Source organism: Pteronotus mesoamericanus, unplaced genomic scaffold (assembly GCF_021234165.1).
Source record: "Pteronotus mesoamericanus isolate MK-2021 breed Mesoamerican mustached bat unplaced genomic scaffold, CSHL_Meso_final contig_90, whole genome shotgun sequence".
In the NCBI taxonomy this organism is placed as follows: domain Eukaryota; kingdom Metazoa; phylum Chordata; class Mammalia; order Chiroptera; family Mormoopidae; genus Pteronotus; species Pteronotus mesoamericanus.
This window is the reverse complement of record NW_026555277.1, coordinates 36,543,330-36,615,418: the sequence shown is the minus strand read 5'-3', so window position 1 is coordinate 36,615,418 and position 72,089 is coordinate 36,543,330.

The window sequence follows — 72,089 nt, the reverse complement described above, 5'->3', positions numbered from 1 at the left end:
TTACTTGCTTTGTTAAATTAAATGTTAGTTGAAGTTAAATTAATATTATAAAACTTCATTTAACATCTATAGAACTTTAACTTCTGTGACACTTCGTTCTCCTGGTTTTACCCTGGCTCTTTAACTATACTAACTTACCTTCTTTAGCAGGCATCTCTCTCTCTCTGCCCTTCTCTTAAAGCACAGGTTCTTTGTCATTCTGTCCTTGCCTTCTAATTTTATCATTACAAGTTTACCAAAGGTTATTCCATCCATTCAATGGCTTAATTATCATCTGTGCTTCTGGCTCTCACGTCTATTCTTGAGACTTGATGTCCATCATGTCTTACAGTAAATATCCTCCTTTTATTTTCAGCCCCACATCTCATTCCTGACATCCATGGGTAAACCTGTCTTGTCTGGATCCCCTGACTCTCTGGTCTCTGTGGCAAATCTACTCCTTTATTCTCTGTATTCTTGTAGGCTATCACTAACCTTTGCCTTGCTCCAACTGTATGACTTATTTTGGCAAACAGAGTTTTATTGAATTGCTCATCCAACTGATGATGTTTCCTGTCATCTTCATTACTTAGAATTTTAAAAAATTAGGAGTTTTATATACTAATTTTAATAGGGTCTCTAGAGAGAAAGAGGATAAAAATACAAGGCTCCTCTAATTTATTATCTTTAAAAGGACACTAAATAATTACATTTAATCATAGACTTAAATTATAGAATTGAATTATATCCTGCCAAAATATCTCTGCTGACCTGCAGCTCCAGACACTTTATTTACTGGGCATTTTTACCTAGATATTCCATAGACATGTAACAGTAAGCATTTAAAAAATTTAACTTAACTTTTTCAAAATTTGCCTCGTCTCCTGACTATTTGGTTTCTATGAATGATGTCACCATTAATGACATTACCATACTATGGAAAAAAATCATAAATGGAAGTTGTATTTTATTATCTCCTTCTCATCACCACACACACACAAAATAGACACAGAATCAGTCTCAGAATATTATTTGCCCAAATATTTGACCATTTTGGTCAATTTTTAAATCAGTTCTATATTGAGGAATAATTTGTAGACAATAAAATTCATACATTTTAAGTGGACATTTGGGTGAATTACAACAGATGTACACACTCATGTAACCAACACATTATTTAACTTGTCTAGTCTAGATCATCTGCATTTCCATGTATATTTTAGAATCAGTTTGTCAATATCTCCATTATTTTAGAAATATTTTCTTTCCCTTTTTCAGTTAATCACCTCCCATCTCCAACCCCAGGCAGCAACTGACCTGGTTTCTAACCCCATTGATTAGTCTTAGCTGTTCTGGAACCTCATGTATTTTCTTTTTAAAAAATTTTTAATTGTATTTTTTCTATTACCACTTATCCCCTTAGACAACCTTCCCCCGGCAATCACCACACTGTTGTTTGCATCCATGAGTCCTTTTTGTTTTTTGCTCAGTCCCTCCACACCCTCACCCCGCCCAGAGTTGTCAGCCTGCTCTCTACATACTTACCCAGTGTTCTTGTCCTATTATTGAGTTGAAAGAGTTCTCTATATATGTTTAACATAAATTCTCTTCAGATATATATATTGCAAAAATTTATTACCTCTACCTTGCATTTTCATTATTTTAATAGTATCTTTGAAGACTGTAAGCTTTTAACTTTGATGAAGTCGAATTTATATACATGTGTATGCATGTTTTTTATAGTTACTGTACTTATGTTCTATTTTTAAAAATTTGCATACTCTTACGTCACAGAGATTCTCCCCTAGAAGTTTGAGTTTTAATTTTTATATTTATATCTATAATGAATGTTTAATTTTTTATCTGTTGTGAGGGAGGGGTCAAAGTACATTTTGTCCATTTAGATAAAACTATTATTACTTTATTTAAAAAAAAACAAAACAAAACTGTTCTTCCCCTAATGATTTTCCCTTTTGCCTTTGTACCATACATATGGGTCTATCACTATATTTTATTTTCTGTTGCATTGATTTGCCTGTCTATCTTAATACTAGCACCACACCATTTTTTATTACTATAGCTTTACACTCTATTTGGAAAGTGGGTGATGTGTATCCCCTCCATTGTTTGTTTGTTCATTTTCTTTTTTCAAAATTATTCTGTTTATTCTTGGTCACCTTCATGTCCATGTAGATTTTAGATTCAGTTTGTCAATACCTACAAACAAAGTAAACAATCTGGGATTTTGGTTGATAAACCTATACATTATTTTGAGAGAATGAGCATTTTAGGAGAGATGCTAAAACTTCCAAAACCTCTGATTCTTCATTTGAAAAATCAAAAACAAAAATTGCTTAAATAGATTGCTTGCATAGATTAGGTAAGATATTGAATACCAAATTCTTGACTTTGTCTAGCACATAATATATGCTTATCATTATTATTATTACTGTTACCTTAGGTAGTTAGCTAATTATTAATAAGAAATGAGAGGAAAGGAAATTAGCTTAATAAACTGAGGAGCATGAGCTTGTTTGCTTAACCAGGAAGGTACAGCTTTTCACACTTCAGGAGAACATAGCATTGTGCTCCAAGGAGATTAACACCCTTCCATTCCTGCCTCAGGTACCAGATTTCCTGGTGCTGGAGGGAGAATTGGAGGTAGGTACCTAACAATAGATGTCAAAATGGCAAAATGGCATAGGGCCATTATGGTTTGACCATAGAGGCTTGTCAGTCTAGCCTGGGGAACAATGGATTGGCTAGGGGGTGGATCCATCAAAAAGTCCACAAAAGCTTGAGGAATTGATAGGTTCTTTTGAAAAAGTACTTGGTCCATCCCAAGTCCAAGCTAATATAATCCCAGAGGAACAAAGAATCTCTTTCTCTCTCTCTCTCCATCCCCCACCCCAACTAGCAGTGCACTCGCCCCATTTGTTCATGTGCTTTCTTACCGGGGAGCTCATGGGCATGCAGGCCCAGCAGCCACCAGCCCACAGCAGATGACATGGGTTCTGAAGAACCGAGCTTTAACATGGAGCAGAAACTATGGACACTGGCTCTTGTTTTGGCCTTGCTGAAGACAAGGTTGAACTTTTTCTATGGTGAGATGGAGGTAGGTGGGACATTGGAAACCCAGGGTCAGATTTCCACCAAAATAAACCATGGCACAGCACAATTTTCCATGCGTGGGTTCTTAGAATGCTTTCCTTGCCATCCCATGGAAGATCCTTTTTTCTGCCAATAACATTACTATTACTCTTATTAAGCAAATAATCTCATATGTATCGGTTCATGTGATTCTGATCTTAATCATGTAAGGTAAAAGAGGCAGTACTTTGTACTATCAAGTATTTATTGAAAATTATTGACTAATTGTTTACTCAATGAAAAAAGAAAAGAATATTTAGGTAAGGAGCTATCTTGCTCAAAACCACACAGCTAGTAAGTGGTGGAGGCAGGTCTTAAAGCAAAAGAATCTTCTAATTCTGAACACCTTTTTTTATCATAATAGATATATAGAGGAAGGCATGGGAGGAGTGAAGGAGACAAAAAACTCAGAACAAGGATTCTTTCTAAGCAGACCTAAGATAGAGGTTGACAAAAGAAGCGACTCTGGCTCCTTTCTTCTCTTCTATCTTCCCTCTTGAGCTCCCCACAGTTTCCTTCCTCTTGTCCTCACTGGCCCCTCTCATCCCGAGAATTGTTTTGTCAACCTTCCTGCAACAGACCTAAAACCTTAAGCACTGGCGGTGGTCTGGCTTCCCCTCCACTAGGACAGCCAAAGGAGCTGGGAGCTCAGTTCTCTCTCCATCTGCAACTCTGTTGCAAACACCTCTCCCACAGCAGCCTCAGCCCTGCTGGCCCTCGGGCTATTTCCTGACAGCTGACATGTAGTTGACAGAGACCAGGGATGTATGTTTGGGTGCAAATAACACTTCTGCTTGGCTATATTTGCCTCGTTTGATAGTTTCCACTTTTCAGGATGATCTCATATTGGAAGCTGCTGGATAATTAATAAAGTTCTCTTTCAGCCCTTTTCTGGCACCCTGTTCATTTCAGGTGCTGTTGTTTTCTTTTCAGCTAAGTTTAGTCAATGAAAGAATAGCTCAACTGAGTTAACTGAGGAAGGTTATGAATTGAGAATTTTCACACCTTGCAGGTCTATCCTCCTGAAGAAACAACTGAGTTAATATTAGAAAGGATATATAAACATTTACTTTATAGTTTGGTGCCAAGTTTCAGTGGAATATTAATTTTTTATGGACACACTAATAAACTTGTGCGACTTTGGGATAAAAAAAGAAAAAAGAAAAAAAGAAGCAGTGTAATGGAAACACTGACATATCCTTGACCGATTCTTTTTTACCCAACTCTAAACTTATAAACACTTCACTGACTAAAAGACCTGGAATGAACTGAGTAAACTGTGGGATATGTTTTCTCATAAGGATCGCAATAGAATGGCTTTTGTTTCTTAAAACCAATTAATGGTGCTCAATGTCGTCCTGTAAGGGTCTCTTTTCCCAAATTTGACACACACATAATTCAAAAATGAGGAGCTCCCAGATGTTAAGAATCATCCAATGGCAGTGACAATTGAAAAATCACAACCCCTGCTCTCAAAAGACTTGGTTCAAGTAGCAGCTTCTGACATCCTGAGAGGTTCCAGAGCTCCGGATCTGGGAGAACATTCATAACTGCAAAGAAGGGAGTGTTATATAAAGGCCCCAATGAAGAAAGCAGATCTTTGAACTTGAGGTAAACAAGAACCTGCTCCTGAGGCACCAGAAAATTCCCTGGGATGTTCTTTGAATGTTTAGTGAATAGTGTATCACATGACATATAAGAGCCATGTAGAGTGGCTCTGTGACACTTGGCCAGCCATTTTGGTTTAGTTCAGTGTATAGGATTCAAGGAAAAGAAATATAGGTTTGATTACACAAGTTTTCATTTGGGTTAAGCCTAAAATTTGAGAAGATGCTAAGAATATTCTCCTTTGGGATCTTTTCAAAAAAAACGTATTTTAAGCAACAACAAAAAAATTTAATATTGTTCTATTTATTTAGGAAGCTTAAATTTGATTAGTTCCTTTTGAAGCTTATTCATATTATACTAAATTAGAGTACTGTAAATTCTTTGAGTTTTCTCACATGGGTTATTCTCGGGCCATCTTTTTTCTATTCATGCTATGTTAGAAGGCCTTATTCCCCAAATCCTGGAAAGACAAAATTTTGAAGCTGCTTGAAAAAAAAAAACCTATCTAAAGCTATCCAAGCATATCAGAATATCTAATGCACACAATCACCATGTGTAGACCAATATTTACAACAGCCTTTCATTTTTGTGTGGATATTTTATTTGATAGTTGAACACAGATCTAGATATGAACACATTATCTAAGTGTGGTACTTTCTGTCATTTTAAAAATCAGAATGGAAGTTCACATATAAGCAACAGAAAGAGGTAAAGGAATTTAATTTCTTAGAGCTTCAGCTTCTTTGAAACTAAAAGATACAGCACTGTTTCCTTTGGAGGACTGCCATGAGAACAAGCTAAGATGACCCATATATTGCGCTTGGCACAGTTGACACCCAAAAGGACACAGCCATTTTATTGAAGCAAATAGGTGGGGCTATGGTTTGCTATCATAAATGGTGTGTGGTGTCTCCCTATCTAGATTTTATTCCCCAGCTGTCTTTTGAAGCCCAGGAGGGATCCTAGATCCTAATATATATATTTTTTAAATCCTCGCTTGAGGACATGCTTATTGATTTTAGAGAGAGGGACAGGTGGTGGTGGGATATCGATGTGAGAATCATTGACATCGATCAGTGACCTTGCATACACCCTGACTGGGAATCAAACCCAGGACCTTTTGGATTATGGGACAATGCTCCAGCCACTGAGTCACCCTGGATCCTAATGTTGCGTGCGTATGGAGATATTGAAATCTACCTGTGTCCTCTGCCCAGCCCGTGTCTATTACACAGATACGGCCTCTTTCAGGGATTCCACCTTTTCCTTCATTCTCCAATTTTTTCTCACATACAGAACTTTACACTCACTTTTCCCCCTGGAGTTACAGACGATGCTCTAGAAAAAAGCAACTGTCTTCATCCTGATGCAAAACTGCTTCCATATTATATTTCTGGTCCTGTACCTTTGGCAGCATGTGAAAACTATTATGAAGTGGATAGAAATTAAATTGCATAATTGCAGCAGGTCACCTTTGCCAAATTGAGCTGAAAGATTGTTACCTCAATAGTCCCTACAGAAAGTATTCCCCACTTCTTTTGAAGGTTTAGTTAGGTAGGGGTTTCTCTGGGGCTAATCCACGTTAGAGCTCAGGATGGCAGAGCTGTACTGTAAATGTAGCTCCAGGAAACATCTCAATAGTGTGAGGAGATACAGAAGTTAAAATGTAAGCAGACTTCAATTTGAACTTTATGTCATTCATTTACTAGTTATGTGAAATTATTTTCAGTGATTTGACTTATAAATGGAACTTTCTCAGCTAAAAATTGGATAATCGTGGTCCCTACTAATAGGATGATTAAAGGAGACATAAATATTGCACAATAAATGCCAGCTATTATTAAAGCAAGACACTGGTCTTGGTTAAGTATTATATAGTATCTTTCTAAAAATAGAAGCTGCCTGTCCTCTGCCCTAAAACTTGAAAATGGTCAGAGACTGTTCTTCAGGTACTAACAAAACTACAAGGATTGTTTTGTTTTTCTGTTTGTTTTTGTTTTGTGATTGTAAGAATAGTGATTTGGGTTGTTAGGTATGGTATGGAGAAGACTCCACAAAAAAATCAGAGTTCCACGAGACTCTGACTGAGCTACTGAGAATCCCCCATGATTCTAATGTGGGGCAAGAATATTACTTTCCTTTTTTGAGATGTGTGTAAGCGTGAAGACAGCTTTGAAAGGCAGAAAATGAGGACAATGGTGGGGCAGCAAATAAGAGAGCTTGACTATCAGACCATGGAGCTAATTCATCTACTTAAGTCAAAGACCTTCTGACTGTAAAATAGATCTGTCATGGCTTCAGTGAAATAAAGTCCTGCTTTATAGATGTTAAAAAGAAAAAGACAATTTTACAAAAGACCTATCTCAAGTCTACCAGGAAACTGCAGGTGTTGAAAGCTGTAAAATCTGACAGCAATCAAAATTAAAAGCTCACTTAATCACATTGAAGGGATGACTCCATGAGCTTCATAATAGAGGGTTATTTCAAAATCTTCACAAGCTTCCCCTGGTTGTACCTCAGGCTATGTGTGCATAAGAGGACCTGTCCAGGTTACCTTTTCATTACTGCTAAGGGAACTAGTGGCGGTTGGAATAGAAGCAGAAGACTGACTGGCATTTTATTACATCAGATTTATGTCAAATCCAGCTCTGATCATGCAGTTAGGCATCAGGCTCTGCCCACTGCACAATAGTTTTTACAAGTTGCTACAAATAAAAGTTTGAGTTTTTTAATTTGATGGATGTATAGCTTTACTACAGCCCAGTAAGAAAAGTTGCCCATGAGATCTTGAAGTTTGGAAGAAAGACAAGTTGATACTTGATGTTTGATGTAATTTATGTGTACATTCATCTGAATACAATTCTAACAAACTTTATGAAATTTATAGCCTATGGTTGGTTGCAACTTTTTTTAACCTCCAGCTAGGCTATTTCTTTTCATGTCTGTTCCTGAGTATAAATATGGTTCTTTCTATGTGTGTTCTTAGAATAACGCCCAAACTATCCTTTCTTTAGTGAACTTGACAATTGGAATAGCTGCTTATTTTCCTGGGTTCTGACCCTCTAATCCTGTAGGCTTCATGTACGTTTTTTTCCCCCTTATATCTATATTTTTCCATCCCAGTAATTAGGATTATTTGAGCTGCAAGTTAACAAAAATCACAATTACCAATCATTTAAAAAATAAGGATATTTATAACCTCACATGGAATGTACTTCAGAAGTATGTTTCAGGCTTGTTTCAGAAGCTCAATCAAGTCTTCAGGTTTGTCAGCTCCTGGACCCAAGATGGCTGCTACTGCTCCTGGCATCTTGTCTTCTTACAACTGCATGAAAAGGTAGAAAGGAAGTTACTTTTTTTGTGCATCCATTTTCATAAATATAAGAGAAATAAAGTAAAAAGCTTTTCCTAGAAGTTCTTGAATAGAATTTCCCTGAAGTCTATTGGCCAAGATTGGGTTAATGACCATTGTTGTAGTCTGAATCTAGTCTCCAAAAAGATATTTTCATGCCCTGACCCCTGGAACCCATAAGTCTTTGCAGAGGAAATTAAATTAAGCATCTTGAGTTTAAGAGATCATCCTGAGGAAGAGGAGGCAGTGAGAGTATGCAAGTGATTGAGACCAGAATGATATGGCCACTAGTCAAGGAATGCCCACAGCCACAGAATTTGAAAGAGACAAAGGACAGATTCTCCAAGATTAAGTGAATCATTGCCAGTAATCTTGATTTAAGACTTCTGGCCTCCAGCACTGTGGCAGAATAAATTTATATGCGTTTTGTTTGTTTGTGTGTTTGTTTTAGTAGACTTTGTTTTTAAGAGAAGTTTTTTTTAATTTTTGTTAATTATTGTTCAGTTCTAGTTCTCCTCACTTTTCCCACATTAGTCTCCCCTGCCTCACCCACTGCCCACCTTCCACATTCAATCACCATTCCCCTCCCTGACCCGTTGTCATTGTCTGTGTGCATGGGTCCTTTATACATGTCCCTTGACTTTACCCTTCCTCCTCTTTCCCTCATAATTCCCTTTCCCCCTTCCCTCTGGTCACTGTCAGTTTGTTCTTTATTTCCTTGTCTCTGGATTTATTTAGGGAAGTTTTAAATTCATAGCAAAATGCACAGAAAGTACAGAGTATGACTGACACCAGATCCCTTTATTATGCTGTCCCCTGTGCACAGAGGATAGAATGTAGATTTAAATCTTTGCAAAAATTGGAATCTTTGTCTTAAATGATGTCAAGGGGAAACTCAGCATATGCTATGCATGAAAAGAACGTAGATTAGTACTGAAGACTGAGTAAGGCTCTGGTGTGAGTTTTCATGTAACTTACTTATATATCTTCCATGAAAACAATGGCATTTTGACATAGTCTGTCTAAAAAATAAAGAATTGGCCTGGACAAGTCAGAGCATGTGTTGTTTTATTTCTCCTCTCCAAAGACATTTAATATTTTGGACAGCCAACTAGGAAAAAATTGTGCAAATAAATTATAGTTGTGGAAAACATATGAACATGTTTAAATACATATGCCCAACCATATGTACAGAATTATAGAATGATTTTATTTTTCTTTTCAGTACTATAAGTACTATCATTTTATATAGAACATGGAGAACCACTATCATGACATTTAGAAAGAGGAAATTAACATATGCTGAAGCATTGTGCTCTGTGTTTTTCATATACCTGTTCATTTAATTCTCATAATAACTCTGCAAGATATTTGTTAAAATTTATTTTATGAATGGGGACACTGAGGCTCAGAGATCCTATGATTTTTCCATAAGTCATTCAGTTCTTAATGTCAGACTAAAGCAAACTCAGATCTGTCTTGATTCACATCTTATATTATGTTGAAAATATCATTTTCCTTGGAGAGAAATATGGGTGTTTTGTCTAACAAAGTTATGTTGTATAATACTTTCGTTAAACTGGATAAGAATGAAGGGAAGCAAAGGCAGGAAAAACGAAATTACTCCATAAAGCTCTACTTTCATTCCTGAGTAGAAGTCCACCCTGCAGCTTGATTTAGCTGTCAAGGTTTCAGGTAATGGGCCCATAGAGAATCAGGGCTTTGTTTCTTGATGGTGCCCACAGGGAGATTTGCTGGAATTTTTCTAGGATTTTATGCCAAGTTAAACAAATTTTGGAGGTTTAGAAGGATATTCTATAGATATGAGAGCAGAGGAAGAAAGCCCACCATACTAAAGAAAAGTACTTTAAAGAGGACAAAATCAATATATAAAAAACCTTAATTTTCTACTATTCTGCAGGATATATGTTGCTTTCCAAAAGGAGAAAAGGAATCTATATGGTTTAGATCACATGTAGAACTTGTAGGGTCTACAAAACAAAGATCTCTATTATGTACACATATTTATTGTTTTGACTACTTATTTCATGAATGTTTAAATGTAATTATCAGATAACCATTTGAACAAAAAATAAAACTTAAAACAATGAGATCTCAAAAGAAGCCTGAAGTGGACTAGAAAAATTTTATCCATGTGTCCGGATAAATTGAACAATAGAGTTTTCAAACCCTAAGTTATCAGAATATAGAAGTAAATTATTAGAGTTTTATTGCTTAGCAAGTTCTTTAATGTAATGATTAGATTGTTGTGTGTTTTAGTAGGTTTAATTATCACTCTCCAGAGACCTAAGTATATCTGAATTAAAAAAATACCTTGAAAATAAGTGATTTTAATTAGAAAGCAGGGATTGAGTGACAGAAGGAGAGTTAATGGAGCTAAAATACTGGATACCCTATTGATATTCTGTGCTTCCAAAGAAGGTATTATAATGAACTAATTCCTGGAAACACATATGAATATCTTCCCATAAATTGATTAATGCAAGTGTTGGAGTAAAGATAGTAAAAAAATAGAGACATTTTAAAGCACTTCCTAAAATACCTCAGGAATTTTATACTTCAGGTTTACAACATCTTCACTCTTGTTTATAGAATAGTCCTCTTGAACTTTAATTTGCCTATGAAGCATGTGCAAATCCTATTAAAATGAAATTTATGATTCAGTAGGTTTGAGATGTTGCCAGGATTATGCATTACTAACAAGATTCCAAGTAATACCAACACTACTGGTCTTCACCATAGAGTGACCAACCTCCCAGTTTGTTTAGAAATGAAGAATTTTCCTGGGGTGTGGGATGTATATCTCTGGGCAAACTAGGATGTTTTGTCACCATTTAGGACATTTTTAATTAAATAGAGTAGCTTTTAGCTGAAATTCAAGAAAAGAATGCCTAACCATGCTCAGAATGTTGCTTGTAAATGAAAGCAACAGGCTCACCCATAGGCCTACATAAGCCTTGAATTACAATTCTTTCTTTGAAAAAAATGCTTATTTTTTTATTGTTGTTCAAGTACAATTGTCTCCATTTTCCTGCCACCACTTCCCCTCACCCCACCCTCAATCCTACCCACCTTTGGTTTTGTCCATGGGTCCTTTACACATGTTCTTTGATGGCTCTTCCCCTTCTTTCTCCTGTTATGTCTCTCTTCCCTCCCCTCTGGTTGATGCCTTCGTGACAGCATGGATGGAACTGGAGAGCACTATGCCAAGTGAAATAAGTGGTAAAGACAAATACCAGGTGGTAAAAGACAAATACCATATGATATCGTCTATAAGTGGAACCTAATCAACAAAACAAACAAGCATGCAAAATATAACCAGGGACACTGAAATGAAAAATATGTCTTATTTAAAAATGGATACCCCAACTGAGTCTAATCCAGATTCTAATTCTATTTTGATTTAAGTCTAATTTTATTTCTTAATAGTTTTTTAAAAAAGATATTCTCATGTTACTAATAAATTAATGTTTCTACAAACTGTTTTGTATTATATACTAATTTACCTGAATTGCAAAATTTAATATTCTAAAAAAAGAGGATAAATATTCTATTAGTGTTTGCATCTTCCTATATCAGAAAGAAGAATCTTGAAAGAAGTAGTGTTCAGTTTCCCCTTTCACTTAAGATGAAGCCTTTTCTACTTAGGAAAAAGCATCACTCCAATCCAAAAAATATCCAGAGGGTTATGTTTGTTTGGTTGGGTTTCTTTTGAATTTTTTTAATTTATATTTTTATTGGTCAAGTACAGTTGTCTCCATTTTCCCACTGCCACTTTCCCCTGCCCCACCCACACCCACCTCCCACCCTCCATCCTTCCCTTCTTTGGCTTTGTCCATGGGTCTTTTATACACGTTCCTTGATTTGACCGCTTCCCTTCTTTTCCCCATAACCCCCCTCCCTCCTTCCCTCTCGTTACTATTGGTTTGTTTTTGCTTTCAGTGTTGCTGGTTATATTTTTCTTGCTTGTTTGTTTTGTTGATTAGGTTCCACTTATAGGTGAGATCATATGGTATTTGTCTTTCACTGCCTGGGGTATTTCACTTAACATAATGCTTTCCAGTTCCATCCATGCTGTTGCAAAGGGTAAGAGTTCTTTTTGTCTTTCTGCTGCATAGGATTCCATTATGTAAATGTACCATAATTTTTTGATCCACTCATTCATTTATGGGCACTTAAGTTGCTTCCAATACTTGACTATTGTAGGTTATGCTACTATGAATACTGGGATGCAAAGGTTCCTTTGAATTGGTGTTTCCGGATTCTTAGGGTATAACCCCAGCAATGGAATTGCTCTGTCAAAAGGTAGTTCCATTTTTAGCTTCATGAGGAAATTCCAAACTGTTTTCCACAGTGGCTGCACCAGTCTGCATTCCCACCAACAGTGCATTAGGGTTCCTTTTTCTCCACAACCTCACCAGCACTTTGTTGATCTATAATGGTCATTCTGACCAGTGTGAAGTGGTATCTCATTGTGGTTTTAATGTGCATTTCTCTGATGACTAGTGATGCTGAGCATCCTTTCATATGTCTCTGGGCCCTCTGTATGTCCTGGTTGGAGAAGTGTCTGTTCAGGTCCTTTGCCCATTTTTTAATTGGATTGTTTGTCTTCCTTGAGTTGAGTTGTATGAGTTCTTTACATATTTTTGATATCAAACCCTTGTCTGAGGTATCATTGGCAAATTATATTTTCTCATAGAATTGGTTCACTTTTCATTTTGCTGATATTTTCATTAGTCCTGCAGAAACTTCTTATTTTGTGAAGTCCCATTTGTTTATTCTTTTCTTTATGCCCCTTGCTCTAGGGAACATATCAGTGAAAATAGTGCTGCATGGACTATCTCAGATTTCCCTACTTATGTTCTCCTCTAGGACTTTTATGGTGTTGCGACTTATATTAAGTCTTTTATCCATCTTGAGTTTATTTTTGTGTATGGTGAAAGTTGGTGGTAGAATTTTACATTTTTTTGCATGTAGCTGTCCATGTTTGATTGGTTTTTAAAGAACTGGCTTTTAAATGCTATTAGTAAGGCTTAATGTAAAAAAAATTAAAAAATAAAAAAAATAAAAAAGGACCTCTCTAACTGTAAACATTATCTCAGGTTAAATGAAAAGGAGGAGGGGAGGTGTAATGTTACCTATGTCTTCTGACAGCAAACATCACAGTGGAAATAGTTAATTCATTATACCATAAAAAGAAAAGTAAGAAAACAGGCTAAAAATCAACCTATTTTTTAAAATTTTTTGTGGTATCTCCATACTGCTTTCCACACTGGCTGCACCACTCTGCATTCCCACTAACACTGCAAAATGGTTCCCCTTTCTCCACATCCTCTCCAGCACTTGCTGTTTGTTGATTCATTGATAATAGCCATTCTGACAGGTGTGAGATGATATCTCTTTGTGGTTTTAATTTGCATTTCTCTGATGATTAGTGATGTTGAACATCTTTTCATGTCTATTGGCCATCTTTATGTCCTCTTTGGAGAAGCATTTATTCAGGTTCTTTGCCTATATTTTAACTGGATTGTATAGTTTTCATTTTTGGTTTTGAGTTTTATAAGTTCTTTAAAATTTTGGATACTAACCCTTTATCAATGTACCAACAAATATGCCTTATGACCCAGTGATTCCACTTCTAGGAATTTATATGAAGAAACTTGAAACACTAATTCAAAACAATAAACACCCTTATATTCATTGCAGTGTTATTTACAATCGCCAAGATATGGAAGCAGCCCAAGTGTCCATCAGGAAATGAGTGGATAAAATAACTGAGGGACATTTACACGATGGAATACTACCTGGCCATAAACAAAAAAAGAAAATTTTATCCTTTGCGACAGCATGAGTAGATCTAGAAAACATTATGCTAAATGAAGTAAGCCAGTCAGAGAGAGATAAATACCATATGATTTCACTCATATGTGGAATCTAATGAACAAACTAAACAAGCAAAATATAGACTCCTTGATAGAGAGAAGGCTGACAGCTATGATGGCAGTAAGATTTAAGTGTTGAAAAGATAAGCAAAAAGGAAAAAGACCCGTGGACATGGACAACAGTGTGGTGATTGCTGAGTGGGAGTGTGGGTATGAGAAGCAATAATGGTCATGAAAAAAATACAATTAAAAAAATCAGCCTAGAAAGTTGTGTGTAGGTGTAGAGTGGGTCAGACAGGTATAGCAAAACATAAGAATACTAACTGAAAGTTACTGAGCACTAAGTACCAGATACTACGTGAAGTCTTTCTCCTGTTTCATTATACTTAATCCTCACAAAATACTCTGGGGTAGGCACACATTACCCTAGCCTTTAAATATGGGAAAATTGAGGCACAGAGAAAGTAAGAACTCTGCCCAAATAGTCAGGGGATCTGGGAGTAGGGGATCTTGGTATGAGTCCAAGACCTTTTCCTTTAACCAGGAGTCTAAATGAATGATAAAGGAAAACAGTGAATGCACATAAACCAAAGGTGTTTATTCATTGGAGCCAACAGGTAGAAAGCAGGACCAAGTTATGGTTTCCCCATCATGTCAACTCTGTCCTCAGATCTGTAAGAACTCATGTCAACTCATGATATAAGAGTCCAATTTGAGTTTGAGAATCATGATTTCTCTTTTCCGGTCTCTACTTATTGGCAGGGTAAAACACATAAAAAAAATGCCCCCATTTGCCCTTCTCAATTTTCCCCCTGATTTCTCAGCCTACAATCATCTATCATCAATGTTTTGTACGTACTGCCAGGACCAAGGCCCCAGGAAAACATTCCTTCTGGGAAATTCCAAATAGACTCAGTGACCAGTCAACACCTTTCCCACTGATGGACTGTGAGGGACTTCTTGCTCTCAGCCCCACCAGAATTCACACATGTTGTTTTCATTCACTTTCCTCATGGCCAGAAGCAAAACCCTACTATTCACTTCTTTCCACTTGAGTAAACCTCATGTTTTATTTCACCATATGACCATGAGGGAGGAGCTTTGCTAACATGTAGCAACTCTGGGTTGCCTATTGTCCACAATGGCTGTTGCTCAACTCCAGCCAATTCCAGTTTATGAAGAGTTTAGAACCATATTTTTTTTTCCTTTAATGGTACCAAGGGATTAATAACAAGAAAATTGGCAAGAAATTGCAGTCTGCAAGCTGCAACCAATATGACTTGATTTAAGCCAGATGTGAAAATCTCCCTCCACCATCCTATGCCCTCCACTGTATAGGTATATGACCTTGGTGAAGGCAGGGCTGGCAATTACATTTATTTGGAGACATATGGTCTCTGCTCCCCTCCTCCCTTTTTCCCATTTTGAGGGAAAGAGTGATTTGAAATATATTTTTACAGTTACTAAAAAGGATGTGAAAATAAAACTTTAATTACTGGAAAAGTTATTAAGAAGAAAGTATATTTTATTATTCCAGAGCCATGGGTTTTTTAGGAGAGAGCTGTCTTGGGTTTCTTCAGTTGCCACAACCTCAAGAATCAACGGAAACCTCACTAATTAGGCAGAGTCCCTGCTTGCCCATCACAGTGGTCACTTAGATTGAGGGATGGAATGTTCTAAGACATGGCTCATCTTTATAACAGTTTGGACCTAACTGGGCTAAAGAAAAACAATAGTAAATTTCCCAATTGGTCTGTTCTCATTACCATGGCAGCATAACAAATCACCTTAAAACTTAGTGGTTTAAAGACCATAAAAATCATTTATTATCTCTTTTACAATTTTGTGGGTCAGGAATCCAAGAGTAGCCCACATGGGCTTTCTGACTTGGGATCTTTAGCAAGGTTGTAATTAGATGTTGTCTGGGACTGGGATCATACTAGTTTCTTCATTCACATGGTTTGATTCTTGATCTTAGCAGATTAGAGACTAGCAGAGCTGAGGATTTGGGGGTATCTCTCTCTCTCAATGCGTGGCTTCTTCATATATTCTCTTCAGGATGGGGACCTAAGGAGAGCTGAACTTTTACATGTTGACTAAGTGTTCTGAAATTACATGTCCCAAGAGAGACAGAGCCAGGCTGGGTTTATATAATATTACTTCTGGTATGCTCTATTGGTTGAGGTAGTCACAGCAATCATCCAAGTTCAAAGGGTAAGGAAAGAACATAACCCCTGCCTCTTATTGGAGGTCTATCTATGTCACATTGCAAAATGAATGTATGGGATGGTTATCTTTGGAAAACAATTTGTTCCATCCTTCCAGAATCTCTACCTCTGACAAAAAATATTTATCAATAATATTCTACTCATAATGGTTGCTTTTAAATATCCAAAATCACAGCAATTGCTTGACTAAGGACCTGTTAATTCAGTTAAATCTAGGGTTTTAGATGCTCAGTTTTTGAAATGCAGGCTCAATTTAATTGGGAGCCTATAAAGAGTCAGTTCAACGCCCAATAAGGGAACCATGACCTTGCATGCTTATGAAAGGATCATGGTTATAATACAAATGGGAAATAAATTAATATACTTTGAGCACCTACTAAGTATCAACCACTACCATATATAATTAACTAATTATGCTAATTATTAATTGAGCAAACATTTATTAAATATCTCTGATGTGTCAACATTGTACTTATTATGGGAAAGAAAAATAAGACTGTTTAATTCTCTGGTAGCAGAAAAACAGGGATTTAGAGCCTGAACTTCATGCTCTTTCTACCAATCAGATTTACTTATATGAATTTTATGAAATAACATGATGTTAACATAAATTATTGGAAAGACTCTTAAGTCCTACATGAGTTTGGAAAGGGGTTGGTCCGAAAGGGCTAGGCACCCAGGGATAGTCAGTATTTTTTTTCTGTAGACCTATGGTATTGAACTTGAAGTCAAGAACTAGAATAAAGGGAAGATATACAAAAACGAGAAGAGGCAAGGAGAACAGCACAACCAAAGGCACAAAGACCAGTGTGTATATGGTGTGTTCTAAAGAACAAAAGGCGAAACCAGAAAAGTTGGTATTCATGCTGCCTGTCACTACCAGAACCAGTAAGTAAAGACAAGGATTGAATATTAATGGATGCTTTATTCTTACGGCTGGCAATCTGAGAAGACAGCAGGTTATGTACCCTAAAAACCATCTTAACACCTCATCTCAAGCTGACCTTTTTTTATAAGGAGAAAAAAGGGTAAGTAAGGTGTTTGGAATTCAGGAAAAAAGGTTACTCAGATAAAAGTTGCAGCCCTGCAGTTTTCCTAGCATCCCAGCAATTCTTCATCTGCATCCTGGTCGGCAGACATTGCCTCCTGGAGCACAATGGCTCAGACACCGTCTTGATCACTTGCAGTCCTCTGGGGGGCACAACAGATGAATCCCTTGTGGGCCACCTGGAGTCAGGATAGGTCCAGTCATACATTCCAGTCCCTGGAACAATAGCTTTCTACATGCATTTATCCCTAAGCCTATTAATTAAAAACTAAACCTAAAATTGTTTATCTCTTGATTTCCCCATCAAGAGTAGATAACAAGTAATTTTTTGAGCGTGGTATCAGCATTTCAGTATGTCTTTTTCAAAGCAACAGTCACATATTTCTCATCAAGAAACAGCATTCTTTTAAAAATTTATTTGGTGGAAATAAGTACAAAAGTCATTATGAGGAAAGATAGATATAGCCATTCAATCAGAAAGCAAAATAAAAGAATGCCATGGCATTTCTGAACTGATAATGCTTAGCTTTTTGCTTCCTTTTTTTACTTCTCCATGATAACTGCTTTCACAGTGATATCTGTTGCTCTATATAATTTATTTAAAACATACATATAAGGTGTTATACTAATAAATGAAAAGTAAGTAGAGAAATAGTAGTAATTTTTTTCTATTTAATCCATAAGTGAATATTGGGACCTCATTCTATAAAGACAAAAATCTGCACAAACCAATTTGGATGTAAGTGAATATTTATAATAATGAAATCAGTTACTATTTATTGAGGGACTATGTTATGTCATGTTCTTTGCATAAAATAACTCAATTTTAAACTATAATCCTTAAAATAGCTATCATAATTCTTTTTTATAGGTAATGAAACTAAAGTACAGGGAAATTAAACAGGCTACCCAAATTACCAGTTAGAAAGTGCCAAAGGCAATATTGGAATGTGAATTAATTCACTCATTCCAAGATTGTGTTTCAATATGGAAGAGTCAATACTTCAATACTGAAGAGTCAAACTTTTCCAAGCACAGGAAAGCTTTTCACTAATGCAGACAGCAGCTACATGCTGGCTAACACCAATCTTTAATCCAGTAACCTAAGCTTTTCCTTTTACTAGCTGTGTAAATTGAATGAGTTAGTTAACTTGGCTGTGGCAAAGTTAACTTATGAAAATTAAATAAGTTAATTCAAATGGAACAATTATAAAAGTGGCTATTATATAACAAGTGATTGATAAAGATGCCATACAGCTACTATTACTCTTCTGATACTAACACTGTACATATTACTATCACTGAATATTTACAGGATACTTGACTTATAATAGTACAACCTGGTTCTAGGAGAAAATTGGAACCTTCCCAAGAAAATTAAGTTTGGTATCAATAACAAATTGAACAAGTTCTTAAAAGGACAAATGCTATAGAAAATAACTGTCTGTAGGATTTGTAGTCCCTCCTTGCATTCCTTTTATGTAATGGGCTGATTATCCTTAGGACCATCTGTGATTCCCCATAATGTACCTATTTTTTTAGCACCTGATTCAACTTGAAAGTGCTTCCTAACTAATATAGTCTATAATGAATCATACCCTATTCTATGAAGCTTTTATTGGTGAATAAATAAGAATATCATCAGATACTAAATACAAATATAAGTGACACAGGTTTTACACATAGTAAATTAACTGTCTAGTGGGAAAAAGAAATAAGTGTATGATAATTATAAGGGTAACTTTGTTGAGATCTGTATGTTCCATACTATAATAGTCAATTTATCTAAATCATTTCATTTAATTCTTATAACAAAACTGTTAGAAATATACTGTTATTATTATTCTCATTTTACTGATAGGAAAACTGTATAAGAATAATGACATTTCTTAATCTCTGAACCAAACATTCAAAGATATTGAAAAATTTGCTGAAGGTCAAAAAATTAAGTGTGGAAATGAAGTTTTAATCCCAGGCAATCTAACTGTGGAGCCTAAATGCTGAATCAATACTGGAATTCAGCATGATGAATGTCATTGTATAACAGATTAAGAACACAAAGAAGGACTGGCGAGTTTTACTAGGGTAGGGATATCCTGAAAGCTTTCTTGCAAGGGGTGATTCATGCACTGATCTGAAAGGACAGAGTTATCAAATTACAGGGACCTTGTATCTACCTGAAGGATGGTGAGGAGCCATTGAAGAGCTAACAGGAGGGATGTGAGGGTCTGTTTCACATTCATCCCAGGTTTCCCCAATAACTTGTCTCAGAAAATATCCAGACTGACTGTATGGTGTCAAACTCTTGGTCTTTAGGGAACTGAAAAAAAGTGATTTCCTTCATGTAGACTTTTCTGGAATGAACCTACTTGTTCTGAACTCTTTGTGCTTTTTGTTGTTGTTGTTGCTTTCTTTTTACTGTTAGCTCTCTGAGAAAACATTTCAAAATGTCACCATGTCAATAGCCAAATCAGGGCTATGATGAGAACAGCATGCTATATTAGTAACAGAAAAACAAGGTTGTAAACTCTGCTTCAAAGACTTCATGTTGCTCTTGGCTTATAAGTGGGGAAAAGACCTGAAGCGGCCATCTGAAATACTCCAGTAGAAATGCTGCTCCAAATAGAACAGTGAATGTGTAGCACAGTTAGACTCAAAACAAAGATCAAGATTGGGTCCCAAAAGAGTGCATGACATGTAGTCAACACTTGTAAAGATACATTGGGTGAATTAAGACCAAGAGAGACTTCGTCTTCTCACTTTTCTAGTTCCAATATTTGTAAGTTGCTTAGCACATTCTCTTTAACTGTGTGTTTTAGGTTAGGTTAAGGCAGGCAGGCAGGAAGCAAAGTATAATTTTTATCAATAACTTGCTTATCCAGAGTTAGCCTTTCAGTTGTCTCCTTCACTAAACATGAAAATAAAACATAAAGGGTCTTCATGAGATCAAAGGTTAACAATTTTGCCTTGTAGAGGAGATTGCAGCACTCACATTTGGTCAAAGTGAGTAGGTTGAAAATATAGAACCAATGTTCAGGGCTTGTTCACGGCATGGGCCATTTGATTTTTCTGCTCTTGGAACATGGGAGACATTCAGTCAATGCTTGTTTACTGAAATTATAGAGAAGAATGATCCATATATGTTCAAATCAGACTACCAATTTAAAATGCTCAACTGTGTAATTTTAAGATAGCAAGAGGAATAAGCAAGGCAGTGTGTTGTAGTTGACATTGGTGTCAGGAAGGTAAGAAGGCCCAAATGTTAACTTGTCCACTTCCTTGTGTGACATTAAACAACTTGTGTGGCTTTTTCTAAGTCCTTTTTCTTCTGTGAAATATAAATAATTTTACCTGCATTATAATGTTATATGAGGATTAAGTTAGCTAAACATAAGTAAAATAAATCCATGGTAAATGACAGAAAGCTAAAGATATTAAGTTTGAGGGTACTGATCACTAATGACATGGTTAATAATTTCCAAAAGTTTACTGATTAGACCGCAGGGGTTATTCATGGCCAACATTTATTTTGACTGGTCAGTTTCATTGCTAAATACGTATGTTGCCTCTTACCTCTGCCTAAAGAAATCATTATATCATGCCATGCAATAAATCAATGCATTTCATTATGACCTCAATTCAACAAGGAATGTGTACAACCACATTCAAAATGTTCTAAGAAGGAAGTAGGTAATACTTTTAAACAGTCTTGAATTCCCTGGATAATTTTTTTTTATAGTAGATCAAGTGGCTACTCATAATTTATGTGGACAATTCACTTACTAGAATATTGAAATCCCTGATGAAGCTACATCAACAAAATGTTCTGGTAGTAGCTGGGCCTCATTAACTCTTGGAGAAATTCCTTCATAGGAAGGCCATGGGTTCAGACAGAATGAGGCTTTGTAAACAGGAGTGTTTTGTTGAGACGAACTAAGCCTAAGACACCAAAGCAAAGTTCCTGACGGGAGGACTGAGGTGTGGCCTTCAGAGAGAGGCTTTGCCTAAAGAGCAGTGCCACCTGGGTGTTATATAACAGAGAGACTGTTTAACTCCAGCAGGAAACCCTACGTCCAGACTCACTCTGCCTCCAGACCCTGCCAGGGAGCTGCCTGACTGCCTCCTTTCTTCTCCCTTCCTTGTGAAAAAAGAGCCCGGAGCAGATTTTCCCCCTACAGCCTGAATTCATTAGATTTTTTTTTCCTCCAACCATGCTGTGGAGGTTGAATTGCCCTCATTCATAAGTTGACTCCAGACCAAGAGAAAGAGACAGCAAGATCCAGCTCTTGCACCTAATAAAATGTGCCCACTGGAAATCAGAAGTAAAAATTGGATGAAAGATTCTAAATAACAAGGGTCCTCGGGAGCTTGTGCTGCAATAGCAACACTTTTTATAAGTCTGGGGGTGTAAAGATGCTTTTTGGTATTGGGGAAAAAAAAACAACAACAATCGAACCTTCCTCATTCTTGATCATTATTTCATTCTGTGTTCCAGATGACTCTCAAGGGGTTTCCTTACTCCACACTAACTTACTCTTTTTCTTTAAGAAAGAAAGTGGATTGAGGTTAAAGGTGGATCAGAGGCAAGAGTTGGTGAAATGGGCTGGTTTCAGCAAGAGCCCCCACTCTCTTTTCTCTGAGCCATCTCTTCCCAGCACTGCTCACCGCTCACTGCTCACTAGCCCTGTTCATAATTATCTGCTGTCATGATGCTATTGCTTTTGGCAGTAAACACTTAGCACATTGCTACTGGTTTTTGCCAAGACAGCGTGCCCCACTCAGATTTATGGTCTAAAAGATGCAAGTCTGACTTTCAAACCACAGTTCATTCCATAAAAGAAAGTGATTATATAAAAAGCCACCTTTCTCACTAGGTTCCCCTCCCCCCTTTGCCCCAGGTCCAAGACAAGCTGCAGAATGTACAATTGGAAATGGAAAGGCTTTCTATGATGGGAAGGGCAGAGGCTTGATGGGATATGAATTTGAAATCTGATATGAAGTCTGTTTCTCCAGTCAGAGTATAATTCCCTTTGTTCCTCAAAAAATAAACCAAGGGCAAAATTATAAATAAAATAGAAATTTTCAATTAATGCCTGATAGTCCATCCCCTATTGTGTCTTTTAGCAACTTTATTCATCTTCTCTCAAGCTTTCATCCTATTCAAGTCAACAAGGCAAGGAACACAATAGGCTTTAGACTGAAGTGTACCTGCATTCAAATTCACTAAACCTCTTTGAGTCTCAATCACTTCATTGTTAAATTAATTAATAGCTGACATGATATTTTTTGTGGCTAGTGTGAGAGGCCAAATATGAACCTATACAAAAGTGTCTGCAGAGACAAGAGGGAAGGGGGGGGCAGGGAAAGGGAAGGGAAGGGGAAAGTCAAGGAACATATAGCAAGGACTCATGGACAAAACCAAAGGGGAAGAGCTGAGGGAGGGAAGGTGGGAGGGGGCAGGGGAAAGAGTTGCGGGGGAGGCAGAGACAAATGTATTTAAAAAGTAAATAAATTAATTAAAAAAAAAAAGTGTCTGGTACAAGATTAACACAAAAAAAATGCTAGCTTTCTTCTTACCTTTCCACTATCATTTTTACTGCCTATCATGTTTTCTCTGTAAGCTTGTGTGTCCTTTTGTCGGCCAACTTCCTTCATACTGACCTACACAAAAATGCTATGGGCACTAAAACATCCCACTCCTAGCATACCTGCTTCCTCTTCCAGACTCTCAGAACATTGCTGTCTTTTGTTATACTGATAACCTAATCACAGTTAGAGAAAAATGGATGCACTTGGACAATGTGCGCCTTCTTTCAGGTAAATCCTCATTTTAATAAAAGTGGATTTAGTACCTGAACCCAAAGTCCTGAGATCCTCAAGTAATTTAACCTGGCAAACATTTATGGAATGCCTACTGATACAAAACACTGTAGATGATGTAGGAAAAAACAAAGAAAAAGGACTTGGGCCTTGCCCTTACAGAATGTGTAGTCTGGCATTGTAGACAGACACACAGAAATGATTATTAAAGACTGGATTCCACTGAGTTTTAAAATAGCAGTTGAACCAAGAGTCATGGAGTTATGGGGAGAAGATGAATTCCAGCTGGAGAAATATAGTGACCTTTCTTGAAGGAGGCATATTTGAGTTAAATCCTGAAGGATGGGTTTTGGAAATGGCATGAGTAGCTTAAGTAAGACCCAGCAGCTGAAGAATACAGAGCTTTTTGAGACTAGTAAGTAGAATGTCATGATTGTAATAGAAGTTACAGGTTGGGAATGTATGCTGTAGTGGAAAATAAAATTATAAATAATTTTGGATATAAATAGTTGAGAGCTCCGCTTAGCAGCTTGAGTAATCTGAATTTTTTTTTCTTGCAGTATAAATTCATTGTGGATTCTGAAGCAGAGGGGCCATGATTATTTATATATGTTAAACTAGTCTGCAAACAGATTTGTATTAGAATCAGCGAGAAGCTGGTAGCAGGCAGGCCAGTTAGAAAAGGATTACTATAATTCAGGTCCACAGTAACACAGCAGTGGCTGTCAGAGGGTAATGAAGTGACAGAAGGAAGAAACAGATGGCAGGGACATTTAAGAGCAGAGACAACAGGGCTTGGCTTCTTCACAAAGTATAGAGAGTTTCACCAAAGGAAAAGTTAAAGAGTAGGCTATTTATCCTGGGAGACTGGAAGCATGGTGATGCCATCAGTGAAGTGGGTGAGTGATGAGTTTGGTTTGTGGCTTGCAATTAAACAAATAGAGTGCAGGTAGAACCTTTCTGATTGTGGACAGCTTTAACCTGTTGATGTAAGAAATGTCCAGACCTGTAGAGAATTTTTATGAGTTTATTTAAGCCACACTGATGACAATTGCCTGGAAGCAAAATCACAACGAATTGAGAAAATGCACCAGAGAAAGTCAGTTTTGCAGCTTATTATATACATTTGAATCAAAGGAGGAGATGTAAGGGGAGTGACAGGAGATTCACTGGTGGCAGCGTAAGAAGGTGGGAGAAAGCAAAGCAAGGAAATCTCTGGGATTGGATAGAGTGAAATGGAGAGACACATACTTCTTTTACATTGGTGGTTATAGGATAGTTAACAATTAACATTTACAGCACGTAGAGAAAGTATTTGGAGAACACAGTAAAAATGAGGGGTTCTCTGGGCTCCTGCTCTGGTGCTCCAGTGTGGTGGTTGTGCTTTGAGGGTCTGGAAAAGAAGATTACTGTGACATTCTAAAGGAATACAATTGTAGATGCAAGACAATAAACAGGCTCACTTAAGGGAAAAGATGGACTTTTGTCAAGAAGCTGCAGGCCTAGGATGCAAGGACCCACCACTACTCTGATTTTAGGTAGGGATTTGTAACCATTCAGACCATCCTGAATGGTTATTTTAGGTCTCTGAGATTATAGCACCCACCATAATGGCCTCTCCTGAGCTTGTCAGGTTTAGTATGTGGCCCCTTTTTATACTGGGCAACAATTTCCTCATTTATAAAATATGTTTCATAATTCATGTTATGATTATCACACTAGGTTGCTGTGAAAATCAGGCAAGGTCATGAACATGTCTGTATTTTCTAAATTGCCAAGTCTATTCCCAAATGAGACATCAATAAAGCCATTCTGCCTACAGAGACAACTCTATGTGTGTGGGCGTGGGGCTTCTTACATATCGCACAGTACCCTGACCTGTAAGAATAGAAGTTGTTTAGGAAAAAACCTCTAGAAAATGTTCTCCAAATATCACAGTTTTATGTCTACCCCAGCAGTTTCTTCCTTCCTCCCTTCCTTCTTTCCTTCCTTCCTTCCTTCCTTCCTTCCTTCCTTCCTTCCTTCCTTCCTTCCTTCCTTCCTTCCTCCCTTCCTTTTCTTTCTTTCTTTCATTACCAAAGTGTTCTGAATAGAGTCAGCTTCATTTAGAGTTTTGACCAAGAAGTTTTCAAAATGAAAAAGGAGAACAACCACCATTGTTGTGGAAGCCTGAAAGGTCTTTATTTACTGCAGTTACCAAAAAAGACTTCTGGACTGTGAAAGTGAATTAAATTTATTAATATGAATGCAACCAAACCTTCTTTACTTTCAAGTGGTCAAGGAGAATTGGTACATCTACACATCAGTGTGTTACCCATATGTGTCTTCATAGAGTTGTCTTCTTGATTAGAATCTCTGGGTTGCTGGGCACCCTGAGATTGGTAAGAAAATCAGCAGCTGTGAATTTGATGCTTGACTCTGCTGGAAATGTAAGCCGCTCATCAAGAAAAGGCATGTGAAGAGGTGCAACTCACAGATACTTAGTTAGGGTATGAGGGCTCTTTGTTTTAAGTCTAATTACAATTTTATAACATGGCACTTTCTTTGTATAGTTATGTGTGTATTCAGTCCATTTATTTGTTTATTTATGCCCAGACTGTGTTCTAGAAGGAAATAAGGCAGATTTAAGACTAGTGTTCAGAGTAAAGTAAAAAAATGAGAAAATTGAAACAAAAAGAAAATGTTATGGACCGAATGTTTGTGTCCCACAAAAATTCATATGTTAAAACATGATTCCATATGTGATGGTATTTGGAAATGGTGGCTTTGAGAGGTAATTAGGTGATCAGGGTGGAGCCTTCCTGAATGAAATTAAAGACTTTATAAGAACAGAACTAATCTATTGGTAAGCTAGCTCTTCCTTTTTCTGCCATAAGAGGACAGGAAGTGATTTGTCCATCTGTAGTCTGAAAGAGGGTTTTCACCCAAACCAACCATGCTGACACCCTAATCTAGGACTTCCCAGCCTCCATAACTGTGAGAAAGGTATATCTGTTGTTTGTAAGCCACCCATTCTCTGGTAATTTGTTACAGCCACCTGAGTTAACTTAGACAGTAAGAGAAAATAGATAAAATCTGGGGTTAGTACAAAGAAAAACAAATCACCACACACTCATTCTTTCAAGAGTTACCACCTATTTCTGGCTTTATATTTTTTGATAGTCAAGGTGAACAAGAAAGCATGTTCCATGTCCATGAGTACTCAGGAAACTCATAGCTGTTTCTGGTGGTAAGACTTAAGTTTTTACTGTGGACCCTATAAAGACAACACCTTGGAATACAGTGGACAACTTCTTCATGGCAGATACTACAGAAAATTTCATCTAATTGTGTTTAAAATAATTTTCCTCAATGACTAGGGGCCAGTGTGCTAACACTGAGGTGCCACAGTTCAGTGTGTATAAAGATCATTTTTGAGACAATCAATAAAATTCGAATTCATAAAATAGATAAAAATCATCAAAGTTAAATTTACTGCAATAGATTGCTCTGTGGTCATGTAATAAAATATTTTTAATCTGTATGAAATATACACTGAAATATTTAGGAGTAAAGAGACATGATGTATGCAACCTAGGCTCATCTGGGGAGAAAGAGAGAACAAATGATAAAGCAAATGGGGAAAAATGTTAACAATAGGTGAATCTGGGTAAAGGGCATTTGAATGTTCAATGTACTATTCTTATTCTTGCAACATTTCTACAAGTTCAACATTATTTCCAACAAAATATATTTAAAGTAATACTTTTCATTGGAATTAAAATACAAAGCTCATTTAAAAATAAATATGAAACCCAAATTAGCTGGCACAATAACTTTATGAGATAGGAGTGCATAAAATGACAATGACTTGGTTTAAGTTTCATCAGTACAAGAAAGATCTATTTTGAGAAGCTTGTTTGTCTATGACACCTGTAGATATAGCCATGTTGATCAATGGAAAAAACATTTGGCCAAACTTGTATAGAACTACACCTTAATTCCCCTAAATCAAAGTCCAAGGGGAATCAGCATTCCCATAGTCAAAAGACCACCACTAGTGACCACTTAGTCTTTCTTGGTGGTGATAAAAGTGTTGATACCAAACATGTTTGTGAAGAATTTGAAATGTTTTAAGTGCAAGGACAAAAAATAAAGTGAACTAGAAGCAGTAGTATACTTAGAAAGTTATGGAAGTTGTAAATACTATCTTGATTTATAAGTAAAAATGACTACTTTTCTTCCCCTGATATGCTTAATTTATTCAGGACCTTATTATATATAAAATGAAATATAAAATAATTGAAAAAATTCAAAACCATAGTAATGACCATACTTAGTTTTTATTTTATCTTATTTTTTTTCTAAGATTTTATTTATTTTTATTTTTAGAGAAAGGAGAAAGGAGGGTGAGAGAAAAACACTGATCAGTTGTCTCTTGTGTGTGCCCCAACCAGGATCAGGCCCGAAACCCAGGCATGTGACCTGACCGGAAATTGAACTGGTGACCTTTTACTTTGCAGGACAATGCCCAACCAAATGAGCCACATCGGTCAGGGTCATGCTTAGTTTTCAAATGAAAATTTTATTTTTTTCAATTTTTATTACAAAACTGATACATTTACAATGCAGATATCTTAGAATACAAAAAATAAAACCACTCAATCTTATTTGTATGCATGTGTATTTACAAAAATGGAATTAAAATTTGGACATCTGTAATAGGGTCAATAAAATTTTTTGTAAAAGTATATCTTTTAAATAACAATGTGATTCTTAACTGTGACAGTCTAGTCTGTTCTTTTTCAATGGTGTAAAGTATTAGTTGAGCTGGTTGTATGTGTAGAAAAAAACAGGAAACAATATAACTATCTGGTAAATTTTATAAATTTCATATATAATATAATTTAAAGGAAAAAACCTTTCTGAATTACTCAGATTAACCATGAAGAAAGTCAATTAAACTACAATCAACCCAGTTAACCTATATGCTTCTGTTTAAACGAAACAGCTGGTGGATGATGGGATTTTTATCTTACTGAGATTTTTTTTCCTTGTTAGTTAACAGCAATGCTAGAACAATTAAAGGCAATTCAAGCTTTCTTATGAAAGCTTTTCCAGTGAATAGGAATTCCAGTTTTCAGTTTGCTTTCTGGTCTGGTTTTGGTTAAGTTTAAAAATTAAAGGTAAATGATAAATAGGAAATGAAAGCATAAGTGGAAAGAATTAAATCCTAAAAGTTTAATAAGTTTCCGGATTCAAGAATGCCTGAGTAATACTATAATGTGAACACTATATTGAGCAAAGGGAGAAAAATTTCAAATCATCTATTATTTTTATCAGAGCTCTTAAATATTTTGTCCATGAAGCTTTAGGAAAAGAAAACAGTAAGACCCCTTTTCAGTTGGGGAAATAATTGCTACCTTCTCATACAACCAGGCTGTTCTTTAAAGCCAACCAAGTATTTACGATTACAGTCATTTAAGGTAAAATGGGCTATTTGCTTTCCAAGGAAGCCAAGTTGGAAGAAAACAAGTTGTGGGAATGTTTCGACAACCAATTTCATGCAATTTGGAAATAAAATTGTATTCAGGAGGATTCAAAGAGGTATGTTAGTTTAGGCTGAAATAAAAAAGAAAATTATGCTGGCCTGGGTCAGACTTATGTGACTTTATTTTGGAGACAAATAGTTTACCTAATTAAGTGTACCTTTCTTGCTTTGAAAGTCCCTGAGAAGGCTTTAGTGTTTACAAAAGTCCTAATCCATTTTTTTAATCTGATCTGCTCAAAAACTATTCCTTAAAATTACCAGGCTCCCTTGCTAATTTTTCTCTTAGACTGGAAAAGAGCTAATAGAATTTTTTAAAAATTGAAAAAATTTCAATGTTTTCACTTGATGTTTTCACTTTTCTTCTATCACACTTCCTATTAAATTCAGTTTCCCCAAATATCTGAAGGCCTGTCATCAACCTACCATTGCCCTAAATCCTGGGTCTCTGTTTATCATCAAAATATATTGGGGACCTCAGGGTCCCAAACTTGTACTAAGGGACAAAGAGAGGAGATAGCTTCATCAGGAACCTCATACCTGGTAAGATTCTGATTAACAAGTGAGTTCTCTCTGAAAATAGTATGACTTGATCAAGTAAAATCCTTGCAAAAACTGTAGCCCCTAAAACTATGAGGAGAGATATTTTTTTGCCCCGGAGTCATTCCTGTGTACTAAATAGGTAATCATCTACCTCATCCATGGGAAAAATCAGATCCAAATAAGGTCTTTATTTTTGGAGTCTTACTAATTAATACTAGTATTGTAAAATCTGCAGGGAGATAATAAACTTGTCTCTTTAATTTCACAGTTGAAGAACCCAAGCTCCAGAGAGATTTATTACATAGTCGAAGGTTGATGAAAGAATATATGCTAGACTGGGTTTAAAATGTAAATCTTTGGCTCTCCTATCAGATGTCTCCCTGCTGCTAAGTGAGGGATTTTTAACAAGATTACAAAATGTAGAGAATAGCCAAAGAGAATTAGGAGATTTTAATGTAAGGCATTACAGATGTTTGGAATCTAGCCTTCAAAATATTTTTCTTTTTTTTTCAAGCTTATGCATCAAATTTACTTTAAAATGCTCAGGTACAACTTTTAAACAGCATTCTCCTTTCAGAAGGGCAATAGAACATAAAGTAATGAATTAGTAGCAGAGTCAGGAGTAAAATCTGAGACTAACACCAAACTTCTTTTTTTTTCCTTATTGTTCAAATACATTTGAGCCTTCAAAATATTTTTCAATAGCCCTCATATTGAGTACATTCTGATTGGTCTGGAAAATATGTGTCACTCATAAATATGATTATCTTCTCCGTGACTAATTTGTTAATTGAATTTACTGTATTATCTAGTTTTATTTAGCATTATGTAGTCTTTGAAACATAATTTATAAAGTTTGGTTAATCAATTGCTTAATCAAAATAGTGCATAGTTTCCTGATTGTTTCCTTTTCTATCCAGAGAAACTTGCATGGAAAGTGAAAACAACTCTATGAGTAATTTAAACAGATATATTTGTATGTTTACATTGATATTCAATATTTCAGGTGTAAAATTGCTGCTCTCTGATATTACAAATCAAATCAATTATCTACTTCATGTATAGATATAATAGAAAGTGTTTTTGCTAACAGATATTTTGAGAAGAGATAATACATACAATATATTGATTTCTACCTATTTTTATGTATTTTATAAATAACATTTAATAATACCAAAGAAAATAAGGAAAGAAGGGAGGGAAGGAGGGAGAAAAGCTACCTATAATACATAGTTTGAATGCTGTAACCCTCTTAATTTTTGTATTTTCTTCTCTATATGAATAGTTTCATAGCTGTGAACATGAGTAAATACCATTTTGATTCCATATTAAACATTAAACATTTTGTCATAGATATAAGCATTGTTATAGGTGTTGTAAGACTTTGAATGATTATCATTTAGTGGCTCTTTATAGTCCATCGAATTAAAGAACATGAGTCACCTAAACCACTGTCCTGTTGGGAATTTTATTGTTTTCCAAGTTTTGCTAATATAAATAATGCCACAGTAAATATATTTGAGCTAGTATCATTTGCTATTGTATAAAGTATAAATTTCCAGGAGACTAAAAAATTGGCCCACAAAGATGCGAAGTTTTGTGGCTCCTAATACATAGATCAAATTACTTTTAAAAGAAGTTTTCCTGATTGATAATTAGGTAGATCATTCTTAAAATTCTTCCAAAAATTCTCTTAAAGAGAGCTAGATTAAAATTTTAGGCACTCACTGTTATAGGAATGGCATTATACTTAAAACTCACTGATTATTTTTTACTTTCCTCAAATAAAAATATATGAAATTAGAAAAAGATGTACCGTATCTTTCAAATCATAGAATTTCAAAAATTATCTTCACATTGGATATAAATATGGTGAAGGGAGTACAGCAAGAAAAGGAAGAACACCTTTAGTATACATCCAGTTTAGGCATTATATTTTTCACAAAATACAGAATGAAAATAAAGCCTATGGGTTTAACATGGCATAAGTCGGTCTGATGTGCCTATGATTGTCACATAAGAACAGTTTCAGCAAAATTAGATATTTGATTATGGCTCTATGGAAATATAGCAAACTGGAGAATTAAAGGAAATTAGATAGAAAAGTTAATGTAAAAAATTGTTTTAGTCTCCATTCCACTAACCATAACCATTATTATATAATTAAAGATCCAGAAATTGTGATGAGATCATGTATCTACAATGTAACTTGACCATGGAAAACTTGAAAATACTATATTGATATTTATGAACTCTTAGATTTAGTTAAATAACTGTGAGGTTTGAAGAAAAACTGTATATGAGAACATCTAACAAATTTTATTGAATTTGTCATTTTCAATTGAAGTAAAGGAGAAAAGTTTATAAAAGTGGCTTTTCAAACACACTAACAGGTATCTTCAATTTAGCAACTACACCAAAATTTAACTGCAGAACCAGCATATTTTGAAATAACTCTATTAACAAAGAAACTAAATTAAAGATTTTTCTGATTTATGTTAGTAAATTCAGTCAAGGTAGAAAAAGTAAAACAGCCTCCTCATTTTACTGAGGGAGCCGTGAGAGCAGGGTCAAAGCTGAGGATAAGGGAGGAACTAATACCAAGAAAAACATATCAGGGTGCAGCCCCCATGCAGCTGGGCCAGAGTCGACAAGAATGAGGAGGAGGCATAGGGCAACGGTTGAGCCTTGCCTCAGATAAACATCCTGACCAGAGAAAGACAGAAGAGGGGGGCCCAGTAACAGCCTTGAACCCAATCAGCAGAAAAGAAGCTGCCTAAAGTAGCCTATCGCTAACTGCCACTTCTCGCCCTTGTATCCTGCTTGCTTGCTCCGCTTATGTATAAAAACCCTAGTGCCTTAGCAGCGGCGCGCCCTTCGTAGGTGGAGGGTCTGCCCCTGCGCAGGTTCATTTGGCCAACTAATAAAGCGCTTGCGAAAAGTCCTGTGTCCTGGAGTAATTCGAACAGCGGGGAACGTAACATTTACTTCTCAAATTTTACCAATAGAAAATATAGAAAGACAAATAATTTGAAAAACAACCCATACACAAATACAAAAAAAGTTGTAAAGTCACTGAACTAATTCTTCAGCTAAAAAAACACTACAATTCAAATCTAAACTATCTTTGATATAATCCAGTTAGCAAAATATATCTAGTGGCTGAGTTGGAGAACTATCTATCCTCTGTTTAGAAGTGGTTTTTTTGTTTGTTTGTTTTGTTTTGTTTTTAATATACTGGAGATACAAAGAAACACTAGAAAACTCTTGGAAAATAGCCGGCTACTTTCCATCTGTGAATTCTTTTCCAAAACTGGATCTATTTTCCAAAAATAAATTCTTTATTAATTGATTTCTAACTTAGGCTGAACCTTCTCTTTTATCTAATTCAAATTATCAAAAGCCAGACTTATATTTGTCTCTTTATGCCTAATTTTTATTTTTAACAAAAACACAATAATAATTACAAGACAAGGTGACATTAAGTGAAGATTTACTGTGACCAAAACATTTTCCTTTTCACTCTATATGTATTGTCTCCTTTTAATTTCACCACAACGCTATGGCAGATGCTGTTAACTTCATGTTATTGATTAGGAGAGTGACACTGTGAGAAGCCAAGTGTCCAGTTCAGTGTCACAGAAGTAGTAACTAAGAAATCTGCAATTTGGGCTCAGATCTGTAGTGTATCGGAGTCATCTGAATTTGAATTATTGCCTGATTGCTACCTGTGAGGTATTATTTTATTTAATAAACCAGTCAGGTAGCTGAATAAAAACCTGTGTTGAAGAATAGAGTCTTTAATACATTAAATAGCAAAGATTTGGGGGACTCTTTTAGCATCATGTAAACACATCGATTAATTTCTAGATTGATTGATTTAATGAAAAATACTTAAGCAGTCATTTATTATAGACAGAATTCAAATGATTCATATAGCTTTGAGAAGGCCAGGAGTCTATGGTTGGAGTCAGCAGGATAAAGCTCAGGAAGATAGACAATCTTCAAGACATACGGCTCAGACTTTGGATCCACTTCTTAGAACTACACTATACAGAGACTAAGTATTCAGAACAGAGAGTAGAGCAGATGTGTAGTAGTTTCCTCTTAAACCCCAAACCAGGGAAAATGAGCCACAGTTGACTGCTTGAGCTGGAGTTTCTGGGTGGTCTCAAAAGCTAGACCCAAGCAGAGAGTTTCCTAATCTGATCTGGAGGTCCCACAGTGTGAGGGAAGTAAGTGGAGTATCCATAGTAAACACTGTACTCCTGTGTTCTTTTTCTGTTGCTCCCAAGGATTTCCAAGGGACTGGTTTTTTCATTAAGGTGGTATTTATAAAATGAACCTTAGAAACAATGAGAATATTGTTACCATCATTTGGTGAAAGAGCAAGGATTCTCTTCCCAACTCATGTTCTGAAGTGAATATATTTTGAGTGTCTACTATATACCAGCCACTATTATTGATTTTTTTTTAAATTTAATACTTCTTTCAACCGCTGAGGTAAATAATGTTATTCCCATATTACAGGAGAGAAAACTAAGGTTCAAGCATCTTGTGAATTGTCTCTGAGACCATACAGATTGAAACTGAGAAAGCCAAGATTTTTCTCCAACTCATCTTGAATCTTAAAGGATTCTGACTTCTTGCAGAATACCATTGCCATTTGTACAATAGTATAGGAAGGACCAGGCTCAATAGCCTGCTCTCTTGACACTTGTGCTGGTCACTGAGCAGTCCTGACCTTTCCCATTAGCCCTCTTTGTGTCCCTTCCTCTCTCTCACTTTTTATGGAATAGTATATCATCCCTGTATTGTATTTCTATGACAGCATTCTAGAAAAACCACACAGACAATTAAACACGTAAGTCTAGACACCAGTAATGTTTACGGAACTCTTTCAACCCATGGTAACAATAAAGATAGGCAATTTCCCCATGACATACTGAATAGGAAATTTCTTGTTTCCATATGCATTTCAAAGGACTGATTCATAATTATTTTGTAAAGAATTTAAAAACTATTACAGATTGTCTTTTGATAGAAAAAAATCTTATAATTGAATATGCATTGGGAATTTAGTGAAACACTTTAACATTGTTTTATGAAGGTAATCCAAAAATTACATCATACTGGCTCTTTCTACATATGAGTACATTTTTGTGTGAGACTATTTGGAAACTATGGGCCATCAGCTTCTGAAGGTATTCTATCTAGTTGCTGAAGTAACAGTCCAAACACCAGAATCATTGTTATGCAGACGTTGATAAATTTAAAAGCATTATAATCTTTACTTGACAATTCATAGCTATTCTTTAAATTTTTTATAAAAATAAATTATTTTTAAGATTTTCATGACCATCACAGGAAATGCTATGGCAGAATCACACGATTTCTTATATGATTCTATAAGTTATCTTTTATTATTTTCTTCTAGTTGACCTACAGTGGCATGCAATTATATGCCAGTGTACGTTTTCAAAATTACTTTGATATTTGTCTTCCTACTTCTTCTTCTATACAGTACTTAGAGGATAGTGGTGTTGTTCTTATTACCTCCATTTAAGAGTTGAGGAAATAGAGGCACAGAAAAGTTAAGCAACTTGCCTGAAGTTGTATGGTTTTTTGATAGTAGAGAAATGATGAATGTTTAGCTGTTTTTTATTCCTAACCTTTAAGTCATTTCTCAAAATCAGTTTTGTGGAATATTAGCATCTCCATATGTGAATAGGTATTGTAAAATTAAGTGTCCCAAGCTCAAATACATTTGAGAAAAACTGAATCATATAATTTTACCATTGCCTTTAAAATTTCACAAGTCATGAGTTATTAAAAACTTAAAAAATGTTTAACTCAGAGTTTCTTCAACTTATTTGTCCATAAATATCTTGCAAACCTAGTAGTACAAAGTTTAGACAATGTTACATTAGCCATACATGTACGTTTCATTTGTCTCAGGGCTGACAAATCAAAGACATCAAGATACCTTATATATTTGTTTATCACAAAGTCTAGAAAAGTCTGGAGTCAAGAGTTTAGTAAACCTTAATTGACTGAATGATAAAATCTATGACATAGATATTTATAAGTAGAAACTCAAATGCATGGATGTCACAGCTTTTTTAAACCATAAATCAGTTTATTTGAAACCCCCCACAAAGAGAGAGCAAGAGGACCTAGTACCAAATCTCTGAAAGCTAACGAAATAAATGGTCATTGTGCTACAACTGAAACACACATTGAGAAAGAATGCAATAACATGGAAAAATCAAATAAATTCGTCAGTATATATTGAGTGCTTACAATCCTCTTGGTACTACAAATGCTTCCTCATTTAATCTGCCCTGACCTTTATGAAATACAGTGTTGTCATTCAGCAATCAAGTCACATGACTAATATATGTTAATTATCTGGAATGTGCTTACTGACCTAACCTTCAAGGTTCAGTTTAAAATTTGAGGTTCATGATGGCACTTAATAAATATTTAGTGAATTAATGACTGTATGCATAATCACTGTCCTTACTACAATTTATACTAAGTCATAGATCTGAGATGTAAACTCTGCTTGAACCAAGGCTGTCTCCACTAGGCCTCTATACTTCAGGAAGTTAAAAGACCATGTTTCTTGGACATATTTCCAACAACTAATTATATAAACTTGGTTGTGTTATGTAAATTATTTGTATGTTACTATTCTTGCTGTTAACAACTGGGATTATTTTGGGCAGGACAGTGGACCAGATAGCTGATGTTCAGGCAATAAAGCTATTGGTAAGTGTTAGTACCTCATGGCTAGCTTGTCTCTTATCAGTCAATGTCCAGCCTTCCAAGTTGTTAAATATTTCAATTATCACCCTAGATAGGGGAAAGTGGCACTGAAAAAAAAAAATGGACTTGCAATCTCTAAGGTCCTAAAATTCTGTGATTCAAGGACCAAGGACCTATGTACCTTTATTGATTCCTGGTGGAATATATGAAAATTTCACTAGCCAGACAGATATGAAAATCAAATTCTACTCATAAGAACCCAGTTATGTAGAAAGCAAAACTACATATCATTAATGACACTCTGCTACACAAATTACTCCTCATTCAAGTCCGAGGCATCTTAAAAATGTGGCAGCCCTTGGAATGACTGCAGACTTAACATGAACTCAGATAGTTTAAGCTTTTACATTTAAAGATCAATGTCAGGCTAAATATTATACTCAGGTCATTTGGAGCTCCAAATGAAGTGATGGTTTTGGCTCTGAGATTTAAAAAAATAAATCTTCAAAATTCAACAATGCTTTGTGATGCCAGAGTCGTCTTGTTTCAGTTATCCAGTCAATAAATATAACTAGATGTTCTGGGGCCGAAGAATCAAAAACATTTGTTGTTATTCCCAGAATATGGAGCAGTACTCACAGGTGTGCTATGTCAGTTAGAACCCTTTCAACTAAATCAAAGCCTCGTGCTCCCATTGGCCATTCATCACTGACCATTCACAGGAGTATCTCAGGCAGATTTTACAGCTGTTGTGAAGTAAGGTTTGATTTCTGCCAACACCTCATGAGGACTAAATTACTGTGAGTCATGATTTCCCCAGAAGTGGTAGAACTCCTTCTTGTACAACCAGGCTCATATATCTCAATAACAGCTTTTCTGCCAGGGAAAGTACAGGTAAACTTTGATACTGAAACATTCCTTGAAGTTTGATTTGGCACACACTGGCTCTGATTCTTCCGTTGCCTTACTGCATGATTTTTAAATAATTCCCCTTTTTGGGGGGAGATGGTTATTTGTCCCTTAAACACACACACACACACACACACACACACATAACCTATTGCTATTACACTTGAGAGTTTAGCCAGAAAGATTTATGACTTGAATCAGCACGTTCCATTTCTATCAAGATGAGGGAAACCCCAATGGCTTATTTGAGCTTACATCTACTTGCTACCTCTTATTTGGGTCAGAATATTTGCTAGGGCAAAGCCTTGTTTCTTTTCATTGCTGAGATCTGACTCCACAAGTGGTAACAATGAATGAATTGTTGCATGTCTTTCCATTCGCATCATGTTATTTCATTGATTTTTTAAAACTTTTTTATTTTGAGACAGTTGTACTTTCACAATACAATTGAAGATTCACGGTAATACAAGAGGTCCTATAGATCCTTTACCCATAACTTCCCAATGGTACCACCTTGTAAAACTATAGTACAATATCACAACCTAGTGGACCTTTTAAAAATACATACTTCCCAAGTTTAATAAATAAAGAAAAACCAGGCACCATCTGATCATGCTCTATTGTCACTGTCAACAAGACAGGTAGTGTATGGAGCATCAAAAGCTACCCAAATGTTGGTTTTTACTACATTCATAAGGTTGAGTTGCTTCCTTCATGAAGACTTGTCCAGTTTAGACCAGGCATCAGTGGTCTCTTCTGCCTTTGCAGCAGATAAGAATTTTAAAGACTAGGCCATGAAGTGGTGCTTCGTAATATGCTTCTTTGCTTTACATTTTTTTCTTCATTTCCTTTCTTTCCCTCGAAGTCTAAAATGGTGCATAGCGCATGGGCTCTGGAATTAGAATTTCTACAGTCAAATTCTAACTTTCACCTGCTAATTCTTTTATACTGGGCAAGTCTCTAATTTTTCTGGGCTTTAAATGCTTTATCTATAAAATAGTGATAATGACAGAGTCTATCACATAGTGTTGTTATAATTATTAAATAAGATCACACCACAAGCTGTTAACACAGTGCTAGGGATAGTAAGTGTTCACTTGAGTTATCTATGTCATTGCCAGCTTCTAGGAATGAGGAAGCACATCTGTGCATCACCTGTCACCCTCATAGGTTTAGGGAGCAGAAGAGTTGAAATTCAAAATCAAGCCTACCTTAAGTCAAAGTCCAAACTATTTCTATGGGTAGGTGTAATATATGCTCAAAATGCAAAATGTACATTATAATAATCATTTTATGTTCTAACTGGTAAAATATTGCTGTTTTATAATTAGTGCTAAGGTCAGAAAATATTATTTTGTTTAATTTTCTCAAAAATTTCTCCTATATTTCATCTTAATAGTCCTGGCTCTGTATTTAATTTTAACACAGACATCCTTTTTTTTCCTTCTTTAAGCCTCCCAAATAAAAATCTTCCTAAGATACTAAGCTAAAGCAGGACGATTTGGCTTTGAACTTCCATACTTCTCCCAGGACTTCTTCCATGTCTTTCCCCATGGGAGATAACAGATAATAATGGTGAGAGCTAAGCAACCCTCACAACCGCCCTATTATTCTTATTTTATCGTAATGGAAAATGATGCCTAGCCAGACTAAATAGTTTGTCCAAAGACTTGTAGCCAATGTGCATAAGATCTCGATAAGGGTCTGACAACTATGATCCCAAAGACTAAGCTCTGACCTGTTAAGTTTTTGTCTCCTAAAACATTAAATCCCAAGAACAGAGAATTTTGAACACTATCCATTGATAATTCATTTAAACCTTGAGGTTTAGTATGCCTGTGAGAGTGCATGTATGTATCTAAGTATCTCTATGTGAGCATAACACTGCCCATCCCTACTTTACATTGTTCAAAGTACCTGTCCATTGATTTTTAATCCATTCCCACAGTTACATGTGAGAGTCACACAACACCTCAGATCTCTCTTTCCAAACAAGGACCAGAATATTAATATTGAATTAGAAGATAAATCAAAACAAATTACAGACTATAAATGCTGACATATGTAATAAACATCAAAAACTCTAGAATAAAACATTTATTGTTACCTGCCTCATATCCCTTTAAAATATTTTTCTTATATTTCTTGGCTTACATAGTCTTTAGTTGTCTCTCCATATAACAATAAATTTTGTAATATATTCTGGAGGAAGAATGGACAGATATGTCAACTTTCTTCTATCATTGTTGCTCAAAATTTTATTGATAGTATACAGAAGTGTCTTTCGGATTTTAAAGAATTATTGATAATTTCATGTAAATTTTTAAGATGGTTGTCAAATTCAGAAAAGAACAAACAATACCCTAACAAGTATTTCATCATATATGCACTCTCAGATTTGTGGTATTTCAACTTTTATTATTCAATGAATGGCATTACAATTTTTATTTTTTTTATTGTTGTTCAATTACATTTGTCCCCATCCCCCCCCCATTATTCTCCCTTGCCCTATCCACCCCCACCTCCCACATTCAATCTTCGCCCTCCTGCTGTCTTTGTCCATGTGTCCTTTATACACGTTCCTTGATAACCCTTCCCCTTCTTTGCCCCATATCCCCCTGCCCCTCTCTCCTCTGGTTACCGCCAGTTTGTTCTTTATTTCCATGTCTCTGGTTCTATTTTGCTTGCTTGTTTGTTGTGTTCATTAGGTTCCACCTATAGATGAGATCATATGGTATTTGTCTTTCATGGCCTGGCTTATTTCACTTAGCATAATGTTCTCCAGCTCCATCCATGCTGTTGCAAAGGGTAGAAGTTCTTTCTTTCTGCTGCATAGTGTTCCATTGTATAAATGTACCACAGTTTTTTTATCCACTCATTTACTGATGGGCACTTAGGCTGTTTCCAGCACTTGGCTATTGTATGCATTCAAAATTTTAAATTAAAGATATTTTAACCAGTTTGTCCGAGACGGTTTCATTATAGTGCTGTTGTGTAAGTTTTATGTTGTTTTTGTCCATGTTAGTATTTCATTTGAAATCAGAGGGATATTCACTTCTTTTCCTAATGTATTCATATGATTAATTCCACTTTGTTCATTTAATTACAATCAAAATAATAGCCCAATTATTACTTATACTCAAAATGTATCTCTTCTTAATAAAGTATCACCTTGAATGTAAGAAAAAATTGACACAATATACTTCTTAATGCCAGATTAATTTCTCTTGAGTGCATAGAGTAAGCCATTAAATAATTTTGTTGTATTACGCATTGATAATTCTTTATGTTACATTACTAAGAATATTTCTGAAAGGAGAGAACTTCTCTATTTGGACTAAATGTTAAGAGCCGAATATGCAGCATCAAATATTATATGTTATGACTGAAAAAAATATTCCTCAGCATAAAATTTGGGTCCATTTCAAACCTTGTTTCTCCTGAACTACCAGTATACTTCCATTGCTCAGGTGCATTAGAAAAATTCATCTCCCCATATGGAATCTGGTCCTGTACCATTTAGTCTCATTACTGAGTGAGATGGAATATTTGGGGTTAGGATTATTTTTGCGAGCTTACTGAGATGGATAGCAATAATTTAAGAGTATATGAAGGTGACTGCAAGTCACATAAATATATCCTGATAAACCCAAACTAATTGTGTTTTTGGCTCAATTTTCCCTTAGTTATATCCCCAAAATGCCCATAGCCAAATCTGGCAAGGGGTGTGGCAAGAAATCTGATTTCTAATCTATTTAACCTCATTGCTTGTACAGAATTTTTTGGGGGGGTCGCAGAGGGTAGAAAATGAGCATCAGAATGCAAAAAATGAAGTGATGCAACTCCACCCAATTTGGGAATCTGGAATTCATGTTCCAATACATTCTTAAAGCAATTCCACAGATGTTTAGTGCTAAGCATGAGGACCAAGGGAAGGGGCAGGCAATGGAAATAACTTTCAGTGAATAATCATAATTTTCTTTTAGAATTTTTAATAAAGCATATTTGACATACAATATTATATTAGTTTTGGGTGTACAGCATAGGGATTCTACATTTATATGCCTTACAATGTGATCACCACATAAGTCTATTAACTATCTGTCACCATACAAAGTTATTACTGTGCTGCATATTATACCCCTGTCATTTATTTTATATCTGGAATTCTGTATCTTTGTCAGTTAGAATTTTTTTTACTTAAAATGTTGCTAACTTATAATGTTATTAAGAAGGTGGATCTCATAGTGATCATTTGTTTACTCAACCCATAAATAAGAGCATATCCTATACTATACTCTAGTATTATCATGATAAATTACACCCATGATCCCTGATTCCAGGTAAATCAATCTATTCCTTTTTTAAAAAACATTTTTCCTCTTGCTGTTCTTTTTTATTTCTACTGGTTAGGTCAAGTGGTCATTCATTTCTTCCTGTAATTTGGCATTTTCATTATACTATTATATCCTATTTATAATTAACTTTCCTTTCTGAATACAATAACCACACACACACACACATATATATTTTTTTAATGATGGAGGCTATGCCTTTGGTCAATATGCTCTATTTCATCAATGATTTCTCTCTTTCCCCAATACAGCAGACCATTAAAGATGTTTTTTTCTCCACATTCCTCCATTTCATGAAATGTGTAAAAGTCATTTACTTTCTCCATCTATCTGCCTCCTCAAGTTGTGAAGTGAGCTGTTTGTTTGTTTGTTTTTAGTATATTTGGTATGAGACAATTAGGATTGCCCTTCTGGTCTGTCTTTTCTAGTTCAAAAATTCTTATTTTGTACTTATATTCTACATTCCCTGTCAAACCCTTATCATCCAATTTGTAGATTTTGACTCTACCTACTGCAAAATGCAATACCCTTGCTTTTTCTTGTATTCATATTCTACTATCTTGAAGTCTCAATTCTGATTTACTGGCTTTTTGCTTAGAGTTCCTACATACATGTTTATACAAATGAGATAAATGAGAGGCATGTATTCTTTGATACCTTAAATACTTTGGCATATTTTTTTAATCCATATGAGTAAATATTATAGTTGGCTTGCAGGTTTTTCCTAACTGTTCTGTACATGTTTCTCCACCATTTTCTAGCTTCTAGTGTTTCCTATGAGAATCAGATGCTGATTTGATTTTTATTCTTTTTTAAAAAAACTTTTTGTCAAAAAAAGTTTTCCTATCTCTTCTCATCACCACTATCTAAACTTTAGTGCGTACTTTTCTATCTTAGCAATAAATTATTAAATTATTTGATACAATGTTACCACAAGAAAGACACACATTGGAGGGCGTTCTTCTCTAAATATACGTGTGATATTTTTGAATTGTCTATAGGGTCTCTTAAGCCATGAACAATTAGTACCAGCCCATTTCTTACTCTTTGCTGCTCTCAAAATTAAGTATACCATAACAGAACCCTTATTATACCTCCAGAATTACACCATTTTTTAGTCCCTGATACCTTAGATATGTCTCACTGCTCATTTACAGAAATTATACCTTACATCGGTGAGAAATGAGAAGAGTAAAAAGACAGGAAGACAAGTGGGGTGATAACATCCTCTCTGCATGTCCCTAAGCATGAAAATCCTCCTCACACTTCCACTGAATAAATATAGGTGCTACTGGCAAAATCCATCTGCGCTTATACAGCCTAACTCTTCCTTCTGCTCCTCCATTCCAGGCCACAAAATTTCTTTTGCCTTCCCTTTTCGTTCTCTGCACTCCCTGTGTTATATTCATTCAAGGTGAGACCTCAGCCTATATCTTCTAAAATATTAAAGCTGGGAAGAGTTACAGATCTGGGCCTGGATTCCTTTTTTTTTTTTTTTTTTGCCTCAGAGGAATTTGTAGTTGAAAACGGAAAATTCTTTAGATCAAATTCACAAAACTATACTTTGGGCAGCACATCATCCTAAGTCTTTTCACTTTTCAGCCATGTCCTCTTTCTAGCTTCCTCAACCTTTGCTAAAAAGGACAAAATATGAGTTAGCATATGATCTATCATATAAAAATAATTTTTGGTTATGATCTGATAACTTTTTAAATTGAAATTTGGGGATCGCAGACTCAAGGCTGGTCTAGAAGCAATTAGACAGGGAATAAATATCCTGCTGATCTTCAATATTTATTGCCACTTAGAAAGATTTGATCCAGAAAGAAGATGAATTTTATCAGGAACACTATCCATTTAGTCACTTGAACCCAACAAATGCATTTGAAGGCATACCTCGATAGTAAGTCATGAGCATTGGATATATAAAAAGTCCACTTTCTGGGAAAGCTAACAACTTGAAGGCGGCATTTTTTTCTGGGGATTTAACTTCTCTTGATGGAAAAGACATTATGTCACAAATAGGAGCTTGTTTCCTGATTTTTGTTAATAAGGAAAGTCAATGCAAGGATGAAGGCCTTGGGGATGTGAAAAAAAAAATGAGTGGAACAGTTCCTTGGCAAGGCTGCCTGAGGGATTTGGCTGCTTGACAGTGAAAATAGGCCTTGACTACATAAATTATGCAGGTTGGGACAGCCTGAGTCTCAGCCTTCCTTGATGGAGTCATGTGGGAAAGAACGTCTAGACATCAGAAATCAGGTTATTGCTTTTATAACTCCCTATTTAAAGAACTTCTAAGAGCCATACCTGCAGTGGACTCTAATGCTGAGCTGTGGAACATCAGTCAAATTTATGTCAGCAGACATACAAAGCAGATAGTTTGACCAGTTGGCAATAATCGATTATTTTAAATAGCATCACCACTTGCAAAAAATGCTACTTCTTGCTGATTGGAAAACACAGTTATTTACACTAATAAAAAATGCTTTTCAAGAGGATAAATTCCACAGGTAATAAACTTGCATCTGCTATGAATGAATTCTGTGATGATAAGCCTTTTCAGGGTCGCTCAGCGGAAAAGAGCTCTCCCTTTAAAGGTTTCTGGGTGTCTCCATTTGAGGGGAAAGAACATTAAAGGAACATGGTAAAAAAAATATGAGTTAATACCAGTTTAAAGTGGCTAGGCAAAATCAAGCAAAATAGTAAAAAACTCTGAGTTACAGAAAGAATTCAAAATTCTGAAATAATGAACAAAAAATGTTAAATGTAGTAAGAATCAATGTAAAGTCGTGCATCTAGGTTCTAAAAGTTAATTGTCCAATCACAGTGTAAGGAGTCTTGAGTTAACAATAGCTCTTCTGGGATTTTCAGTTTACTGCAAGAGCAATATAACCTAATAATGTAGTGAAACACCTGAATTAGCCAATGAAGTCTATTTCTTGGAAAGAGGTAAAATTTCTATAGCAGAAGTGATATTTCCATTTTTATTCCTGAGCTTGTCTGAACCATACCTCACACATTGGGTTGATTTTTTAATCAGGTGCAAACATTTTATACACATTCCCAATCAATTCCCACAGACCTATTAGGTAAGTATTACTTTTATCCCTGTTATGCAGATGCAGAAAACAATCATTAGAACATAGAATAGCTTGCCTGAGATCACACAGGTAGTAGATAGTAGAAGGCAGAGCTGGGATCCAACCCAGGGTGACAAATTCTAGAGACTGTAACTGGACAGCAATAACTTTAACGTCAAATTTGAAAAAGTAGTTGTATAAAAAATAGCAGAAAGAACTGAAACATCGTATTCTGGTTAAAATAAGGGGAGATACTATAACTCTGTTCAATCATTTGAAAGAAGAAATTGCTTTGGGATATACGACTAGCAGCAGTAGTAAGAGTGACAAAAGTTCAGATTCCGAATGAAAGTGATTCTCATTTGACTTATCAAAAAAATTATGATCTATCATACAAAATAGTGCCATTAGAAAATATTTTTAACCAGGGATTATGGTTAGTCTTTCAGGGGATTATAGCAGAAGAGATTCTGGTATTGGTCAATTTAATATTGGAGTTTATAAAAAAGAGAGGGAGGCAGATCCTTTCTTTAAAAGTATAATTTATGATACATGATTCCTAAGCTTTCTGGTTAAAAGCAAACCTTCAGTTGGCTACCCAAATATTCCTTCCATATAGTGTTTATTTTCAACTATGCATATATTTTAACACTGAGTATCTGTACCTCCAAAAAACAACATGAGGGAAATTAGACACCCTATTGTTATTAAATAAATGCCCTTCCTCTACCCATACATCCATCCTACTGGGGGGTCCTAAGGAGAAAATGTTGGTGGAGTCTGTGACCCAAAGCTTAGGTGGAAGCAGAAAATAGCAGAGTTTAGAGTTACACAGATCTTATCACTCATCAGAAACCTGCATCCAGGACACTGGAGAGTGAATTCTGAATGGATTTTTTAAATCACGTGATCAAAAGCTGACATCAAAGCTAGAGGAAACCATGAGAGAAGAGCCAGACGAGTGAGCAAGAGTGGATTCAGAGTAAAGAGTGAGGCAGAACCAGGCATGCCTGGTTTTCTAAGTGGGGCTGTTCTGTGCTGGCCACATGAAAAATCATGGCATTTCAGGACAAGTCAGATAGTAGTGTTGCATTTGGCTTTTTTGTCTAAAAGAAGGGAGTAAACCTAAAACAAGAGATCTGTATGGGCTTCTACTATGGTAAACCAAATTTGTTATTTATTTTGCAACCAATTAAGTTATAACAATAGATATAAATGTGACAGCCTCGTTTTCTTTCTTCTTTCCTTATTTCTGTTATATATAAAATACATGGAATACTTTTTAAAAGTCCCTTTTTTTTATCTAAGTTCAATCCAGATTGAGGTCCATCAACAAAGTTGGTGAAAAAGCATTGTTGTTAAGAATCTTCCTCCTCTATGCCCAGTGTGATACAAGTCTTATAAACAGTACATAGTCCCAGAAAGAAAGTAAGCTAGTTCTAAGTCTCAGTCTAATGGGATCTCCTCTATCAAGAGGTCCCATTACGTCCTGAGGAGAAACATGAGAAGCTGCCCATTGCTTGTAAAGCACAGTGCCCAAATGCCAGCGGGCAGTGCCCTCCGATCCCCACTGCATGGGAAGTCAACAGTAGAAATTAAACAAAGAAAGCAATTTTTTCAATCATTATAACTACTTGCTGCCTACCTTTTTTTCTTTTTTATTTGTCCTACCTAATTTCAAAAAAAGAATTATGACACCTTAAGAAAAAACACAGTTGTAGCAGGACCAAATTTCTTTAAACCAGATGGAAATACAAAAGGCTAGTTATAAAGGACAGGGTATGAATGAGGTATTTGAATACAAGTGGAGGGTCAGAGAGGGTGATGACAAGGAACATGCCAAAATGAGTACAACACGGCCTCTGTCTGAAGGAACTTAGAGTTCACCAGCAGAAATAGCCACAATAATTATAATAATAGTAAGCCCTTGATTTGTACAGAGGTTACGCTTATAAATTGCTCTGGTATCCAAGGTCTTTGCCTGTACCTACAGTGCCCTTGTGCAAATTATTAAAAAGTGCCCCTTCCAAATGGATGAATTACAAAGGTGTGCCTCACTCTCCCAGCCTGTCTCAGAGCTCTTCATCTGAACCACAGAACACCAATAATGATTTCAGTGACTTTTCTCAGTTCTCCCAAGGATGATATGTACATGGTATCGTTCTATGCTCAGAGTAGACACTTTCATTCATCGCATACAACAGATGTATTAGAGGATTAGAGACAAGTTCTAGGTTGCTGGACTTGGAGTGAGACTGAATGTAGCCCCTTCTCACCCTTTCATTGGAACAATTTCATATACTGGCCCAAAGAGTTGCTTTAATAGGGTTCTCATTTGAATTCAGTTTTTTACTGAGAAGGTAATTCATGACCCCTCATTGCCTCTTTTTTAATTAGTGCCTGAAGAAAGTGTAAACTGTTACATATATTCAGGGAGATAGAGAATGTTTTTAATCCAAAATCAATAAGTACTTCATGGAGAAGATTATGTTTAATATTTTAATCCTGACTCTGTGATATAATTTTAATTATTGAGCTGGGGAAGGACAGTCCTGGTAAAAGGCATGAGATGTGGATGCATCTCAATTATGCTGGAGTGGAACGTTTGTGAAGAAAGGTAAGCTGCGACTACATGGTACAGGAGCTTAAATGCAATGGATACATTTGTGGGGCAATGAGACATCATCAGAAATGAGGACTGGAAAGAAATTCTGACATCGGTGTGTATAATAGATTTAATGACAATGATTTAAAACTTTAAAATATCCTTAAGGTCACATGCCTGTAGAAGTTAAGCTTATGGCAAAGCAATAATAAATCTGCTTAGATCCTAGTAAAAATTAATGTAGACTTGAGGGAAAAGATACGAGTGGGAAAAGCAACAAGTCCACCAGTTAGGAGCAATATCTATAGTCAGACAGACTTAGGTTTACATCCCCACCTCACTACTTCTTACTAATGTGAATTGACAAATTGTACTCCCAACTTCAGTTTCCTCATTCATAAAATGGATTTAAAATTTTAAATAACACCTGACTGAGGTTTAAAATGCATAAAACTGTTACCAGAGGAAACAAGCTCTTCTGCCGTGTCATGGGAAAAGAATTTCAGAGACATTCTTATAGGAGGTGTTTCAAGTAATAGTGGAAAGATTTATTAAAGAATAAAGAGAGACAGAGAGCGCACAGGCGACAGGGTAGTGGCTGTGTGGACTCAGGAAAGAAAGTTACAGAGGCAAAATGAGAATCCTCTGCCACTGCTCGCTTCTCCCCTGGTTGCAAGGCTCAGGAGGACCCTTAGACTTTAGGAGGAAAAAAAGGTTAAAATTACGTTCCCAAGAGAAGGGCATGGGCATGCGCCAAGAAGGGCGCACACTGCGTTTTGTGTCTAACTTCCGTATATTTCCTTGGGTTCTGGAAAGAGTAAGCTTTCTTTCTAACTACCGAATGTCTTTTCTGGTTTTTCCTTGGTTTGTGTTTGTGCCCTCCCCTTAGCCAGTCTCTTTCCTGGGTTCTCCAGGAAAACAACTGAATCCTTTCCCCAGAATTTCCCATGCCAGAACTCTCCCCCTTTATGGCCGTCATTTTGGATTCTACTGCGCATGCACTCAGTGAAAGGCATTTCTTTTCACCGTTTTCTCCCTTGCCCTGTTAATTGGACAGAACCGTGTGGGTTACCTCCAGGGATGGCTGGAACGCTGTCCTTCTTCCCGAGCTGACTAGGTGGGACGTTGCCTGGGATGATGTGATTACTTCCTGGAGTGACCGTGAAACTGCTGTCTCCCAACTTAATCAGGCTTAACCAAAGCCCCCTTCTTTTTTCGTCAGTAACTAACTGCTTACTCTCTGACAATCCATGGAAAGACCAACATATTGCAAGTTCGTAGTAAATGCTGTTGATGACAATGATGAGGGAAAAAAGGAGAGAGGAGTAATAGGCACAGGGGTGGGTTAGCAATATGACTTGCCCTAAGAGTGAATATAGGAGATAGGAAAAAAAGACTAAGGGCGCAAGGGTAACTTAGAACTTTCAAGAGTTTATAACTGGGGGAAGGGTGGTGCCATTAATAGGATCAGGGCTACCAGCCAGTGGTAAGTCTTCAGTCTGAAAGGCAAAAGAAAACAACTTGTAGAGATTTTTAGGAAAACATTGTACAAGCCACACTTCTCCAACACAAATTTCAATGCCATCTAGTCCACCCAGCAGAACTCTGAACTCCAGTGAAAAGAACTTGTCTTCTGTGGCCCTGTGGTCTCAGTGTCCTTTAGCAAATGTGGTCCACAAACCCACAATATTGGAGTCCCTGGTAGCTCATTAGAAATGCAGAATCTTTAGCTTCTCTGCAGACCAGCTGAAACAGAATCTGCATTTTAACAAGATTCCACGGTGATCAGTATGCAGAATAATTTCTAGAGGCATCACTACCGCCAGCACCAAGGGTGGGAAGAAGGAATATCAGTTAACTAGACTGTTATCTGATTAAAGGAATTTTACCGTGTTTGTTGACTACATGAACAAGTTAAAGGGTCATATAGTGGCACCCTGCCTCGGTTGTTCGATTTTAATTTTATGGGCCCTTTATAGTTCTGAAGAAGAGAACACAAGCAGGAGAGGATATATTGTTTGAACTAAAACCATTATGGAACTAAAATAGTCACATCTTTAAATTCCACAAAATAAAAATTTTCACCAAGTAATGGCATTTTCCCTCATTGAAGTGATGATGGCTTGGCTCACAGAATTATGTTCAGGTTTTGAAATGAGAAGTCTTCTATTCAATTACTCAAACCATATGTTATATTTTCTTTACAAACATTGCCATTGTAAAGTTTTGCAGTTTTCTTGTGTATGTTTCAGGTGCAGTATATACTGGAGCTTTATATGGAGCAAACACTTTTTGACAGTGGTAACTTAGACAAAATGTTCATTAAAATGCCACATGAAAACATCTGGAATTACTCAGTCATCATGGAAGTATTTATTTTTATTTTCATAGCAGATCATCTCTATTACATATTTTGCAATGCATTTAATTTTAATTCATAGAAATTACTTCAGACATAATTTAATGTTTTTCCTCATGTCTAAGGAGATTAGAGAAATTTTAAAATATGGATACTAAAAAATATAATTAGATTTTGGGAGACATATTAGGTTAACCAATATTTATCACTTATAAAGAGTCAGAAATCATTAACTATAATCACCTTACATGTAATTGAGTGCTTTATTAATTCATTCAAGGGATATTTATTGAACACCTACTGTGGGTAAGTGTACTAGAGCCTGTGCATTGGGCACTAAAGATGGGTGAATAGAAAAATACAGTTATTAGTCCGAGGGAGTTTACAGAAATTACACAAATAATGTACCATGACTATTCTGAGAAATGTATGTGGTGCAGTGAGACTATATGTTATGTTCATTTGAAATTTCCTGGGGGTGTTATTCTGAGGCAGTGATGATACTCCAAAGAGATGGAGGGAATACAGCAGTTGATTTAGGTGCCACAGGTGATAGAGATAGTGGTCAGGAGGAGGAGGAGGAAGCAACCAAAGGGAGTGAATTCCAGGCATAAAGAACAGTAAAAGCCCTGTGGTGTGATGCATTAAAGGAAATAAGAAGAGGCGCACTGTGGCGGGAGTACAGGGAATAGAGAGCGTTGCGGAATGCGTGAGGTTGGAGCAGTGTGCAGAAGTGAGACCAAGCAGGACATTGCGGACCCTGTTAAAAAAATTTTTATTATTTCATCCTGAAAATTATAACAGGCTTGATTTGAACAACAAAAAAGTGTCATTTGTTGTATTTGCACCGATGGATTAGAAAGAATTAGTAAATAAATAAGGGAAGAAATCTTAGGAAGCCAATACCATAGTACTGTTATCAGAGCTGGAGCAGGACATAGGTGGGTCTGCCTGACAGGCCCAGAAATGGGTTCTTGTGGTGTCATGTGAAAAGCATTTCAGGGGAGCATGTGCTTAGGGGGATTTGCTCTCTAGTGGCAAGATTTAATGGAAGGGCACACAGGGCATAGATGACCCTAAACAGGTGACCACACTGCCTTGTCACAACCAGGTGGCTCAGCTCCATCGTGATGCAAAAGAAGTCCGGCCTCTGGGGCCATGGCGTGTGCTTTTCCTCACCAAGCCCGGGAGCAGGGCCAGGACCTAGAGCTGCCATGCCATTAGTCTGGCATCCAAGGCTTTAGCAGTCCAGCACTGTCTCTCTTTCCATCCAGCCTGTGACTGGTGCTGCAGGTCCACCCACACTCTGCCACATCCAGGTTCATGTAGCTGCTATGGAAAGAGCATGCAAATGTCTTGGACTTTTATTAAGCTTCGATTATATTTCCTTGGGTTTGGGGTGGGGGCAAGCAGTTTTTAAAAACTAACCAATCTCCTTTTAATTCTTTGTGGGCTTATACTGGGCCCTCCCCCTATCCAAGCCCTTTTCTGGATCTTCTGGAGTTCTGTGTCCTTATCGTATCTGATTGTTTTCCCAGATTTTCCCAGTCCAGGCTCCTCCCCTTTGTGGTCACCATTTTGGTTTCTACTGCATGTGCCTCAAAGTTCTGCTTCATTATCTGGCTTCTACTGTGCATGCACCTAGCAAAGAAATTTCCCCCTCCCTGGCTCTCCCTACCCTTTGTAATCTGGGTGAATGAGCCAGTTATTCCTTGGGGAGATTGGAAAGCAGTCTTTCCAGCCTGCTTGGGGACTAATGTCCCTTTGGCAAAGGATGCAGCTGTCCCTTGGGGTATCATGAAGCAGTAGCTTCCTAGTTAATCCAGCTTAATTAGATGTCTGGCTCCCTTTTCTTTCATTAATATCTAATTAACTGCCTACATTAGCACTACCAATGAAAGCTCTAGAACTTAACTATGTGAAAAATTCATTATATGGCATGTTCATATGTGACCCTTTCCAGGGACCTTTTTTTAAATCTCTTATCACTCTCTCCATCCTACAACCATACAGCTTATATTTCTTACTCTTTTATGAACATTTTTTCTTTCCCAAATTGCTACACACAGTGTTTCTTCTACTCCAAATGCCACTCTCCTTTCTCTGCCTCTCTCTTTATTCAAAACCCAGGTTAAAGCTTCCTTCCTCGAGAACACCTTGCCAATCCTCCTCAGGGAGAGTTCATTGTTTCCCCCCTCTCTGCTGGCATTAATACCTTAAAACAACCAAGTATGTACCATTGTCACATTGTGCAGTGATTATTTTTCTTTATCAACAGATTAGTGGATTTCAGGCTATTGTTTTAAGTCATCTGTAATTATTCAATAAATTCTTCTGAAAGTCTATAAAACAAAAGCAAAGGGTTTTTCAGCTTAGACAGGGATATGGTTTCATAACAACCCTGGGCTTTTTGTGAAATACAAATTACCCCAAGTTGGCTTCATTTATAGCTTACAAAATGAATCATTAATAAAGTATACATCTTGGAATTAATATTGGTAGAAGTGAAGTTACTTCTCAATACAACTATTCTGAGATATTAGAAAGCTATAATCTGTTACCTTTAGAGTGTTCTAGCCATCAGGCTAGTAGCAGTCTCTGTATCCCTCAAACTCTAGAACACAAGCCAAGCTGCATGCATGGTTCTTTTGAAGCCATTTCATTTGGCTTGAGACGAAAGATAAGTAGCCCACCCCATCTTATCCAATTTGGGAGGAATGGGATTAAGTAGGGCAAGTTAGAACATTGCTCAAGCCCAGCAACCCCCTTCATAAAATTTATCTCCAAACAATGCCTTTCAACCTTCTACCCTATGAAGTCTTACTGAGGAATTTATTGAACTGAGAATCACAAAACTGATTAATAACTATTACCTTTGTGGGCATAGGTGATCAACAACTCACTCAAGAATGGGGGCACTTAGAATTCTTGTATTGTTCTCAGACTTTGAGGTATCAGTCAACACCAAAGCAGAAAGAATCACAGGATAACATTATGTTAAATTTGCGTAGTTTATCCCTTAGTATAGATTAAAGAGAAAATAAAAGTTGTTCATCATCTTTGGCAGGGTATACTTAATTATTTTATGTTATATATTGCAATCCCATTGGTAGTATCTTCCAGGATCTTTCATGAAATCAGAGTACAGAACATATGCCAGACAAGGGACAAAATTGTTTGTGGGAGAATGAAAATAAATAAATACACATATATTGTAGTGATATGTGTTTAAAAGTAAAAATAAAGCACAGTAATGGTTTAGAAAGTGATACAGGGAGGAGGGTGACTCTTTAAATTGGTCAGTCAAAGTCACTATGAAAATGCAATATTTGAGTAAAAACTTGAAGGAAGTGAAGGAGCAAATCATGACAATGACTTAAAGAGGCACATTCCTGGCAGAAGAAGATTCCTGAGGTTGGAACCTGTTTGGGGTGTCCAAGGAGTAGCAAGGAGACCAGCATGCCTTCACTGAGAAACCTAGAAAAGAATTAGCAATAAGATATGAGTCCGACGGAAGACTAGATTAAAGAGAACCTTGTGGATCCTGGTTAAAATTTTAGATCTTATTCTGAAGAAGATGAAAATTTTTGGAATGAATGTTATAAGCAGAAACAATTTACATGATCTGAAATAACTTCTTAAAGTATTTTCCTGGCCACTGAGTTGACAGTTAACTGAAGAGGACAAGCTCTGCAGCAGGAAGACCAGTTGGGAGCTATAGCAGCAGTCCAGGTGAGAGAAGACGAACTTGGGTAATGGCTGTGGAAGTGGTGAGAAGCGATCAGATTACGGATATATTTTGAAAACAGAACTGTTAGGATTTGTTGATGGATAATTGCAGTAGGCTGAATAATGGCCACCCAAGGACATCTGGTCCTAATGTCTGGAACCTAAGAATCTTACCGTCTTTGGAAAAGAGGATCTTTGCAAGTGTGATTAAGTTAAGGATTTTGAGATGAAAGATAATCTTGGGTTATTCAGGTGGGCCCTAAATGTAATCATAGGTATGATGAGTGTGATAAGAAAGAGGTAGAGGGAGCTTCAGTAGGCACAAAAATAAAGAGGATGTATGATGACCAAGGGGGCAGAGGGTGGAGTGATACAGCTACAAGTCAGGGAATGCTAGGAGCCACCAGAGCTGGGAGAAGCAAGGGCAGATTCTGTCCTAGCACCGCTGAAATTTTCATTTGGGCTCAAATTGATTTTAACTTCTAGAACTGAGAGAACAAATTTCTGTTGTTTTCAGGTACTAAGTTTGAGGTAATTTGTTACATGAGCCTCATGAAACCAACAGAGACAAAATGTGATACATTAAAAAAAAAAAAAAAAAAAAGGAGTCAGGATAACTTCAGGCAATTTTGACCTGATTAAATGAAGGTGTATTTATTCCAATTACTAACGTGAGGAAGTCTGAGAAAGGAACAGATTTGCAGAGAGAGAAAAATTAAAGAGGTTTTAGACATGTTAGGTTAAAAATTATTATCAGATTTCTCAATGCAGATGTTCAGAAGGAAGGTGACTGACTTTACAGTCTGGAGCTTAAAGAACAAGTTGGGGCTCGAGATAAGTGCTAGATTTATGATCATATAAGCAATAATTAATGTCATGGCACAGAATGAGCTCACCTGGAGAGCACAGGAGACAGGAAAGATGTTCAAACATTAAGGTCTCAGACATTCCAAAAGTTACATAACAAGATCAGAAGAACCTAATGAAGAACTCTAAGAAGCAACAGTGATTGGATCATAAAATAACCAAGAGAGAGTAGTGTCCTAGATTTCAAGAAAGGAAGGAAGGCATTTCAGAAAGGAAAAACTGAGTAACTATCAACTGCTTTGGAAGGAATAGCAGGTAAGAAAGTTTAGGTAGTTAATAAAGATATGATTTGTGCTACAAAGGTAAGGAAAGTTAAAGGAATGTAGCTGAAAGAAGGGGAATTTTTTTTAAATGAGAATTATCGTAGCAATACGGGCAACAAGCTTAATACGACCAATGATCAGAGTATAGTGAGGAGATGAGCTGAGTTCAAGAGGTTTGTGAAAATAGCATCAAGAAGGTCTTCTGGAATCAGAAGAGTGCACTTTTACAGTTAAGAAGATGAGTCAAACATAAATGCTGCAGTACATTTTTAAAAATTGGGAATAATATGATAGAATATTTAATAATAAAAATAAGAACATCTACTACATATATAATGATTTGCAGTTTGTAAAAGTCTTCTATATACATCACCTCCTTTACTACTTACATCTCAGTGATAAGGTGTTATTAGGCACATTTTAAAGAAGAATAAACTGTGGTTTCAAGAATTAAATTAACTTGACCGAGATATTGCAAGCTATTAAGTAATAAGCAGGAAATATTAAAAGAAAAGCACATTAAAACAGGTAGTTTACTAGGAGAGAGAATCACAAAGAGGGAGAAAAAAAGAACAGGATTCTATAGCAATTCAAATAGAAGATATTAAAGAACTCAACAAGGATAGTGGCCAACACAATGAAAAGAAGACTAAAAATGGAGAAAAATGATGATACCTTACTGTGGTGAAATACCTGAGGGACTGAAACTCACAAGAGTTAGATCAATGTAACCTATATTACCTATGGCATGAATTTTGGTATGTCTCTTGCACTTCTACACTTTGGTTTTCTCCTCTTTGAAATCGTGCCTCTTAACTAGATACTCTAAAATGTTCCTCCAGCTTAAAATGTTCCAAAGTATTTGTCTGACGTCAAATTCTTTAATGCAGTTCTACTTTTCAGCAAAACCCCAAAGTATACAAATTCATCTAGCCACCTGAGAAAGCCAATTGTCTTCCAAACAGTGAACATTTCCTAATCACTGGAAGGAACATTTCCAGCCTTTAGAAATAGAAATCTTCCAGTAACATAAACAAAATTGATTGGACCTAGAGGTTGAGCTTTTGGAAAATATGAACAAATTTCTCATCTCCTTGGGAAGATGTGTATGGTTTTGAGAGGTTTCATATGAAGTCTGTTTGTAAGTGAAAATCCCATTTTGGATGTAAGTGGCACTCATGCTTGGAGTCTTTCTGCTTAATCTCTGAAGTCATTTGCTAAGTTCAAAAGTATTTTGCAAAGTAAGTATTTTTTGACAGAATCTGTTTCCCTAATAGCATTTGGAACTGAAAAGGCCTCTTTGCTTATGGAATATTCATTATTGGCAATTTGGGGTGCATTTGTAAGCCACAAAAATCCTTTGCTGATTATAGACTCTCTCCAATTTGTCATAGTGTGTTCTGGCAGCAGCTGAATTTGGTCAAATTGGAGCCAAGGTATAGCAGCCTTATACTGGAAACACACATGGCAGCCAAGGATCATGTTATGCTGCAACATGGGTGAAGAGGGAATATCATATAAGACATTGTGAGTACAGGAAGATGGTTTTTTAAACTACTCTTTATTCATAGACAATACATAAGAAACATTGACATTAAGAGACTGGGAACATGATAACCCAGTGAATTTTATAATAATTTCTTGTGTTTGTGGGACAGAATCAACTGAGTCTCAGGATAAAGTCATTCATGAGTGACTTGCAGTGACTGTCATTCCAGCCCCTGTTTGCTACACCCCAGCCTTGGGTCTCAGAATGTCCATAATGATGTGTAGAAGGTATTCATGCCATACCTAATACAAAAGCCAAGTTGGTTATATTCCAAGTTATTTTCAAATGGTGGCCTTAAAATATAAGCTTAAGTCAAAAACTTCCTAATTAATTCAATGTGTTTCAGCAAAACTTATCTTTTATTTGTTTTAAAAGTAGAATAGATTGAGAAATAAACTCCCCTGTCTCACAAGCACGTGCACATACATGCAGTAGCTCAGGAATTGACTGGTGTGGTTTTCTGGGATGAAAAGTTTGTACTGGCCCAAGGAAGTAATTTGGCAAAAAGTTTAAAAAGTGGTGATTAAAAGTAACACGTGACTGCTTGGAGAGTTTCCTGCATGGGTGAAGAAGCAATGTGTGAACTGAGATAAAGCAATGTTTCATTTTCCTCTGGTCATATATTTTCACAAACTTAATCTTCCAAATGTGTTTTTAAGTTAAATAAAAATGTCTCTTACCTCTTGAAATAGCCATCACAAAGCTCAAGAACCAAAACCATATGCTTTGACAGGTTTCTAGAATAACACCAAGGGTAAGAGAGTGAGAGAAAGAGAGAGAGAGAGGGAGAGGGAGTCCGAGAGAGAGAGGGAGATAGATTTGAAAATCACTATTCATTGTTTAATAGAAGAAGACAGAAAACTGTAGGCAACACAAACTTTTATGGCTATCACATTCAATAACGGAGGTCATTAAAACTGATCCCAGTTTATCATAAAAATTCTTACAAGTTCAGTATTCCCTGTTCATGAGAGCAAAGGGGTAGAGAATACATTTTTGGATACCAGTATTTATTAACATTTTTCAGTCTTGGACTTGAACAATTTCAATGTGAGAAAACTTTATTTACACAGAAGAGTGACATCAGTTATGGTGCCTAGCCTAACAAGCACTAACTGTTCATTTCTAAGGAAACAACGCACAGATAGGCTAAAACCACCTTATTTCCAAAAGACTATTAGGAACACCTACCTAATGGCATTTTCTGGCTACTCCTCTGTGTTGTTCCAACAAATATCTTTTTTCTCCTTCTCTTTCTATAGTGACATTGCCAAAGCTAAGGGAGCCAATTCCTGGCTATGCTTACTTACATCCATGAGCTTGGAGGCAACCACTCTAGAAGCACAATTTGTTGAATGTCCTAAAGGCATGGCTGATGAAAATAAAAAGAGAAAAATAAACAGGATACAGTTGTTTGGGTTTATGCTTGAGAAACAGGAAAATCAATGTGTTTAGAGAAAATCCAGTCTTCCCAGAAAGCAAAAGGAAAGACTTATTTTCATATTACTAGGAAGAGAAAACCTTTTATCGAGTTCAATGATTATTAATGGTATCAATGGGAGGTCACTCTGGTTGGAACTCCTACAGCAGCTCCATGCTGTAGCAGCTCTCCACGAGTGTGATGGATGAAACCTCTCTCTCTTCTTAAACACAACATGACCTTGCCCAATCGTTAAACAACCAGACAGTAAGAATGCTCTCCTGAGTCCTGGGCACTCTGCACTAAGAGTTCTAAACTTGTCAGTGAAGAACAACTGGTGGGTCGCCAAGCTTTATGGAATTGCTCACTATGAGTGTTAACTCTTTCCAAGAGAGGCAGAAGTTTTCCTCCTGTGTAGATTGTGGATTCCTGGGAGCCACAACTTGTTCTGATCTGATGGGGAACTGGGAGAAATCTGTTAACTTTTGCCTGCTCCCTGTTTTCTTCTCCCTGTCAAATGTTGACAATTCTTTCCTCGCCTTCCTCTTCTCTTTCCTCTTGCATCCTCCCTGCACATCTCTCTCTACTATCATCTTCTTCCTTCATCTGCAGCCCTTTCATCTATTTTTTTCTCCTCTTCCTCTTTCTAATATTTATTGCTCTTCTTCCTTTTCAGTTTTTTCCAAGCACCTATTATAACAGTGCCAGGCATTGTTCTATGCAATACAAAAATAATTAGATTAAATTTTAAAATTCTATCCACTTACACTCAAGGAGGTCACATTCTCCTGCTGAAGATGAGAAAGCATGAAACAGATTTTTACCAGTTACAGAAGACCAATTTATTATATTCAATTTTAAGACTATAATTATTCATAAATATCACTTAAGTAAGATATCAGATAATGACTTTCCAATCATATTTACAGTTAGAAGTAGCAGCTAATCACAAGTTTACTCCACATCTGCACTACTGAAATTATGGAATTCTGTGGCATATTGACAGATAGTATAGCATTGAATATGAATGTCTCTGGTTCATTTCCCTAGGAAGTCTTTGATAACAACCAACCTGACTCCAAGTGCTAAGCGGGATGCTCTTTATCAATATTTCCATCTCTCTTATATAGCATGTATTACTGATGACAAACTCAGGTGTGCAATAAACAATGACTATTTTCTATAAATTAAACTAGTTTTAAATTTAACCCTTTTCCATTATCAATATTCATTGCCAATACACTGTATCCATATCCCATAAGGCTTTTCACTTCTTTATCTATCATTTGGGAAAACCCTACTCTTCCCAAGCTCTCTAGGATCTTGAATATTTACAGAGTGCCCCAAATTATTTTCTGAACTTCCTTATCACAGGACATTTTGTTGATTATTTACTCTTCATGTGGACCTGAATCCCCAATCCCAGTATATAATGACTTGTGAAAACCCAAATCAGTGTATCAAAACTTAACTTGTCATCAGATCCCCTGGACACTTTCATAAAAAATATAATTTCCTGGGCCTTCCTCTAGACCTGTAGAATCAAATTTCTCTAAAGGCTGGGCCCAGGAATCTAATTTTTAAAATCCCAGATCATTCTAATAATGATGGGTTTAGAAACTGCTGAAGCAGAATATATGTATGACATCCCTATGGACTCCCAGAGACAGCTGTAGGAGACCTGGCAAGTACTAAGTGAAAATTATTCAAGTGTAAATAAAACAGTTGGCATATTTACATTAAGAGATTAATGAGGCCTCAGGAGAAGACAGAGTATGTTATAAATAAAAACACTTTGGAATTTGATAAACCTACATTCAGTTTCAGCTCATTGCCCTATGGATGTGTGTGTCCCTGGGCAAGATATAAATTCTCATTGCCTCAGTTTCTTCATCTATAAAATGAAAGTAAGCGGACTTAACTTAGAAAGCCACAATGTGGATTAAATTGAATGTCCCTAGCATGCCTATCACCATGGCTGGCACCTGCTAGGAGCTCAGTTATTATTTAGAAAAGAAGATGAAAATAAGGATCAGTAACAACTATAAAAGCTCTCCTCCCTGATGCAGATTTCTGTAAGAAAAATGTTTGGAAGGCAGTTGCCAATTTGGAACACTTTAACTGTTTCTTCTGTCAGAGTTTTCATTGGGGCCAAACTAGTTTAAGGACAGAAGATAATTCTGTAGTGGCATGGAGTTTTCTAATATTGGGAGTTGTTATCTATGGGGGTCATTAGTCCTACCTTGAGCAAAATTGTTTTAGGGACTTGGATGAAAATGTTCAGGAAGGCTACCAAATCTGTAAGTGACGGGAGCGGGGGGTGGGGGCTAAATCAAGATTCCAAAAGATATTGTCCAGTCATCCCAGAAGACCAAAGTGGATGAGACACAGTGTAACTGGCATAAGAGTTAAACTCAGCACTGAGACCCAGTACCACTTGTTCAAATAAAGGATGGGAGAGACTTAACAATAGTTCCTGTGAAAAATCTCCTAGGAGCTTTAATTCACTAGAAAGAGCAGAATTCAGTCACATCTATTTTTTGCTTCCATGGAATATCTTTCCTGTGTCTATAATGGCACTTAGAACACTTTGTTATACTGTTTATTTGGAATGTTTCGTATTTTCATCTATGTACAATATAAGAACAGAGATTACATCCTGTTCATCTTTAAATATTCTATCAGACCTGGCATAGAGTGTATATCACTAAGTATTTGTTATATGAGTAGGGCTCTGTCTGAATGTAAGAATAATGATATACATAAATGGAATATGGCCCTCTCAAAGTCAGGATATGAAAGAAATAGGTGCCTAAAGAGAGGTGTATAGAAAAAAGATAATATTGATTAGGCTAATCTCCAAAAATTAACTTTGCTTGCATAACCATTTTGGAAGTATACTGTGACTGTGTAGCATTTTCTAAAGTGTGATCCTCACTTAAAGGTGATCTAAAGAAAATACTACTGAAGTTGAAGGGATAGTTTCTGTGTTCAAAGATGGTCAGTGATTTCTGAATATTCTGGCACCTTAATGGCCATAATGTATTTTACTATATTAAAATACCAAGACTTTCTGCTGCAAACAAATCTATATAGCCTTGTTTATCCTACTGCTTAACCTGGGCTTTGTGAATTAACTTGAATACAGAGTCACTTTTGCATGAGAGACACATACATATTAACCTCCCAAAGAAAGCATCTGTGGGGGATACTGTTGGAGTAGAAGGAGCTCTGGACTGGGAGGCAGGAGCTCTGGGTTCTAGTTCTGACTCCTCATTACTGATCTCATGACCCTGTGCATAAACCTTTTGTTTCCCCATCTGTAAAGTGAGTTGTTGGTGCCAGATTGCTTTTCATCTTTATCCCTGTTATGCCTGTTATCTATGAAATTGGGAGCATGCTTCAACAATATTTGTAAGTAGGATAGTATGATAGATGTTATTAATGCTCCCCAATACACAGTTTTCTCTTTTCCTCTGGGAATATAGGGGAGACTACACTTCCCAGCACTTCAGGAGGAAAGAGGATCATGTGTCATGTATCAGTCCTGACTGATAAAACATGAGTGGAAATCGGATGTGGCTCTTCCAGGCTGTCAGTGAAAAGGTCTGTCTGATCTTCCAGTCTCCCTTTCTTCTGTCCCAGCAATCATGAAGAAAGGCTCATTGGGAGATGGAGGACCCCAGGTAGAAGCGGTATGGACTGCTGTATTTCTGCTTTGCAGAGGTGCAGGGGCTATGGCAGATTTTACATTAGTGGAAAATGACTTAAGGTGTTAAATCACTGAGGTTCTGGGGTCATTTCTTACCACATCATAAGCCTAGCCCCTCTCAACTAAAAATAAAGCAACTATTTTCATTAAAAAAAATCTGATCTTATTTTTAATATTCATCTAAACCAACATTGTATATGCCTTCAGGTTCTAGCAATTAAAATATCATCATAAGTGAAATATAGTAATTCTATTCACTTCAGATAATGTTACTTAAGTCACTGTTTTAAATACAAAAACCCAGAAAGAAATTGTAATACTATGTCTTTGGTTTGTCAACCCTGACTTCCAAGAAGTTCAGATTGCTTTCACACACATGATCCATTTTATGTACCTGCAGTCCAGGGAGGCAGAAAAAGAATGACATTATTGCACTCATTTCATTAAAAGCCAGGTGCAATGACCAGAGAGGATTGATAATTTCTTCAGAGTCCCCATAGGGTACAGCTTTTACAATCATGTTTCCAGCTCACCCATTCCAGAATTCTACCTATCTTTTTCCAACACACTGCTTTGTGAAATTTCATCTTCAAATTCCCATAGCAATTTCTCTGGTCCTCTCTGGTAGCATATGTTGTTCACTTGAATTTCTATTTTAACAATTTTTATGGAGCACCAGCAATGTGAAGAATAATGTTTCTGGCAATGGGAGGGGTGAGTAGCTGAAGAACAGAAGGCAGGGAAAAGAGATTCAAATGAAAACTAGTCTCTTGCTTGACCAGATCATAGTCAAGTGGAGTAGAAGGAGGTAGAGTGGAAGGCACCAGCCTTCAGGTGCCCATGAAGAACTAACTCTCTTTTAGATTGTGAGAAAGTCTGCTTTAAAAATTAGTCCCTATGGCCTGATTAATGGTGGATATTATTCCCAGGTCAAAATCAAACTGAGGCTTTATCTTCCTAATTGTACCTTACCAGTAGATGGGACATAATAGTAACTCAATTAATTAAAGAAAAGAGAGAGGTGGCTGGGAAGAAGAGACTAGAAGAAGAAAGAAAGGAAGAAAGGGAGGTGAGAACGGATAGAGAGAAGTAGGAAATAAAACATCCTATTTTTAATTATCCAGTCTCAAACCATGATTATATGGTTATTTACTCATTTACCTAGTAGGAAACTAGACCATAAATGTTCTAGAGGTATTAGCATGACGTATAATGCTGGTGATGCTACAGAGTACAATGCTACTCTTTGCTCTTTCTTTGTCTAATGCCTGTTCAGGTATCTTGAGAATCTGTCCATAATATTTTTGACTAACTAGGCGAATGGCTAAAGCAAATTTATGCTGTGAGTTTAATTGAAATGAATACAGATTCCTGCAAGGAGCTATGAAAAAGAGTAATTTTTTTTTCCTTATATTCCCATGAACTGCTTAGATGTTACATAATTAATTTAGTTTTAATCTGTGAAAACTTGGTGTCCTCATTGTATTTCTGTCTTAAGAGAAACGGTTTCTTTTTTAGGGAGAAGAATGGATGATTATTTTTGAAGAAGCAGTGGATTTTATTGTGACAGTGGAAGTATGTCACCAGCCTTTCAGCTATGCTCTTTTCCTTCCAATAAGTCTTATTCCATAAACGGCTTTCTGCTTTCAATGGTCTAAGTAACCAGATGTTAAAATAAAAATGGTTGAGTTTTTTAATGAAGTCCGTCGTTTGGCAAATCTGCAAGGGCCTGGACAAGAAGGTAAGGAGAAGAGAGGGTCAATAGGTGAAGTGTAAGAGACAACAAATACAAATTTCACCCACTGTATGCAAAGCTCTAATATAAAAACTTCAAATAATCAACTTATGTGAGCACTCCTCCCTGCCCATAAAAAGCTAACAATCTAATTAAGTAGATTATATTAACAAATAAATAGAAAACAAGAGATAGATTAACTAACCATGCAGGATGGGTTCTCATTTTATTGTGTACCCAATCTGTGTCCTGGTACTGTTTAGTTCCAACCAAGACTGTCTCTTGCCTGAATTATTAAAAAGGTGTCCTCCTCCCTTCTTTTCTTCTAATGTTTCTTGAACACTTATATGCTAAGTACTCTTAGCACATAAGAACTATACATGTTATACATGTTATGTATACATGGCTCTCAAAATGCTAAGGATTATACATGACTTAAATCATTTGATCTTCTTACTCTCCATACAATACCCCTTGCTTTAGTGTATGTTCATATTCTGAGCTCAGTGTTTATTTACGAGTTCAACTCTACTCCCATACCTGAAATGACCAACTAGAGTGAACTCAGAGAAATAAGAGAAGATACTGTAGCTATGAAAGAAAAAGAGGGTGCCAGGAAAAACAGAGAAAGAGAGACCAAGTGCCAAAGAAAGAGTTTCCAAGGTAGAAGTCATAGTCTTTTTATTTGGAATGTGACATCCCCCACTTTTATCATATTCTGTGTGTTAGAAATTATAAATAGGTAGATAGGTAGAGATAGATAGATAGATAGATAGATAGATAGACAGACAGACAGACAGACAGACAGATAGATAGATAGATAGATAGATAGATAGATAGATAGATAGATAGATAGAAATAATCCCCACCCATAGTCAATGAGAGAAGATTACAGAAGAATATGAAAACCAAGAGGCTGAATCTCTAGGGCTCATCCCAGAGGCTTACTACAGACAGAATGACGACTGCTCAGCAGTTCTATAGAAAAGCTCATGAAGATGTGGACAAAATTAGAGAATGAAAGGAAAAGTACCAAAATGGAACTGAGATTGTTTTATACATGTGACGATGTATCACCAATACATGTGAAAAATAATGTTGACAGGCATAGTGGAATTGTGTTGCATTTAGAAGGAATTACTGAAAAACTGATAAACAATTTCAGCAAAGAAAAAGAAGTAAATGCAAAACAGGCAATTAACTTGAGAAAGAAAATAAAACATACAAGAAAGAAAATATACTCATAGTATACTACTTGGCTCAGCAACAAATAATATTTACATGGACAAAGTAATGTAAATGAGTACTTAACAAAATTATGGCATAACTATGTTCAAAGGGAGGGAGAGAGAAATCAGGGGAAATGGAGGTTACTCAACTAAATTTTCATCTACCTTAATAGGTCAATGGATCATTTCTGAATGTTGACAGCAGGTTAATACATAATTTCAAAAGCTGATAAATCAAGAAAAGTCAGCCTTAATGTATTATTTAGAAATAAGAAGAAAAATGTCAGAAAAAAATAATCAGGATATATTTAGTTGCTAGAGATTGAAACTAAAGTGTAACTGGAGTTAGGCTGCTGTTTTTCATTATAAAGCTTGAAAGTAAACTGGCTTTCTTTTTAACTATGAGCATATGTTTATTTGATGAAAATAAAAATAAATTTGAAAATAAAATATAAATTACAAATATACTATAGGTATATTTGCATTAGGTAGAAATACAAAGATGAATAAAGGCCATCTCTGATTTCAAATTCTTATAATCTAATAGAAACCATGAAATTTCCAAGAAAGTTTTCTTTTTTTAATTGCAATTACAATAAATTTGTCTTGTTAGAATTTATCTCTTCCTACTAAATAAGAGTGCTGATTCATTGAAGTTTCGGATTAGCTGGGCTTTAATAACTCAGAAGAAAAAAAGTCTCTTTTGGCTTTGCCTCCCTTCAATTTTCTTTGTATGTTTCACAGCACGTCAGACCCGTCTTCCACTGGAAGCACAGAAGGAAGAACTGAGGCACTGTTGTTCTGTTCAAAATGAGGACACCTGAGAGTGCAGTGGGCTTCCAGTCCACGTGAGCTCAGAGGAACCCACTGTCAGGCTGGCTTCGCAACTGGCCTCCTGCTGCTTAGCAAACTTGCTTCCCTGGCCAGGGGGAACAGGCTGTGCTTCCACGTCCAAGCCACTGATCTTGTCTAAAACATTATGTTTGAAACCCAGAAACACAGAGGAATAAATGCACTTACTGGAAAATGTGTTTTTACCATAAAACTTCTGAAAAAATTTAAACTGTAAATTAGTTAACATTTTTCCTCTGGACAGCTGGCCCGTTAAAGGAGATGACTTCTGTCCTTCATTTTTTATTTTTTTATTATTTATATTTTAATTAAATTTATTGGGGTGACATTGGTTAAGAATATATAGATTGTGTGTACATTTTTATGATGTATGACATGTATATTTCATTGTGTGCCCATGACCCAAAGTCAAATCATCTTCCTTCACCACATATTTTTCCATCTTTACCCTTTACGACCCTCTGGTAACCATCATACTGTTGTGTGTGTCTATGAGTTTTGATTTTTATATCCCACATATGAGTGAAGTCATATGGTTCTTAGCTTTTTCTGTCTTTAATTTTGTTTGGGATAACATGCAGACTGGAGTAGGAAACTGACCTCTAGAATGACAGAAGAGTTGGAGTGTGAAACTCACATATGGACAGAAAATTTACTTGTTCAGAAAGTCTATGGTTTAACAGTATGGCTTTTAGCAACTGCTACAAAAAAGCAACACTAATATTAACATTGCTATCAATTCGTAGAATCCTTTGCAGTTCACCAACTGTCATGGACATAAAGACTATCAATCAATGGTTCTCACATCAGAAATAGGGAATCAAAAAAAATACGATGGACAGGCTCCAATAATGCCAATGAAGTTAGAATCACTTCCAGTGCTTTGCCACTGATATTTTTAATAAGCATCCCAGGTCTTTCCAAAGTGTTTAGCACTATCTGGGACAATATTGAGAATGGCAAGCATGATATAGTAGAAAAAGCTGGGGACATGGAACACATCAATCTTTTATTTACTGGCTGTGTGACCTTAGACCAGAAACTCAGTTCCTTTACAACTTGGTTTCTTCATTTGCAAAATGAGGATAGTAATATTTTTATCCTTTATAGGGAAGTTTAAGGCTGAGAAGAGGGTCTCTGAAAGCACTTTGTAAAACTATGATACTCTGCTCAAATATCAGCTATGAGGTTATTCTGACACTAGTTCTTAACACACAGAAGTGTCATAAAAGAAACCAAAGCAAAACTCACAGCAAGTCTGACCGCTAGAATGACTGGATGGCCAGCCTTTGCTGAAGAAAAGCTTTTCAAGGCATAATATGATGATCATTGAAACCCAAATGGTTGCTCCTTTACAGGAACAGCTAAGAGAATGAAATTCTAAGAGTGGAAGTTTAGGAAGGAGGAAGAAGTAAGAAAGAAGATGCAGGTAGAAGGAATCCACAAGACCTTTGTGCCTCCAAAAATCCCAGCCCTTGAAACTGGCATACTTTGTTTCAGTTCATATTGGTCCTGCACTTTGAACCCTGTTTTTGTGCTGTTACATAGGTAAACTGCCTAGCACAGAGTAGGCATTTAAATGTTGATTAGAATATTGTCTAAAATTTCAATGTAAAGAAATATTCTTATTATAAGCTTGTGTCTCTGTACGTTGGCACAATTTGAACCCTACAGATGTAAGGAAGCAAAGGGACAAAGGATGGGTTAGCCATAAAAGACATGAGCACAAAAGTGTGACCACAAACGCTGGATCGTTAAGTCATTATTAACCACCATCCAGGGACTGTCCGGGACACAGGACTATACGTGTCTAAAGCCCTCATTACCCAGTAGACCTAAATCCTCAGCCTTTTAATATAACCTGCTGGGTTCTTGGCAATCACTACATTTGATCTGGACTTTATGAGTCTGTAATTGCTGTAGGGGCAAACAGAGACTAAGGGACCCTGAGGGAGGCATACAGGAGGAGATGAAATCTAAGCTGAAAATTGAAAGTGGATAGGATTGAGCTAACAGAACAAGCAACATGACTAAAGGGAAAAATACATGCCAACACAAGTGAGACAACATTAATTGAAATCTATTTTCAGGTAAGAAGGGCCAGCTGCCAAATTATGTGAGTGTAGGGGGCGGATGGTGAGAGCAGTCCCCAGAGAGATCCATGTAGTGGTGGCATTTTTCTCTGCTGTACTCCTGAGTGTGGATGACCTCCAGCAAAGTGGGTTGGAGAGATTCATGATTTTTAGTGGAGAAAACAGCAGCCTTCTACTGTAAAGATACAAACTTATTATCTATTCAACATCTAGTCATTCCATGTGTTGGGTTTTAGGTGAATTTGGGGTTTTATGTTTGGTTGGTTGTTTTTTGTTTTTGTTTTTTTGGTTTTTTTAACATCTTCTGTGCGTGAGGCTCTGTGCTAAGTAGAGAGAACTTCACTCTGGGCAATTTATAATCCCCGCCCCCAAGGGATTTACAATAATCCTGCCATTTTCTACAAAGGGAAGTAGACCAGACAACCCGTAGGAGAAATGATTCACCTTCTTAAAGTTTCAGATTTCAAATTTTAAAGAAGGATAGTATTTTTAACTACTTCATAGGGTAGTTAATAGGATAATGTATGTAAAGCACTCAGTACTGTGCCAGGTACATAATAAGCATCCATAAATATTAACTATTCCAAACCATGTCACCAGGCATGGTCAGGTCAAGAAAATGGAAGGGACAGATTATTTTCTGGTGTTGAGACCACTAATAGCACTCAATCTTCTGACCAAATGAACATGCGTTTGGCTGGATTTCACAACTCTAACCTTGCAACTTCAGTTTCTAAGCATCTCCCAAAGAGCTGCATTTACAGAGTTGATGAAATACAACTGATCAAGCTTACAGTTTAAGCCAACCAGTCCCCTGCCATGTGCCTGACGTATGTGGTCCCAGGGTAAACATCTGTGTATGAAAAGAAAAAAGGAACGAAAATGACAGTGGTTGCCTGTCCAGTGGAAAATATGGGATAACCTACAACCCAGACATTGTCATTTACAAGAAGTAAAAGGAACCCTTGGACTGCTCATGCCAAAGTGTTTCCACTTGGACATAGCAGCTGCGAGCCAGATGGTCACTGTGGGCAGATCCAGGCAGGGAATCCAAGCATGGCTTGTGATGATGAGGAGGAGCAATTGCAAAACAAAACTTGCTTTCCTTTGGAAAATATTGCCTCAGCCTGCTAAGGGAATTTACCTCATCCATAACCACAGTCAAACTGATGGTGATTAATATGAGACAATGAAGATGAGCCTCCCCCTTCTTATTCTTGAACAAAAGAAGCCTCTGGACTGCATGCCGGACTCTTATTTCTGGCATTTGAGCCAAGTGATGGGTAGGATTCTGTCTTCAATGATTCAAAGACAAGATGATTTTAAGATTTGGTGTCTGGTGTTTGGGGATTTGGCTTCCTCAATGAAAAAGTTCTTTTGAGAGATTTAGGCTGCTGCAAGGTTGAAATTTTTGGCTTCTTCTTAATGATACAGGTACTTTTATTTGAGAGCTTATTAGGGCCAAGGGTTATATCTTAGTAACTTAGTAGGGTTAACAGTATGTGTTCAATAAATTGTATGCATGTGTTGGGGGATGGACAAGACATGAGAGAGAGAAACAAAGAAACAGATGAAGGGGAAGAAAAAAAACAGAAGAAGGCAAGGAGGACATGGAAAAGTGGAGGAAGGGAGAAAAGCGATGAAGAAGGCAGCCTAGGCCAAAAGGTTTAGTTTCTTAAGCAGGTGGTTAAAGAGAAGAGTGGACAACTGTTTCTCCCAGAAGACACCAGGGCAAATGACCAGTCACAGGAAGTGGGTGAACAGGAACTGGAGAACAAGAAGAAAATTCTGAATGGACCTGAGCTTTTCATCTGATTGAGTGAGATCACCTGGAAGTGACTAGATCACATGACCTGCAGTGACCCAAATAGAGGGTTAGGACATAAAGACCAATTACAGAAAAGGTAAAATGGGTTTTGTGTATTGGAAGTTCTACATCAGCTATATGCTGCAGAAAATATTTTTGACTGAATTGGATTAGACAAGCATTTGTGGAAAGCCAGCTATATCTGAAAAGCCATGTTTCTCCCATGTGCAAATCTTTCTTGCTTTGAGTTGGGAATTAAGTCAACCAAGAATTAAATCTCAGTGGTGAGTCAGACATTCACTTTTCTGAAGGTGGGGTCTAGAAAATACAGTATCTCAAGTGCTTTTTAGCTCTGGGAATAAGGATTTGGGGGTTTCAGTATCATGGTGGTACTATATACTTACACAGCAATTTTCAACTACAAGTATAAAATTGGTATTATCATCCTTTTGCTAAAGAAAGAGGAAAATGAAGAGCAGAGAGCTTCAGTCAAGTGCAAATAACCACTTAAGACAGTTAATAGCAAAACTAGGACCCAAACTCTAGTTTTCTGACATCAAGGGCACTGTCTTTCATCCCTAGTGCAATTTGTGGGGTCAGTTTTGCAGGTTCAGAAACTCGATTTTTAGCAGTTCACTTAGGGATGAATGGGTTCTAGAAGATGGATTTGTAAACCCCGTTCATAAAAGACTAACTTCCCCTGGGTTGGTAGGAGATATCCTGGGTTCCAGAGTGAAGGACAGTAACCGTCATCCCTCCATATTAAGGGGGATTGGTTCCAGGACCCCCCAGGGACACCAAAATCCACTCAAGTAATGTATAGAAAATGCATATTTGCATATAACCTACACATATTCTCCCATATATCTTTAATCATCTCTAGATTACTTATAATACCTAATACAACATAAATGCTATGTAAATAGTTATTATATTGTTTAGGGAATAAGGACAAGAACAAAAGTCTGTTCATATTTAGAAAGACACAATCATCACAGGCCTAACTACACCGTCCATGGCAGCAGCAATATAACTTTCTTTTTTTCAAATATCTCAGTCTGCAGTGGGTCGACTCCTCAGAGGCAGAACCAATTGTCTGGAAAATACACAGGGAATGTATGTGTTTCTGTGGGTGTGCACATGCATGGGTTTCTGTGTTTTTCTTTGTTTCTCCATTTGCTGTGTAGTGTACTAACTTGACTAAGCATCCTCCTCTTCATGAGAACCTTGTCGAGGAGGGGCCCACGGTGCCGTCGGTCCTGCTGTAACTGTGTTCCCACCATTCTACCTTGGATTCCAGGTGTAAGGGCTCTTTTTGTCCCTTGGCCTTGACCTGTGCTGGGAAGGCATTTCTTTCAATGGAATAGCTCCCCACGTCTAGCTGTGAGAAGGTCCACTTAGCCATTGGCCAGGGCAGCAAGCTGCTCTTTGGACCCTTGGTGTGTGCCTGTAAAATGTTGGGGTAAGTACAGGCTGAGATACAATGAGCCTTTCTCTAAGGTGTTTGGGGAGGAGAAAGACCACCCCGGTGGGTCCTAGATTTGTGTGTCCCCAGGAGATGGCAGCGCTGGTCTGTCCTGCTCCTTCTGTGATCTGAGGCACTAGGCAGGTGAAGGTGATTGGGTCTATGGTTTGTGCGAACAGGAAATCAGGGCTGTATCTTGGTTTTAGGACAAAACAAACAAACAAACAGAAGTGGAGTGGCAGTGTGTGTGAATGTAGCCAGTATGTTTGGAAAATGCTGGTTTAAAGTTAAATGCAACTCTTTATTCTAAGATTATCCACAGCTTTTAAAATGACAATGTTAGTGCTGGAGGGCTAAACTATTTACAACATTTTTCAAATGTACTAAACCATCCAACACCATTTCAAGGAGTATCCACAAGTTCTCATTTTAAGAAAAAAAAAAATTAAACCAAGAAGCATTGAATATTTTCAGGCAATGGATCCATGAAGTTATAGAAATCTGATCAATTGCCTTTCTTCTCTCAAGGGAAAAAGGGACAGTGCTTAGAAATTAATGTGCCCCTTCCTTCAAGACACTGGAGATGTACTGGTATATTTTTACACCTTGATTCTGTTATATACCATACCAGCTGCTGGGATACTACCCTTGGCACTTTTGCATGCACTATTTAATCATTCTTCTAGTAGTTGCTATTTTTTCCCGTTTTACAGAGGAGAAACTAAGGCTCAGAGAGGTTGTTACTTTTCCACGATCACATAAGATGGGATAAATGTGAGAATCTAATCAGATAGGTTTAATTTAAGTACCTGATAACTAGGATGATATTCAACTTCTGTCTCTTGATTACCTTGACTAGACCTAGGAGATGGTTCAACATTATTCATGAAGGCACCAGACATACCCACACATTATGGTCTAGCACTTGAGGTTGAGCAGAGGAGAGTATGAAAGTAAGGGTAAAACATGTCCATCATGCTACAGAGTGACAGCTAGAATTATTTCCTAGAATCATGAAGATGAGAAGGGACAGAGAAAGTAGAGACAATTAATTTGGCCAAAATCATGCCCCTAGAATTAGCCAAATGTATCTGTACTTAAGGGACAAGACCAAAGCATAAATCAGAAATCAGAGAGCTAGCAAGATGACTTTTTTTGATGGATCTCAAGATCCTCATAACTTACTCATCCCTAAATACTGGAGTGGACCCAAACTACACAGTGACTATGTTTTCTTAACCAAAGTTTAGTACGAAAATTTTGACAAAGACTTTTGTTCTTCTTGGTGAATTAATTTTTTGAACTTTTTAAGGTTATAATCACATTAGGCATTCTCTTTTACGTATATATGTAATCACGTGTATATGTATTTAACAAGCTACTTTTATTAAAAAATGTAAAGCCCTCATTTACCTTTAAAATGTGTATTAAAAAATAATAAAATTATGTGAAATTGGAATTATCACACTTCTTTACTATTCGCAGATGCTTTATGTAATAAATTAGCATTATAATATTCTCTTGTTTCTAAAAGCATATAAATTTGGTCTACTGTTTCTATTTTTTTGTTTGTTTTTCTTTTTTTGTTTCTAAGAATAAACCCCCAAAATAAAAAATTTATGGATATCAGATTTCAGCTTATATATTTTTAATTATACCTATATTGGAATTATATATAATATGTAGCATGTAACGTAAGATGCACTTCCATGGCAATGAGCCATCTGATGCCCCTTCTGTTCATTAGAGAGCCTTTAGCTGACTGCTTCTTCATGGATTGTCTCAACAACAGAGGAACACCTTGCCCAAAGTCATTTCTTTCTTGGGAGAGCTGAGATACAGTGATTAGTCAAGATAGGGGATAAAAGCCTAACCATTTCAGTGGGGACAACTCTGATGGGCCATTTTAGCTCCCAACTTTCCCATGGGGTGGACAGTCATCGAGCCTGAATTGCTGCTCAACATTCCCTCTCTCTAATCCTGCTTTGTTTCCTTTCCTTTCACAGATTTCGATACCAAGAGTACCTCATAATACATATCCTGACCCATAAACTCCATATAAGAATGTGCTTCCCAGAGGACCCAACCTGTGACTTACAAGCAGAAAATATGTTCTTGAGAGTACAGTTTT